General features: G+C 52.6%; 6 gene segments (V, D, J or C); 2 read left to right on the top strand and 4 right to left on the bottom strand.

Annotated features, from left to right (window-relative positions):
• Positions 1-1,758: 1,758 nt before the first annotated feature.
• Positions 1,759-14,539, bottom strand: LOC144273258 (Ig gamma-1 chain C region, membrane-bound form-like). The segment is given in 4 exon segments: positions 1,759-2,337; positions 10,017-10,150; positions 13,484-13,816; positions 14,155-14,539. Coding segments are annotated over 4 exon segments (936 nt in total).
• A 2,814-nt stretch (positions 14,540-17,353) lies between these two features.
• Positions 17,354-23,625, bottom strand: LOC144273259 (Ig gamma-2C chain C region-like). The segment is given in 4 exon segments: positions 17,354-17,885; positions 18,228-18,524; positions 22,123-22,240; positions 23,533-23,625. Coding segments are annotated over 4 exon segments (840 nt in total).
• Positions 23,626-23,786: 161 nt separating this feature from the next.
• Positions 23,787-31,328, top strand: LOC144273260 (Ig mu chain C region-like). The segment is given in 7 exon segments: positions 23,787-23,796; positions 23,871-24,179; positions 25,679-26,005; positions 26,327-26,647; positions 27,855-28,169; positions 29,839-30,168; positions 30,655-31,328. Coding segments are annotated over 7 exon segments (2,007 nt in total).
• Positions 31,329-40,392: 9,064 nt separating this feature from the next.
• Positions 40,393-53,333, bottom strand: LOC144273261 (immunoglobulin heavy constant gamma 2-like). The segment is given in 7 exon segments: positions 40,393-40,918; positions 41,151-41,284; positions 47,767-48,099; positions 48,426-48,752; positions 48,940-49,257; positions 49,724-50,020; positions 53,285-53,333. Coding segments are annotated over 7 exon segments (1,542 nt in total).
• A 126-nt stretch (positions 53,334-53,459) lies between these two features.
• LOC144273262 (immunoglobulin heavy constant mu-like) lies at positions 53,460-59,734 on the top strand. The segment is given in 7 exon segments: positions 53,460-53,532; positions 54,185-54,496; positions 54,940-55,266; positions 55,869-56,186; positions 57,340-57,675; positions 58,558-58,656; positions 59,228-59,734. Coding segments are annotated over 7 exon segments (1,860 nt in total).
• A 7,028-nt stretch (positions 59,735-66,762) lies between these two features.
• Positions 66,763-70,526, bottom strand: part of LOC144273438 (Ig gamma-3 chain C region-like) — a 10,887-nt gene continuing 7,123 nt past the window's right edge. Inside the window, 2 exon segments of the C gene segment in view lie at positions 66,763-67,314; positions 67,549-67,682. Of these exon segments, the coding sequence occupies positions 67,231-67,314; positions 67,549-67,682 (218 nt within the window).

Consider the following 70,526-nt stretch of genomic DNA (forward strand, 5'->3'; position numbering starts at 1 on the left):
CCAGGTGCGCACGTCAGGTTGCCTGGGACTGGCTCTGCTGCCAGCCCTGATTCCTGACAGTGACCAGCGATCAATGAGAGAGAAACAGGAAGGATTACCTATTAATAATCCACCACCCGTCATCACTAATTAATGAGCTCCCATCAAGGTTAATGTGGCAGTGATCAATAAATGAGAATCAACAGTCTATTATCAATTCCAATTGTTTATCACTGAGAAATCAATAATCATGGATTGGCTATCCCTGATCAGTACCGAGTGATCTGTACTTAATGCTGAATAGCCATTAATCTGCAATTAATTATCAATAATCAACACTCACAGATCAGTAATTAATGTTAAATAATCGAGGATCAAGCATCAATACGCTGCTAATAATTATCAATTGATAAGAATCACTTGTCAATAATCAGGAATTAATGATCAATGACCAAAAATGAATGATCCCTAATTAAGAAGCAAGAGGAAATGTTCCAAGAGCAAGGCTCAATGAGCGTCAATCAATAAGCACTCAGCCGTGATCACTAAGGATCAGTGGTCAGGCCCAGAAGCACAAAGGGCCAGAGGTGCCCGTGAAGCCGGTTCTGTGCCGGGCCGCGTTGCAATGGGGCTGGTCCCAGAAGCAGGGAGAATCAGCGGAGGCAGCTGAGGCTCCCCAGGGACTTGGTGTGCGGCACCCGCTGGGCAGTGGCCGTTCCCTGAGGCGGTTTGACAAGGCTGGTGTCTCTGTCTGGAAGATGAGCTCCAGCTCAACCCAGAGATCCTGGCAGGACGCAGGCGTGGCTGGGCGAGGCTAGATGGTCCCAAGGGTCCCTTCTGGCCTTGCTCTCCCAGCCGAGGATGCTGCCCGTGAGCGGCACCGGCTGAACCCCTCTGCTCTCTGTGTCCCACAGGTGCGGTGAGTGCCCGGCTCCGGGCTCCTAGGAGGGGACAGCACTGCTTCGTCCTCTTCATTCCCTCCCTCCATCTTCAGCCCTCCCGGGCTCCGGCCCCCTCTCCGGACACCGGGAGGGACCATGTTCCACGGCAGCGTAAAGGGCGCGACAACGGCCGCTGAAGGGTCTGAGCTCCGCAGGACCCAGAGCAGGGAGGGCAGAGTCCTTCCCCGGACATCCCCGTGGGGCAGCCCACGCTGGAGCTTGAGCTCAGCCCCGTGCCCCTCAATCCTCCACCCCCATCCCACGGCAGGGACTGGATTTCCTTGTGTGTCTGTGTGTGCAGGGCTGTAGTGTCCTGAGGTCTGGTCAACGTGGACTGTGGCGAGGGAGAAGAGTCTGATTTGATCCATCGTTTAACTTGCAACTTACACGGGAATTGTGTGTTTGATCGAAAATAAAAGGAGTTAAGAATTGGTAGCTGCATTTCAGGGTGGTTTGGGGGATTTAACCAAGGAGAACGGTACCCACTGTATGTCCCATCCCCCCGGTGTCTATCTACGCATCCGTCCATTCTCAGACATACACTTCTTTCTTTCTTTCTTTCTTTCTTTCTTCCTGACCAGTGGTATTCCCTGCCCCAGAGATCTCCCCTTAGTGCCACTCAGTCCCAGCTCTCTGGGTTCGTAGCTACGCCCCCGTCTCCCATTGGGGCCAGTGCAGCGGGCATCCTTCATTTCATTCTCCATGCACAGAGGCGCCCCCTACAGACACGACATGACCCTTTGGTGGGTGTCAGGGGTCCCTGAAAGTCGGGGATGGAGGTTGTGAATGAGATGGAGCCTGATTTGTATATTTATTTATTTATTTATTTATTGTCACTCAGTGCACACAACAAAAGTCACACCCACACACCACCCATAAAAATCCCAATGAAGAGCTAAATATGCAACATACAGCACGACAGACACAACTCTGGCTATGGTCCTGCCCCAGGGCGGGGGGCTGGCTGGCACAGCGGGTGGGGAAGGGGATATGGGGCCTTTCCGCTCTAGGGGGCGCTGGCTCTGATCCAGTCCCAGAGCAGGGGGCTGTTGGGCTCGGGAGGGTGGGAAGTGGGACTCGGGTTGTTTCCTCGCTAGGGGCGCTGGTTCCCTGCATGAAGCGAGTTGTCCGGTCTCAGCCCAGCTCCCAGCAGGGCAGCGTCCCCAGTGGCTGAGGGCGGATTAGGCCATGTGGGGTGAGCTCCTCGCTCCCCCCAGGGGGGTCTCCCAGGGGCACAGCGCTAGCGGGGGGCAGCTGTGGGACTCAGGGTGGTGTCACCAATAGAGCCGGGAGTCCCGGCCCCTTGTCTCCGGGCGGACGGGGTCAGCGGCCCCTACACCGCGCGCTGGATCACGTTCTTGTACTCGGGGCCACTCGCCTGCTTCAGCTGCACCATGGCGGAGAACAGCCACTTCACCTGCGGGGGGGCAGAGAGAGCAAGGGTGAGGGGGGTCAGGGCTGGGGGAGCTCCTCGGTCTGTCTGTCTGTCATCCCTTCCTGCTTTTATGTCTGTGTCTCATTCACTCAGTCTCTGTCTTATTCACCTATTCTTCTTTCTCTTTCCTTCTTCTGTTCTTTCTTTCCCTTCCATGCTGCCCTCTGTGATGTTATTGACATGAACTGTGACGGCATGGATCATTGTTGCAACCACTGTTATGTATTTGCAGGAAATGTTGTACGAAGATTGTTGTATGAGGTGTCTATGACAAGGTTATGACTTGCCGGTTGTGATGATCCTGTCTGTGTGTGTGTATCATTTTTGTAGTTGAAGTTATGGATATTGGCTATGGACTTGTATTTCAAAGTGTTTTGATTCTAAGTAGCCTCAGTCAAGCATTTGCTCAGCTTCCTGCGAAAGGATTATTCTCAGTAAGTGGCCAATCAAGAAACACTTAACTGACAATGAATTTGGGAGATGCCAATCCACGTCTGAGCTTTCCTGGGAACGTTCAAACTAACATGTAAACAATGGCATCGGCCTGCAAACTGAGCCATGCATGGACATGTGACTTGCCCATGTGACTCCAGACTCCATCTTGGTGCTGTGAGTTTCCACAGTAAGAAGAAAGGATAGAGAATATAAAAGGCCCGGAAAACCCCTCCGTTTTGTCTTCAGTCCTGCTTCAGACCTCTGGAGGAACCTTGCTAGAAACTGAAGCTCTGAACAAAGGACTGAATGACCCATCCCCTCTGTGGATGTACTCCAGAGACTGGATTTGAACCTGTATCACTGGTACAAGCCTGGACCAAGAACTTTGCCATTACTCTCTGTGTCATAAATATAAAGGGAAGGGTTCCAACCTTTCTGTATGCAGTAACATAAAATCCCTCCTGGCCAGAGGTACAGAATCACTTACCTGTGAGGGATTAATCAGTGCAATTAACCTAGTTGACACCTGAGCAGAAGGACCAATGGGGAAAGAAGATACTTTCAGATTGTTTGTGCTCTCTTTGTTGTTCCCTCTCAGAACAAAGAGAGAGACGGAGCAGGTAACCCAGCTCCTAAAAAGATCCTGAAATAATATGTCTAAAATTACAGAAATTGTAAGTAATAGCAAGGAAATGCGTTGGATTATTTTTTGTTTTAGCTTGTAAATTTTTTCTATGCTAAGCGATAATTTTATTCCTGTTTTGTGTCTGAGAAGCAGAGTCAAAGGGGAATCCTCTGTGTTTTAAATCTTTTTATTTACCCTGTAAAGTTACCTTCCATCCCAATTTTGCAGGTGTGATTCTTTTACTTTTTTTTAAATAAAATTCTTCTTTTAAGAACCAGATTGATTTTCAGTCCCCTAAAAACCAGGGATTTGGTCTGTGCTCACTTTGGTAACCTATTGGTTGGTATATTATTCTCAAGCCCCCTCCAGGAAAGGGGGTGAAGGGGCTTGGGTGGATATTTTGGGAGGGAGGCTAAGGGCTCCAAGTGGCCCCTCCCTGAATGTTTGTTTAAATCACTTGGTAGTGGCAGCGATACCGTCCAAGGACAAGGAAAGGAATTTGTGCCTTTTGGAAGTTTTTAACCTAAGCTGGTGGAATATAATCTTTTAGAGTCTTTCATGCAGGTCCCCACAGCTGTACCCCAGAGTCCAGAGTGGGGAGGGAACCCTGATACTCTGGCTGGCTGGTTTGGTGCTTTAGAAGTGGAGAAACCCCAGCCTTGGGCTGTGACGGCCCTACTCTGAGCAATTTGTCCTGAATTGAGACTCTCAGAAGTGTCCCGCCAGAGGCAGCGTCGTTACGGTCGTGTAGTCGTGCTGGGATCCACAGAACCAGATCTGTTAAGCTTTGGACCAGAACCTCACACTATCCAAAGTTGAATTTTGGTGTTGAGAGTTTGGCTGGCTAAAGAGCAGTTGCAATGGGTGAGCAAAGAGCGTATGAGGGCTGTGAGAGAAAAGCCCTGGAAGATTTGTGTTCAGAAAAGGGGAAAAGCTTAAAAAAGAAAGCTACAAATGAAGGACTGGGAGATCTGTTCATGGGCAGTGATCAGGAGGCAGGAGCACAGCCCTTACCTGAGGCTACAGAAGCTGCAGAAGCAATTGGAATGCAAAAGGCAGGAAATCATAGAATCATAGAATATCAGGGTTGGAAGGGACCTCAGGAGGTCATCTAGTCCAACCCCCTGCTCGAAGCAGGACCAATCCCCAATTAAATCATCCCAGCCAGGGCTTTGTGAAGCCTGACCTTAAAAACTTCTAGGGAAGGAGATTTCACCACCTCCCTAGGCAACGCATTCCAGTGTTTCACCACCCTCCTAGTGAAAAAGTTTTTCCTAATATCCAACCTAAACCTCCCCCACTGCAACTTGAGACCATTACTCCTTGTCCTGTCCTCTTCTACCACTGAGAATAGTCTAGAACCATCCTCTCTGGAACCACCTCTCAGGTAGTTGAAAGCAGCTATCAAATCCCCCCTCATTCTTCTCTTCTGCAGACTAAACAATCCCAGTTCCCTCAGCCTCTCCTCAGAAGTCATGTGTTCCAGACCCCTAATCATTTTTGTTGCCCTTCACTGGACTCTCTCCAATTTATCCACATCCTTCTTGTAGTGTGGGGCCCAAAACTGGACACAGTACTCCAGATGAGGCCTCACCAATGTCGAATAGACGTCCCTCGATCTGCTCGCTATGCCCCTACTTATACATCCCAAAATGCCATTGGCCTTCTTGGCAACAAGGGCACACTGCTGACTCATATCCAGCTTCTCGTCCACTGTCACCCCTAGGTCCTTTTCCGCAGAACTGCTGCCTAGCCATTCGGTCCCTAGTCTGTAGCTGTGCATTGGGTTCTTCCGTGCGAAGTGCAGGACTCTGCACTTATCCTTATTGAACCTCATCAGATTTCTTTTGGCCCAATCCTCCAATTTGTCTAGGTCCCTCTGTATCCTATCCCTGCCCTCCAGCGTTATCTACCACTCCTCCCAGTTTAGTATCATCCACAAATTTGCTGAGAGTGCAATCCACACCATCCTTCAGATCATTTATGAAGATATTGAACAAAACCGGACCCAGGACCGACCCCTGGGGCACTCCACTTGACACCGGCTGCCAACTAGACATGGAGCCATTGATCACTACCCGTTGAGCCCGACAATCTAGCCAACTTTCTACCCACCTTATAGTGCATTCATCCAGCCCATACTTCTTTAACTTGCTGACAAGAATACTGTGGGAGACCGTGTCAAAAGCTTTGCTAAAGTCAAGAAACAATACATCCACTGCTTTCCCCTCATCCACAGAACCAGTAATCTCATCATAGAAGGCGATTAGATTAGTCAGGCATGACCTTCCCTTGGTGAATCCATGCTGACTGTTCCTGATCACTTTCCTCTCATGTAAGTGCTTCAGGATTGATTCTTTGAGGACCTGCTCCATGATTTTTCCGGGGACTGAAGTGAGGCTGACTGGCCTGTAGTTCCCAGGATCCTCCTTCTTCCCTTTTTTAAAGATTGGCACTACATTAGCCTTTTTCCAGTCATCCGGGACTTCCCCCGTTCGCCACGAGTTTTCAAAGATAATGGCCAATGGCTCTGCAATCACCGCTGCCAGTTCCTTTAGCACTCTCGGATGCAACTCATCCGGCCCATGGACTTGTGCACATCCAGTTTTTCTAAATAGTCCCTAACCACCTCTTTCTCCACAAAGGGCTGGCCATCTATTCCCCATGTTGTGATGCCCAGCGCAGCAGTCTGGGAGTTGACCGTGTTCGTGAAGACAGAGGCAAAAAAAGCATTGAATACATTAGCTTTTTCCACATCCTCTGTCACTAGGTTGCCTCCCTCATTCATTAAGGGGCCCACACTTTCCTTGGCTTTCTTCTTGTTGCCAACATACCTGAAGAAACCCTTCTTGTTACTCTTAACATCTCTCGCTAGCTGCAGCTCCAGGTGCGATTTGGCCCTCCTGATTTCATTCCTACATGCCCGAGCAGTATTTTTATACTCTTCCCTGGTCATATGTCCAGCCTTCCACTTCTTGTAAGCTTCTTTTTTATGCTTAAGATCTGCTAGGATTTCACTGTTAAGCGAAGCTGGTCGCCTGCCATATTTACTATTCTTTCGACACATCAGGATGGTTTGTCCCTGTAACCTCAACAGGGATTCCTTGAAATACAGCCAGCTCTCCTGGACTCCTTTCCCCTTCATGTTAGTCCCCCAGGGGATCCTACCCATCCGTTCCCTGAGGGAGTCGAAGTCTGCTTTCCTGAAGTCCAGGGTCCGTATCCTGCTGCTTACCTTTCTTCCCTGTGTCAGGATCCTGAACTCAACCAACTCATGGTCACTGCCTCCCAGATTCCCATCCACTTTTGCTTCCCCTACTAATTCTTCCCAGTTTGTGAGCAGCAGGTCAAGAAAAGCTCCCCCCCCCCAGTTGGCTCCTCTAGCAATAAATAAAAATAGAAATAAACTGCAACTTGAGCATGAAGAGAAACGAGCAGACAGTCGATGGCTGGAAAAGCAGCAGAACGGCTGAAGTAGAGAAAGAAGCTGCTGAGGGAGAGAGAGAAGCCAAGGAAAGGAATGCTGAACGAGAAAGGGAAGCTGATGAAAGAAAGAAGGAGGCGGATGAGAGTGAGGAAAGGGCTCGTAGGGGGTGCAGGGAGCTGCTGGCTGCCGAGGAGAAGGTTCACCAACTTTAGCTCCAAGGAATGGAAGAGCAAAGAAAGTCCTCGCCCCCTGGTGCGCTGCTTCCTCGCCATAACGAGAGGAACTGGGAAAGGATCTGTCCCATTTACAAAGATCCTGACGGCCTAGAGGAGTTTCTGTCTGTATTCGACCGTCGATGCACTCTTCACGGGATCCCAGATGAGCAGCGAATGCCTGTTCTGCTGACCAGACTGATGGGAAAAGCCAGGGCACAAGGAGAGCAGAAAGGGGCTTTGATTGTGTTACCTACTGACAGTTTGACAACTTGTAGCAAGAAGGAAATAATTCCTAAACTTGTTTGTGTTGAGCCTGACAACTTCCATGTTGCCAGTGAGTGTGAGGAAAGTTGCAGAGGGAAAGAGAGTACCTCTGACCTTTTATCTAGCGAGTCTATGAGTTTGCCTGAAGGGGATTGTGTAGAAATCCGCCTGACGAGCCAAAGGTAATGCGGAAAGTGTCTGTTGTTGCTCAGGAGAGTGTTCCTCTAGAGCCAGCCCTAGGTGTAGAGGGCAGAATTTCTGTGAGGGGTGAATTTTGTTGCTTAGAGAAGCTCCTCAGGAAAGGAATCCTCAGGGTAATCTGTGCAAGGAGTTTGCTGTAGCTGAAGGGTGTGGAAGCGATTGAATCAAGAAAGTTTCAGGTCCTAACAGCCAGAAATTTTCTGTTGTGAATGGATCCACTGACTTTCCCTTTGAAAGATCCCATGTGGATAGCTTTGAGAAGGTCTCAGATGGAGGGAAAGCTGTTAAGAAAGTCGAGCAGCCCTATAACACCAAGTGGCTGTGCTTGACCAGTTTGCTGGGGAGACGTTGAGAGAGGAATGTCTCCGTGCTGATTCTGTAAGTGAGCCGTCTGTGCTTCAGGGTCTGAGGACAGATTTGGCTACTAATGTTTTAGAGCCGAACAATTTTATGGCCAATCAGCCAGTGAATTCTGTTAAGCAAGAGAAATCAGGGTTTGATCCTTCAGGACAAGGAGGAAAAAGAGAACTTGATTTTGCAAAGGGTAACCCTGAAAGGCCCAAACCCCAGTGGTATTGAGCCAAAGGTGGGCAAAAATGATTGTAGATGGGCACTTGCAATGAATTTGTTGCTCTTGCTACTGGTAATTTTTGTAACGAATGTGTTGCTAGTACCAAGAACTGTAAAAATGTCCAATGTGCCTAATCTTTTGGAAGAGCCCTTGAACCTGTTAAAAGAAATACATGAGAACACAGTTTATGTGAAAAGGCCTTGTGATGCCGATGGTTCACCGTTAATGCCTGTAAACTGTATTCGAACTTTTCACAGGGGAAAAGACATTCCAGACCGAATGCGCTGTATGAAAAGGGAAACCGAGGCACACTACCATATTGCTTTCACGGCTAAATGACACGATTGATATAGTATGGACAACATTAATTTCTACATTCACTGGATATTAATTGGGTTCCAAACATTTGCCAGAGTTTGGATAAATAAAGTAGCTATTTTCTTTAGCTCTTGGCAAAATCACCTCAGACATACTGGAACCATGCTGCAAGAGCAGATCCAACCCACTATTGTTCAAACCACGTTTTCCCTTGAGTTTGTAAAGAGATTCAGTCAGGTCATTGAACACGACTTTGATAAACCATTTCTGTTCTACACTGGTACAGCTTCTAACCCAATACTAGCTGTAGTAAGACAGAACCAAGGATTGGGGAGCTCTTGGGATGCAGTCAGTGATGTTTGTGTCATTCCTTCCTGCATCAATTTTGCGTTGGGGATGTGACATTATTGACATAAGCTATCACCGTATAGATCATTGTTGCAACCACTGTTCTATATTTGCAGCAAATAATATACAAAGGTTGTGGAGACAGGGTCTATGACAAGGTTCTGATTTGCTGGTTGTGATGATCCTGTCTGTGTGTGTGTGTATGATTTTTGTAGTTGAAGTTATGGATATTGGCTAGGGACTTGTTTCTAATGTGTTTTGATTCTAAGTAGCCTCAGTGAAGCATTTGCTCAGCTTCTTGAGAAAGGCCAGTTCTCAGTAAGTGCCCAATCAAGAAACACTTATTTGACAATGAACTTTGGGAGACGCCAATCCACGTCTGAACTTTCCTGGGAACCTCCGAACTAACATGTGAACAATGGCGTCGGCCTGCAAACTGAACCAGGCATGGACATGTGACTTGCCCATGTGACTCCAGACTCCATCTTGCTGCTTTGATTTTCCACAGTAAGAACAAAAGTCTGCTCTTCCACCAGCAGAGACTATAAAAGGCCCTGAAAACCCCCCATTTTGTCTTCATAGCTCTGGAGGAACCTTGCCAGAAACTGAAGTGCTGAACCAAGGACTGAAGGACCCGTCACAGCTGGGGATGTTCTCCAGAGACTGGATTTGAACCTGCCATTTCTTCCATCACCGCTACAAGCCTGATCCAAAAACTTTGCCATGACTGTATGTCATTGATTCCACGTAACCAATTCCAGCTCTCATCTCTATCATTTTCTTTTATGAATAAACCTTTAGATTTTAGATTCTAAAGGATCGGCAACAGCGGGATTTGTGGGTAAGATCTGATTTGTAGATTGACCTGGGTCTGGGGCTTGGTCCTCTGGGACTGTGAGAACTTTTTCTCTTTTACTGGGGTATTAGTTTTCATAACCATTTGTCCCCATAAGGAGGGGCACTAGTGGTGATACTGGGAAACTGGAGTGTCTAAGGGAATTGCTTGTGTGACTTGTGGTTAGCCAGTGCGGTAAAACCAAAATCCTCTGTGTCTGGCTGGTTTGGTGTGCCTTAGAAGTGGAGAAACCCCAGCCTTGGGCTGTAACTGCCCTTCTCCAAGCAATTTGGCCTTAATTGATACTCTCAGAAGTGTCCCACCAAAGGCAGCATCATTACAAGAGGCAGCATCGTTACACCCTCTACTGTGCTAAACTCGTTCATTCTTTCGTTCCTATGCTCGTTCTCTCTCTCTCTCACCTTGAACAGGGTCATGGTGGCGCTGTAGCAGACGCTCAAGAGGAAGAGGGTGATGAAGACCGAGATGGTGGACCAGAGGCCGTCTATCTCCTTGTCTCCATCCTCGCTGCAAAACTCACCTGACACGATCACCTCTGTTGGGGGAGAGAAAGAGACATCAACTCCAACTCAGCCACTGTGACAGAGAGAGCTCAGACTGTGAGTCCAACACCAACCCGCCTATCCCCTTCTCTCTCCATCCTTCCATCCCTCCACTCATCTATCTCTGGATACATCCACCCATCCCTGACCACAAACCATCCATCATTCCATCCCTAGACACACCCCTCCTTCCATTCATCCATCTCTAGATGTATCCATCCATCTCCCCAGCCCCATTCACTCCTCCATCCATCCATGACCACAAACCACCCATCGATCCATCAGTCCATCCTTAGATACCTGCATCCATCCAACCATTCCTAGATACACCCCTCCAGCCATCCACCTTTAGGTACATCCATCCATCCATGACCAAAACTCATCATCCCTAGACACACCCCTCTATCCATCCATCCATTCATGACAGCAACCCCCACATCCACCCAGCAGTCCACCCCTAAGACGCACCCCTCCATCCATCCACCCACCCCTGCCCGTTGTGATGAAATGAAGGATGCAGAGCCTCCCAGGTCTCATCTCACTCGTCCCATGTGGCCATGGCCCTACAGCCTGGCACTGAAGCTTGGCCACGTGTTGAATTTCTCTGTGCCTCAGTTTCTCTGCCTGTGAAAGGTGGCTCAGGATCCCTCTGAGATGGGCGAGGTGCCGGGATGCTGCCATGGTGCAGGAGCTTCCGAAAGACCAGGATGGATGGATTTCACACGTGTGCCTCTATGACCCTGATCCCAATGTAACTATACACCCAGAAGCCACATCAGATGGAACGCAGCCACCTCTGGGCCTGTTTATACAGGACTCTCTTGCCAACCTGGAGTTGCCTTGGCTGTGGGGACTTTGAACACTGTTGTTTTTAAGAACAGAGTCACAAGAATTTTAAGGATGGGATCTAATGTTTCTCTCTGATACATAACAGATGCTGCTCCCTGAAGCACGGTGCCCCCTACTGAGTCCCCTGCCCTAGAGATGTCTGGAGAACAGGTGCATGGATCTGTGTGGGTGCATGTTTGTCTCTCTCTGTGTTGTGTGTGTCTCTGTGTGTAGAAACACGACAGCCCAGGTGGGAGGGTCCCTGGGTCATTCCATGTGACAGGTGTGTCCATCTGCCCTGGACTGAGCTCTCTCTCAGCCAAGCCGCACACGCTCTTTCTCTGTGTGCCCTTGCACGGCCCCCAGGATAACAGCCCTAACACTGCCGCTGCAGGCTACCCACTCTTTAATGCCAGGTGCGAGCTCTGTGCTCGGCACTGGTGGGTTTGAGCCCTGCACTCACCCATCCAGCCTTGGGGCTGATACACACATAGCGGGGAAGGTGTGTGAGTGAGGGGCTGGGTAGGAGACGGGGCTCATGTGGGGGGCCATAGGGGTATCTGCCTCATCTGTCCCACCCCACTGCCTGGGCCCCCTATGTCACAAGAGCTAGTGAGATTTTAACTGAGTCCCTGCTAAGTGTCCTCTCCAGATAACAGCCCTACTGCTGCTGCTACTTTGTGGGGACTGAGTCCCAGCAGCTGATCCTTTCTGTGAGGTGTTTGCCTGACGTTGTCCTATCTCCCCGTCCCCAGCTGCCACTGAGGGTAAGGGGTGGAGGGAAACCCCTTAGCCTCCTAGCCAGCAGAGGAGGTGGGTGTGGGAGTCACGGTATTTTAATTACCTTCCCACCCTGACTCTGTCTGGAAAATCCCCATGGGGCATCTGCTCCTCTCTGAAGTGGACGGGGGTGTAGGGTAAATTCTGATCCTGATACGGTGCCCCTCTGGGTATGCATGGGTTGTAGCCTAGAGGGGATCTTGCCTCAATGAGATGCCAGGGATGGCTTGGCCATCCACTGATATACCTACTCACCCAGCCATCCCACACTCCATCCATCCTTATCTCTAACCATTATCTATATCTTCCGCCCATCCATATAGATCTATACCCATCCATTCCCCTACCTCCACATCCATCCACATCCATCATCATCCCTACCCATCTATCCATTCATCCTCACCCATGTCTTCCATCCATCCACGCAACCCCATCCACTTATCTATCATCCCTTTATATATTATCCATCTCCAACCATCCATCACCATATGTCTGTATTAACACACTCAGTCGTCCATCCATCCATTGCCACATTCACCCATCCATTCATCCTCGTCTATCTGTCACTATCTGTACCAGCCCATCCATCCGTCTGTCCATCACCATCCATCCACATCGGTACTGATCCATTACCATATGCACCCACCTACCCATTCATTTATCCATCCATCCCCACCTATCCCCATCTCTAGCCTTCCATCTATCGCAGTCCATCTACGGCCATCCATTTATCCATCCCTTCATCCTTCAGAAGGGGTACCCCTCCTACCTTCACCATAGATTTATCCACCCATCCCCATCCACTTATCCATTGGCACCGCACCCGGGAACCATCCACCCATCATTCCCGCAGTGCAGCGCAGTCTAGTGGGACTGGGTGAGACTCTGAGAACACCTGGGTTCTGTTTCTAGCTCAGTAACGGACGTGACCTTGGGCAGGTCCCTTCCCCTCTTGGTGTCTCTGTTTCGTCTCCCTCCTTCTCTATTTAGGTGTGAGCCCTTTGACACAGGGACAGTCTCCCACTGTGTCTGTGCCATACCCAGCCCAACAGGGCCCTCTCTGCGTTGGGGGTGGAAGTGCTACTTTAATCCAAATAATAATCTCTCTCTCTCCTTCTCTCTGTGATATCTGTTGGTCTATTAGTCCTTCCCTCTCAAGTATGTATGTATCCATCTGACCATCTCTCTGAACATCTGGCCTTCCAACTGACCAGGGCTTGGTCATGGGCTCTTTAGTATGTGTGTGTGTAACTGTCCATCTACCCCCCTCTCCATCACTGCTTCTGTGTTGTTTTTGTATCCATGTATCTACCCATCCTTCCTTCCTATGGCACCAACCCGTCCTTCCTTCTATGGCATCAACCCATGTATCTACCAGTCCTTCCTTCCATGGCGTCAACCCATCTTTCCTTCCATGGCCTTTACCCATGGATCTACCCATCCATCCATGGTGTATATGTATCCACCCATTCAGGATCTGGGAATTGGCATCCCCAGACTTGTAGCATCTCGGCTTCTCCCAGCCTGCAACCTGGGACCTCGTCCACCTTGGGCGACCTGCAGATTTGACCCAGTGACACCACAACAAGGAGACCTGGGGGTGAGCACAGACTAGTTCCGTTTATTCACTTGTTGTCATTGCGGGCACAGAGATTATTTACAGGAAGCTGTTCTGGACAATACTAACAGTGGGGCTGGGAGGAGACGTCTTCATTTACCAGAGACTTTGCTGATGCTGCGTTGGGTGAACTTCATCTGCAGGGCTTCGTGGATGACCATGCAGGTGTAGGTGTCCCCGCTGTTCCAGCTGGCCTTGCTGACTTTCAGCTTGCTGTAGAGGAAGAAGTTCGAGTTGCCGGCTCCGTCCTTGATGGGCTGGGTGGTGATGTATTCCATGCTCTCGTCGGCTTTGTGGTTCTTCATCCACTGCACCGAGATGTCCTCGGGGAAGAAGCCCCGCACCAGGCAGGTGAGGCTGACGGAGTCTTCAGAGCTGCTCAGCTCATCGTTGTGGGGGTGCAGGAGGTAGATGCCTGGGCCAGAACGCCTGCCTTCGGTGCATGGGGACGGAGGACACAGGGGAGCCATGCACATCACTCAGCTGGGCCACGCCGGGAGAAGGAATGTGTGTGTGTGTGTGTGTGTGGGGGGGGGGGGTAGGAACATCCCCTCTGTCCTCCAGGATGGAGGGGCGGGGGACTGGGAGCTGGTAGTCCTGGAGAGCAGGATGGGGGATAGGATGGTCTCCATCTCACGTGGGGATGCAAAGGGACCCAAGGCTGGGATCCCAGGTTGTTGGGGGTTGGGGCTTCCCCTTAAGGAGCATCCCTCCCTGCTGGGGGTGGGGATAGGGGAGTCTCTCCCCTTAGGGACCCTGCTCTCCTCCTACCTGGCTTCTTGGAGATGGATTTGATGAGGGGCGAGGGCAGCTCTGAGTGCTCCACTGTGCAGGTGAAGGTCTCTCCGGCATCCCAGTCGCGGGTGAAGATGGGCATGGAGCTGGAGGCGGTGAAGGTGCCGTTGAACTGCTCACTGATGTCCAGGCGATCAGGGCTAATGGACTCTGGCTTCTCCCCTGACCAGACCACCCGGAGGCTGGAGTTGCTAGGCAGGTTGACCACCAGGCAGGTGAGCATGGGGCTCTGGGCCACATACAGGGCGGAGGGAGACGGGGGTACGAGGACGACCTGGATGTTGCTGGGAGATGTTGTTTCTTCTGGGGATGGGAGAGCCCAGATCAGCAGGTAGCCCTGGGTTCCCCTGCCCAAGCCCATCCCAGTCTCCCCCGCAGTCCTCTCCCCCGTCGAGCCCAGCCCGGCCTCCACTTCCCCAGAGGCGGATTTCCAGTAAAACACAGGGTGCCCTGGCAGAGGGCCCCCCAATGACAGGGGGCCCCAGGGCCAGGCAGATGCGAGGGCAGAAGCTTGGTCTTGCCCAGTGGGAGATTTAGAGTTAGTGGGTGCCTGGGCTCAGTTTCATTTTTGGGGCCCCTCCTTGGGACCCAGCCAAGAAAAAGATCATTCTCTCTTCTCCCCCCCCGCCCCCATTTCTCTCTCTTGTTTTCTTCATCCTCCTCCTGTAATTAATAGGAAGTAAATGAAAACAAAAGGAGGTACCTTGACTGTTGTTGTCGTCAAACTTATTTTCCCACAGACCACTTGAAAATCGCTGGGGGTCTCAGCAGACACGTAACGATCTTTCCAAATATTGCGTGTACCGTTCGCTAACGATTGTAAAGCGCTTCGGATAAGAGCCCTTTGTAGAAAAATGTTAGAAAAGGTGCGGTGAGGGGTGTGGCCAGGAGTTAGGGTGAGGGAGGGGGCTCAGGCAGGGGGTGCAGGGTCTGGGAGGGAGTTAGGGATGGGGAGGGGGCTCAGGGCTGGGGCAGGAGGTTGAGGTGTGGAGCGCTTAGCTGAGGCAGGTCTGTTTGGTGCTCGGGGTGCAGGTGGGGATGTGGGGGGGTGCAGGAATCAGGGAGGGCAGGGGGTTTGAGGGCTGTGAGGGGGCGCAGGAGTCAGGGCTGGGGGTGCAAGGTCTGGGAGGTAGTTAGGGTGCAGAAGTGGGCTGGGGCTTGGGGCAGGAGGTTGGGGTGTGGAGCACTTACTGGGGGCAGCTCTCGTTTGGTGCAAGGGGTGCCGGTGGGAATGTGGGGGGGGGTGCAGGAGTTCCTGTTTGATGCTCAGTTCAGGGCTGGGGGTGTGTGGGGGGGAGTGCAGGAGTCAGGGAAGGCAGGGGGCTGCGAGTGTGTGAGGGGGGTGAAGGGGTCAGGGCTGGGGGTGCAGGGTCTGGGAGGTACTTAAGGCATGGGAGGGGGCTCAGGGCTGGGGCAGGAGATCGGGGCATAGAGCGCTCACCTGGGCCAACTCCGTTTGGAGCGAGGGGTGCAGGTGGGGATGTGGGGGGGTGCAGGAGGTCTTGTTTGGTGATCGGGGGGATCCGGGGTGGTGCAGGTGTCACGTCAGGGGCTGGGGGGCTGGGAGCGTGTGAGGGGGTGCAGGAGTCAGGGCAGGGGGCTGGGGTCGTGGGGGTGCTCCCAGCCCCCTGCCCCGAGCGGCTCACAAGAAGGGGCGGAGGGGGTGGCATGTGTAGGGGGAGGGCCTGGGCCCTGCCTTTGCTCCGCCGCTTCCCCGGCGCCCTGCGGCCCCACTCCTCCCTCTCCCTTCAGGAGTGCAGGCCAACAGCTGTTCGGCGGCGGGGGAGGGGCAGGGGACAGGTGGGGGAGGGGGAGCTTGGCTGCCGGTGGGGGCGGAGCCTGCAGCTGGAGCCCCTGGAGCCAGCGGGACCAGACGCAGATTTACAGTAAAACACAGGGGTCCCCACACTCCCCCTACACACACCCCTGCCCCCCAGCCCCTTGCCATGAGCCGCTCAGGACAGGGGACTGGCGTGACTTAGGGCAGGGGGCTGGGAGCACCCCTAAGACCCCTGCCCTGACTCCTGCACCCCCCCATCCTCACCGCCACCCTGAGCACCAAACAGGAGCTCTTGCACCTCCCACATTCCCCCCTCCACCCCTTGCACCAGATGGAGCTGCCCCAAGTAAGCGCTCTGCACCCCAACCTCCTGCCCCAGCCCTGAGCCCCTCCCGTGCCCTAACTCCCCCCAGACCCCGCACCCCCAACCCTGAGCCCCTCCCGCACCCTAACTCTCTCCCAGACCCTGCACCCCCAACTCTGAGCCCCCTCCCACACCCCAACTCCCTCCCAGACCCCACACCCCCCTGCCTGACCCCCTCCCGCACCCTAATTCCCTCCCAGACCCTGCATCCCATCTGAGCCCCCTCCCGCACCCCAACTCCCTCCCAGACCCTGCACCCCCCACCCTGAGCCCCCTCGCGCACCCTAACTCCCTCCCAGACCCCGCACCCCCCACCCTGAGCACCCTCCCGCACCCTAACTCCCTCCCAGACCCCGCACCCCCAACCCTGAGACCCCTCCCGCACCCTAACTCCCTCCCAGACCCCACACCCCCCACCCTGAGCCCCGTCCCGCACCCTAATTCCCTCTGAGACCCTGCACCCCATCTGAGCCCCCTCCCGCACCCCAACTCCCTCCCAGTCCCTGCATCCCCAACCCTGAGCCCCCTCCCACACCCTAACTCTCTCCCAGACCCTGCACCCCCCACCCTGAGCCCCCTCCCACACCCTAACTCCCTCCCAGACCCTGCACCCCCCATGCTGAGCCCCCTCCCGCTCCCTAAATCCCTCCGAGACCCTGCACCCCAACCCTGAGCCCCCTCCCGCACCCTAACTCCCTCCCAGACCCTGCACCCTCAACCCTGAGCCCCCTCCCGCACCCTAAATCCCTCCCAGACCCCGCACCCCCTGCCTGAGCCCCTCCCGCACCCTAACTCCCTCCCAGACCCCACACCCCCAACCCTGAGCCCCTCCAGCACCCTAACTCCTGGCCTCTCCCCTCACCGCACCTTTTCTTACATTTTTTTACAAAGGGCTCTTATCCGAAGTGCTTTACAATCGTTAGCGAACGGTACACGCAATATTTGGAAAGATCATTATGTGTCCGCCAAGACCCCCAGCGATTTTCAAGTGGTCTGTGGAAAAATAAGTTTGACGACAACACCAGTCAAGGTACCTCCCTTTATTTTCATTTACTTGCTATTACTTACAGGAGGAGGAGGAAGAAAACAAGAATGAGAAACGGGGGTGGAGTGGAGAAGAGAGAGTGATCTTTTTCTTGGCTGGGTCCCAAGGGGGGCCCCCAAAGATGACGCTGATCACAGGGCTCCACTCCCTCTACATCCGCCACGGCCCCATCTCTTCCGAGGCAGCCTAGTGCGAGTGACCGTCACCTTTGCACTTGTGGGCATGGTCCTGGATTTTGGTTCCGGTGTCCGGGTGCGGCACCTGGCAGATGTACGTCTTGCCCTCCTGCCACTCGTCCTGGGTGACACTGGCCTTGCTGCGGGTGCTGAAGGTGCCATCGGCGTCCTTCTTGGCAGGGTCGGTGACACCATGAAGTGGCTCAGACTGGCCTTCCACCAGCCATTGCACCTCGGAAGGCTCGCGGGAGAAGCCGGAGATGAGGCACACCAGCTGCACGGTGCCTGGCTCGTGGGTGCAGGAGTGGAGGACTTCCACCTCGGGTTCAGAGTGCTGGCCCTCTGGGAGAAGGGTGGCAGGGGTTACTTTTTGTACAGACCCCTGCTGAGCCCCTCCGCCTTGCTCCCCGCAGCAGGGTGCCCCCGACAGAGCCCCCCGCTCCCCGTGGCACAGCGCCCCCTTTGGAGCCCCCTGCCCCTTTCCCTGCACTGCAGCACCCGTCACTTCTCTCGGCGTGGTGTCTCTCTCTCTCCGTCCATCCACCCACCACAGCGACTCCCTCGGCTCACAGCGCCGGCAGGCTCCCATCCTCTCTCCCTGCCGCAGTCACCGGATCAGGGAGCTGAGAGACCCCCCAGCCCCTCCCCTTCCCCGCCCCCCGGGCTGCGTCGCATCGTCCCTACTTGGGATTTCCTTGGAGATGCTGGAGCTGGTGGGCTGGTGTTGTACTTTGCAGCTATAGGTGTTCGACTCCCAGCTGCTGGCCGGGACGGTGACCTGGCTGCTGAGCGCGTAGAGGCCGCTGGAAGGTTGCAGCAGGGAGGGATAGGTCTTCACGCCCGAGGGGGTGACGTTTGGGCTCCACGTCACGGTGACCGGCTCGGGGAAGTATCCTTTGGCCAGGCAGCCGAAGGTGACCTGGGGGGTTTTGTCGCCGATGCAGGAGGTCAGGGGGAAGACAGACGGGGCCGTGGGGCTGACTGCAAAGGGAGAGAGAGCGAGGCCATGAGACGCAGCCCCTACCCTGCTCCATGCAGCACGGGGGCCCTAGCGTGGCACTGGGCCCAGCACTCAATGCCGGGGGAGAGCGTCCCCTAACGGAGCCCCACTCTGCTCCATTCAGCACAGCAGACAGCTTGTGGTGAGACTGTTGCAAGGTCTTGTTACTGTCTGTGTGTAAGTGGGTGCCTGAGAGAGACTGGCCCCCCGTCTTCCAGGTTGTGTCACAGTGTGACCAGGATCAGGGCCCCCAAATCACTTAGTGCTAAACAGAGCCTGTCTGTGATCGGGGGCCCCATTACACAGGTGCTGCAGAGAGATACAATGACAGACAGTCCCTACCCCAAAGAACTTACAGGCCAAATAGGCAAGGTAAAGGAAGGGTCAGAGGGGAAACTGAGGCAGAGGGCGAGGAAGGGACCTGGTTACAGCAGGTCAGTGGCACAGCAGGATACAAAACCCAGGAATTAGGTGCCAAAGTGCTCAAGTGGCAGAGAAATTCTCCTTGGAGAAATCACAGCGTCTGCAGCTAGAAAACAACCCAAGTTTTTGACCAAGGAACTGAAATTGGGGGACACTTCTGGGCTCTCGGAAGAAGTGTGGTACCAGAAACGTTTGGGTCTTCTGGTCTCCAGCTGAAGACATGCAGATGTTAGACCAGCAATTTTAGCTTGGGTACGAATATTAAATGTTATATTCTCACTAGGCTCAGAGGTTCATTGCTAACATCATCAGTCCCTAGTGGCCAATTAGCAATTCTGTCACTCAAACACACATTATTAGAGTCCTGGGAACTCACTTGAGACACTGGTAGGAAAGACTGGGACTGTCCAAATCAACCTGGGACATTTGGGCCCTTTGGGTTAGAGTTCGGGTTATCATTATACATAGGGGAGGAGGATTAAGGGTTAGGGTTAGGTGCTGGGGTTAAGGGCTAGAGGTTGCTGTGATAGAATTAAGGGTGATGGTTTAATGGTTCGGGTCAAATACCTTTCCACTCTCAAGTTCAATATTTGATGTGTTGTGATTGGATTTCTAGCCAATTTTGAAGCCATTCAACCATCAGATTCCTACCGGTTGTGCTGCCATTTCCCAGAGAGAGTTAGTGAGACTCTGGGGTCCTATCCCAAGGGGCAGTTTGCCACGATGACTCATAATTCTGATGCTGGGATGCTTGATACCCCACTGGAGACACGGAAACCCTAGTGCTCAGAGGGTGAAGGTGGGGAGGTTAGGGTTACAGCTGGGGTTAAGGTTAGGGTCATAATTGGTCATTCGTACTTGTATCACAGTGTCATACTAGAAAACCTAATCTAGGATCAGGGACCCATCGCGCCAGGAGCTTTACAGAGACTTAAGGATGAGGACTTTACTGATCCCAGGACCATTGCAGCCTAAGCAATCTAAAGTCAGGGTTGGGGGGATCAGGTTGGGACGTTAGGGTTAGGGGTTGGGTTTGACGAGAGGGTCAGAGTTGAGGGTCAGAGTTAGGGAGTAGGGGCTAGAGAGCCGGGGGTCAGGATGAGGATAGGACTATAGGGAAAGGGCGAGGATTAGGGTGTTGGGGTTAAGGAGTTGGTGCATCTGTCCACTGGGGTTAGGATCCTGGTTAGGGAGTTAGGACAGAGTTGGGTGTCTAAGTAGTTGGGTTTAAGGTTTGGTTTAGGGTCAGAGTTTTGGGGTTAGAGTAAAAAAGCTTCCCTCCCCCAAACTCAGTAGTCGACTGGTTTTCACGCCCCCACGCGCACGACCTTTCTAGCCAGATTCCCACTCAAGAAACACTCATATTCTAACCAATTTGGATGAAGATTTTGCTGGACACTTTCCTAAACTCTACAGGAGAAGTCTCCCAAGAATTCCAGTGGCCTCACTTTCTAGAAGCCCAAACTTGAGGTGCATTGGGGAGCAGTTACCGGGGTCTGCATCTCCAGTGGGCTTTAGCCCGAGACGTCAGAGCTCGTCCCCCCTGGAAAGGAAGCCCGACGCGTCACCAGCTGAATGCGCCGCAAAAACGGAGCCAGCTCAACTGAAAGGCCAAATTAGGAGCCTGAACTCTGAGCTGTTGCCCGAAGAGGGGCTGCCAGTTACGTCCAGCCCCAGGCAGCCAAGCTGACATCTAGCTGTGCTGGGAACTCCCCACGCTCGGCCCTCAGCATGGAGCATGAGCACAGAGCTGGTGGAGGGAGGCTGGGACGGCTCAGAGAGACATGTTCCTGCACTCGGCGAGTTGAGGGTTTTACCTCTGACAAGGGACATGCAAAGGGAAATTTATGCCTCAGTTTAGAAAGTTTATGGTAGCAAATATTTGCAACTGGGCTAAAGAGAGGAGACAACAAAAGCCCCTTAGAAACAACTCAGCTGTTCCCCCAAACCTCTAGTTTCAGCCCCCCAACCCTGAGCGCCCCATGTCTGCTTATGTCCCTGAGTCCTGACCCCCAGCCTCCTGCTAGCCCAGCCCTGGGCTCCCCCCAGACCTGCCGGTGCCCCTCACTCCCAACACACAGCCCCCTGATATCTCAGCTCTGCCCCCCCAGCTCTGCTGGTGCCCCCTCACTCCCAACCTGCAGCCCCTGCTAGCCCAGCCCTGCCCCCCACAGCCCTGTCTGTGCCCCTCACTCCCGACCCGCAGCCCCCTGCTAGCCCAGCCCTGGGCTCCCCCCAGCCCTGCCTGTGCCCCTTACTCCCATCCCACAGCTGCCTGCTATCGCAGCCCTGGCTCCCCCCAGCTCTGCTGGTGCCCCATCTCCCAACCTGTAGCCCCTATTAGCCTGGCCCTGGGCTGTCCCCAGCTCTGCTGATGCCCCTCATTCCCGACTCACAGCACCTGCTAGACCAGCCCTGGCCTCCCCCCAACTCTTCCGTTGCCTCTCACTCCCGACCTGCAGCCCCTGCTAGCCCAGCCCTGCCCCGCAGCCCTGCCTGTGCCCCTCACTCCTGACCTGGAGCCCCTGCTAGCCCAGCCCTGCCCCCTGCTAGCCCAGCCCTGCCCCCCACCCAGCTCTGCTGGTTCCCCTCACTCCTGACCTGGAGACCCTGCTAGCCCAGCCCTACCCCCCAGCCGTGCATGTGCCCCTCACTCCTGACCCGCAGCCCCCTGCTAGCCCAGCCCTGGCTCCCACCCATCTCTGCGGGTGCCCCTCGCACCTGACCAGCAGCCCCTTCTAGCCCAGCTCGGGGCTCCCCTACCCAGCTCTGCCTGTGCCCCTCACTCCTGACCCGCAGCCCCCTGCTAGCTCAGCCCTCGGCTGTCCCCAGTTCTGCCGATGCCCCTCACTCCCGACCCACAGCCCCTGCTAGCTCAGCCCTGACTGCCCCACCAGCTCTGCTAGTGCCCCTCAATCGTAACCTGCAGCCCCTGCTGGCCCAGCCCTGGGCTCGCTCCCTACAGTTCTTTCAAAACTGTTATCCCAGCTTATAGGTGGAGAGTGAGATAAGCACCTCTGTTCCCCTGTTTCTGCAGGGGGCGGGGGGCACAGTCTGGCCTCCCCAGCTTATCCCCATTTATCTCTGATAGGGTTAAAACACCCTCTGCACTCATGTGAGAAGCCAACAGCAGCCACTTTCCTGTAATTTACTCACCATGTTGGGTCGTGGTCCGGCACTGTAGACTGGGGGGTTCTGTCTGGGAGTCCAGCTCTGCTCTGTGGCTGTCGCGTAGCTCTTCTGAGGTATCTTTGCCTGTCAGACATCCCCTCTCCTCCCCCCGCAGAGGGTAGTCAAGATAATTATAGATTGAAAACAAGAGATGATACCCACTGGGGAGCTTTCACTGTTACAGCTCGTGAGAAGGTGTGAAATTTGGACAGGTGGGTGAGCCCAGGGGGCTAAAACCGGGGTGAAAAAACAACATTGGTGTGACTTTCACTTGTGGAAACTTCCCCTTTTCAGCCCACGTTGTTTGTTTGTTTGTTGGTCGGTTTTCCCCAGAGATTCAGCCAGGAAGGTCCCAAAGCTCAGAAAAGATTGAGGCCTCCTGGAGGCTCTTTTTGAGAACCTGCCGTGCGGGAGGGTGAAGAAGACAAATTTAGGGCTGTCCTGGAACTGGGGATAGAACCCAGGAGTCCTGACTCTCAACCACGCAGGATGGATAGATTGATAGTGGGTGTATTCGGGGATAGATAGATGTCCTGTACCTAGGTGCACACAAGTATCATGTCTCCTTCTAGCCATTATTCTTTTTTTTAACGTCTCCTGGCAGTTTGTCTTTATTACACAAAGGGTCTCTTCTGGTCCTTGCCCCTGCGAAGGTGGTGAGAAGTAGTTGGGTGGTTCCTCGCACCATGACTGGTGGTGGAATGTCCACTGCAATTTGACCTGTTTAGAACTCATCAATTCGTGGAGTTTTAGGGCAGAAGAAGGGATCACCGTGATCGGCACGTCCCCCAGCGATTCCTGGCCCAAGCCCCCACTTTCTGGTCGAGCAGAGCAGTTAGAAAGAGAGGCCAAAGCTGGCTTTAAGGACTCTGTGTCATGGAGAGTCCACCAGAATCCAGAAATAAGGATTGTAACCACCAAAATACTGTAAAATTGGGAAAGCCAGCTGGGAGTGAATATTTCATCCTCAGTGAACTTCCCCTGGACTTGTCAGTGTCCCAGAGAGGCAGATTGAAGAGCCCAGAATCCGAGGTGTATGGTTTGAAAGATCTGTTTGCACAGAAGGGCAGGGACCGGAGGAGAAAGCGCGCGTGTTGAGTTATCTCATCCATCCATGACGCATGGAGGGCTCTTCCCTAGCTTTAATGAATGGTCTTGTCATCAAACAGAGGAAGGGACTTAGGGAGCTGGCTTCGGTTCCCAGATCTCCCACAGGTCCCCCTGTCACCTTGGGGAAGCCACGTCCTCTCTCCAGGCCTCAGTTTCCCCATCTGTTCAACAACAGTACTGATGCTCACTTCACACTGGAGAGCTGAGGAGGGCTGGACTCACATTGTGAGGTGTGTGGGGAATATTTCTGCCTTATAAAGGACCAGAGTCTCCTCTCAGCATCACTTGCACAAAATCAGAGCTAGTCCTCTGGAGTTGCTCCAGGTTTACACTGGAGCAGCCGAGGTCAGAATCCCATTTCTCGTGTTTTTCGTCCATCGCTCCGACACCACTTCACAATGGAAAGTTAAAGGGCGAGAGAAGGTCTGCGACAGGCCCACGGTCCCACAGCAGCTGGGAATAGAACCTCAGAGTCCTGACTCCTTTCCCAGTGAATTGGCCACTGGGCCAGGCAGCCATCAGGCCACAGAGGGAGGTGGATGGACGGATGTAGGTAGATCAGTGGCCAGTTTTCAGAGTTTCCCCTTTTGATGGTTTCTCTCATATTCTCTTTCTTTTTCCAGCGACCCGCACAGCCCCCTCCGTCTTCCCCCTGGTTCCCTGCTGCAGCAAGACCAGCAATGTGCCCCCGGACACCAGCTTGGCCTGCCTCGTAACTGGCTATTTGCCATCACCAGTGGACATCAAGTGGAATTCTGGCCAAGTGACCAAGGGGGTCAAAACTTTCCCAGAGGTGACGATGAGCAATGGGCTCCACACCCAGAGCAGCCTGCTGATCCCCTCCGACAGTTCCCGGCAGGGCGACCCCTACCAGTGCGACGTGACGCATCAAGGCACAGGGAAGACAGTGTCCGGGAAGTTCCCTCAGGAATGTAAGACATGCGGCGGGGGGAGGAGGGGGCAGCCAGGCTGAGATTTTCAAAGCGCCTAGAGGGTCTGGGAGCCAGTTAATCTTAATCCACATCCCGTAGGTGCCTTTGGAAAAATCTCACCCTGCAAGAGTGGGGAAAGTTTGGCCCCGTGTTGAAACACACTGAGCCCTGGTGCTTTGTCATTGCAGAACTCCCGCCCCCAGCGCCCCTCTCCGTGGGCCCTGGAATGAGGGAAACCTCAGGGTGAAATGCACCCCTGGGCAGAGACCTATGTACCACTAAATGGGAGGATTTTCAGCCCTGCCTAAAATATTTAGGCCCCCGGTTCCCCTGGGCACTTGGCATGTAAATCCCTCAGGCACCTTGGGAAATCTTAGACACGTAGCTGGTCTGAAATGGCACCTAAGCCTCATGCTGCCCTTCTGTACAGGGGAAATCTTCGGCTCACTGCCTTACTCCCCCACCCTCACCCAAACCCAAACCCAGACCCAGACTCCTCCCACTGGGGGGGTAGAACAAAGCCCATTCGCTGCTTCAGTCCAAAGGCCAGGTTTGTTCACACACAAGGACTCAAAGCAAAACCAGTGGAACTCAGAGCACAGGCTCCCAGCCACCCGGGGCCCCCCCAGCGTTCAGCTGGCTGGATGGGGAGCACACCCCCCCTTTCCCACAAGGTCCCCTTTCCCGCATGGTTCCTAGCCCTCCTGCCTGGTCCGCATCTAGAGATTTCCCCCTCAGGTGCTTTCCTCAGCACTGAGCCAGAAGCTTTCCCTTATATAGACTGCAGCAAGCAGCCCCATGAAACTCCAATTCCCAGCAACCACTGGCCCTAACGGGGCTACACCCCCTTACAAGCTAGCACTCGCTTACACCTCTTTGTCATGGAGCTGTGTGTGTTTCTTGCACTCCGGCTGTTCTCGGGCATCTTTTGAAATGGATACAACCCCAGAGCAGCAAACCTAGGCATTCTGGGGTCAGAACTTGAACGGGTGAAAATCGACTGATCTCCATGGAAGTCAGTGGCCCTGTGCCGATTTACATCAGCTGAGCATTTGACCCTTTTTCCGTAGTCAGACACAGTCAGTCCTCTCCCAGGTTTTCTTCTGATGCCATGTCATGCTCTACAGCGCCACAGTCCCCCTTAAACAGGACATTAATTGAGGAAAAGAAGTTCAACCAAACACAGCTCAAGTTCCAGCTTTGTCCCTGCTGTTTACCAGGGAGAACACACTCCAGCAGCATGTGCAGAAAGAATGCACGGAGGCATTCAGTATTTGCCTAAATGATTTAAGGGCCCTGTTCCCATTTGTTTTAATCCCTTACATGGCTGTGAAGTTAATCCCTAGAGGCTGAATAAAGTACGCAGTGTAAACACAGCGCAACAAGGTGGGTTTTTGCCAGTGCTGGGAGGACTGTAGAGTTAGCACTCTCTCGGGAAGGGGAGTGGGGATCTACAGAGAGTGACGCTGGACTGTGTTTTCCCCTCTCTCTGCTCTCAGTGTGTGGTTTGACAATGCCACCCCAGGTTCACCTCCTGGTCCCCACCTGCGAGGACAGCGCCACAGAGAGCCAGCTGGAGCTGGTTTGCCTCCTCCTGAGCTTCAGACCTGGCAAAGCCAATGTGAAATGGCTGGTGAATGGAAAGGAGAGGAGCCCCCCCACCCTGGCTTTTTCCTCTGCAATGGGCACAGATGGCTCCTACATGGGGCAGAGCCGCATGACCGTCACCAGGCAGAGCTGGGAGAGGGGAGACGTCTACACCTGTCAAGTGACCCATCCAGCAGTGGGAACAGAGCTCTCCATGCAGAACACCAGCAAGTGCTTGGGTGAGGGGCTACGCCTGTGCATGGTGGGGAGGTGGGGTGGAGAGTTACTCAGAAACCAGCCCTGCCTAAGGGTAGGTGGGACTGCACCTAGACCCCAGTGTGATGGGAGACATAGGAGTACCACAGAGAAATTGATACTGTAGGTGGATGGGAAGAGAAAGAGATATAATGGGGGGATGGATGGATGGATGGGATGGATACTACCAGTGTTCTGATGGGGATGGATGGATGGATAGATTAGATTAGATTAGATTTCAATAGTCTTTTTCTGCCTTTCCACATTATTTATGCTGGTCAATGACATCTCTTTGAATTTCTCAGCCTGCCTCAGAAGTTCACTTGACCCAACCATCTACTTAACCAAACCCTCCTATGAAGACATCATCAAAAATTCTGGTCATGTTACCTGTTTAGTTTTGGGTTATGATTTAGCAGCCAGCAGAATCGCATGGAAAGTGGATGGGCAAGTCAGCTCTGCGGCGAAGACAGAAACTCTCAAGAAGAACAGCAACGGGACCACCAGCCTTGTCAGTTCTCACCCTGTGTCACTGGCCCAATGGGGACAAGGCACCATATTTACCTGCAAAGTGACCACACTTTGTTCTGGAGAACTAACCCAGGACATAACCATGAGCAATACAGGTGAGTAGCCTTGGCATCTCAAAGGGAAAGGCAAACTCCAGTCATTATTAATTGGGATTAGAGGGTGAAACTCACCCCTCACAAGTCCTAGGCAGCCTCTAAGTCCCAGTTAACCCCCCGAGAAGTAGGACTTTAGCGGAGCCCAGGCCCTCAGCAGAGGGGTGTATTGCAGGTATAATTATTATTTCTCCTATGAATCTTTCATTCTCTATCTCTCATTAATTTCCACTTGCACAGTTTCCCCAGTATTCCCTGCTTTATCATTAATTTCCTGATTCTCCAAGAATTTCACTCCCTCTGCTCCCTGGGATCCAGCGATGTGGCCTGTTAGGGACTCTGGTCTGATGTGCATATGTACTTCTTACCTCTGGAAATCAGGCTGGTGCTTGTCGCTGGCATCTAGTCTTTCAGGGATATTTCTGATGAGAATCTCTAAGTCTCCAGTGGAGTTAGGTGCCCAAATCCCATTGAAATACCCAAGGTGTCCAAGTCCCTTAGCCAGCCTTTGAAAAATCTCAGTTGTGTTGAATTTTGCTGTGAGTGTTTGAAGGAGGGAAGAGGCTCCATCTGAGTGAGCAAATGGGTTGGTGACCCAATGTCATAATGATGCATGGTGGAGACTTGGGGTGAAGAGGAGATAATGTGGTTCAAGGTTTGGGGTGAGGGTTCAGATTTGGGACACAGGACTCGCTCAAAGCCCCCTATCCATCTGCGTTACTGTAAAACCAAGCTGAGGATAACAATTAGGATGATGATCTTGAAGGGGATGAAGATGATGTCGATGACAATGAAGAAGGAAATGAAGATGCTGAAGGAGAAAAAAAGAAAGAACGTTAGAATGCTGGAGAAGATGAAGATAAGGAGGAAGGAAGTGATTACAAAAACAAGGGAGGTGAAGAAGATGAATATGATGATGTTAAGTTGTTGCCGTTGAAGGTTGAGGATCTGGAAGTTCACTGTGCATTCTGCGGGGAAGGCTTTGGAGTTCATTTGAGTCTTTGGGTGAAGATCCAGGCTCTTTGAGTTTCAAGGGAGATGATGCTCAAGGGTTGGGTTTTTATTTTGCCTGGTTTTTAGCTTCACACGTACCCTGAACAACTGCCCTCCCTGGCCCATTCACACAGTGATAGCTGCTGGATCTAAGTCCATAACTTAGACAGACAAACCAAATCTTATTCTTCTCTTGCCCCTCTTCCTTTTCATTTAGGCATCAGTAAGAAGGAGCCCACAGTCACTGTCTCCCAAGCCTACCACGAAGACATCTCCGGGAACAGAGTCTCCTTGACTCTCATCTGCGAAGCTAGTGGCTTCTACCCTGAAGAGATCAGCATGTCATGGTTGAAGAACAACTCCCCGGAACTCAAGCCCAGTTACAACAATGGCCCTGTGTCAGGAAGTGGCACTTTCTCTGCCTACAGCGTCCTGAAGGTTGAGCCAAGTCAAGAACAAGGAAATTACACCTGTGTGGTGCATCACCCAGCCATGGAAGAGCCCAAGAGGGTTGTGCAAAAGGTGTCCCTCGGTAAGTGGGTTCTCAGAGGCAGGTATTAATTTAGGGATGTCCACATGTGTTCTTATTCCGTCCAGCCAATGGCATAAACAACCGCATGACTCCACATGAGCCCTGGTGGGGGGAGGGGGCGTGGCAATGAAGGATTTCTTTCTCCGTTATGATGTCATCTTTGGTGAAACCAAGATTTATTGCAACCTGAGCTGGGTGGGAACCTCCCCTCCACTCCAGTGCAGGAGAGTTCCCTGTATTCCCAAGGCATTATCCAGTCCGAAATGCCCCAAGTAATGGGGATCCCACCCCACCCCTGGAGGAGATGATTCTGCAGCTTCATAGACCCCATCACCACTAACGGAAATGCAGGAAAACTGTCCTAAGTGCAAGAGGGAATTTAAGGGAGGGTGCAGAATGTAATCTCATTGGGCTGTGATTTGGCCAAGACATTGGGATGGACACTCTTGCTCTTGGGGAAGGTTCACAGAGGACTTTCATGGCAGGGAGGTGGTTCACTGAAAAATTTCTTTCCTTCTTAACCGTGGATCCCCCTGGGAGTTGTTTGCTCCACACTTGGACATGGATTCCCAAGGTGGTTGATTCACAATTTTGTCCTTATTGTCCCTTTTTATTCCTCAAATTTGTTGCTGACACATTAGGAATGTCTTCATGGATCTGCAGCCATGACAGGCACCCAATTAAAATCTGTTCTCAAGGAAAAGATGAGCTGGGGTGGGGCAGATTCCATATCGGATTCAGAAGCTGACGAATTCATGCAAACAAAGGAGAGAAACCCCTTAGCTCCATTGCGCCACAGTGGGGCTTGGACGTCCATATGAATTTGGAATCCCAGCTCCAGCAGCATCCACTTTAGAAACTAATCTCATGAGCGACACCATGCATATCCTTCACACAACATTCAATAGAGGACATTGACCCCGGGTGCCAGGACTCCCGTCAGTCTGGGCTTCCCTGCTGAGATTTCTAAAGTGATTCGAGGTCTCCCCTCCCCCATCGGCTTGCGGTGGGAGTTGCGGGACTCATGACCTGAGGAACCCCGGCAGGCCACGGGTGTGCAATATAAATGGCCCTTCTGCCTGTGCAGGGGGTAGGGTTTAGGGAACAGAAGTTCCGTCCTGAGCCGTGGGTGCAGTGTGGGGTCTAGTGGTTAGGGCAGGAGGATCTGGGTGCCAGTCATGACCGTGGGCAGGTCATTTGTCCTTTGTACCAGCTGCCATCTCTGGAAAAGAGGAATAACTGTATTGAGCTCAGGTGGGTCATCAAGCTCATGAATTTCTGTCTGGAAGGACCCTGAGTTGAGCAACCAGGGCAGGTCTGTCCCTGGCCATGTTTTCCGCAATGGGGCTTTCTCCCAACAAAGCCGGAGACCTTCAGATTTGCTCCTGGCACCGAGAGACCCAAATAAGCATAATTGGACCCAGGAATCCCAATCTCTCGGTTGGTTGGAAAATCTCAGCCATTTTCTCGGCTGCTCCATAAGATGAGGGTCCCGCCCCTTCTACCAGGGAACCCAATGGCCTATTTCCACCTCCAGTGACCCTCAGCCCCTTTTCCAAACAGCCCCTGGGCTTTGCGCCCCTGAGAGAGAGGCACTCAGTTACCACCTCGTGCCTGTTGAAATATTTGCTCAGCCCAGCCCTCAATGCTGCCTCCTGCCCCCCACCAGGTGTCAGCAACTGTAATCGACACCCTCTGGAGGTCTTTCTCCTTCCCCCTTCCCTGGAGGACCTCTACATAGGGCAGAACGCCACCATCAGTTGTTTGGTGAGCAGCATGGAGACCCCCGGAAGCCTGGAGGTCTCCTGGAACCGGGGTAGTGGGGGCCCGTTGGCCGTGGTCTCCAGGGAGCCAGTGCTGCAGGAAGATGGCACCTACAGTGCAACCAGCATCCTGCGGGTGTGCGTGGAGGAGTGGCAGGCGGGGGAGGAGTTCACCTGCACCGTGAAGCACCAAGACATCCCGTCGGCCATTGTCAAGAGCATCCGCAAGAGTCACAGTAAGAGCTCAGCCTTTTCCCTGTAGGGGGCGCCAGCTGCCATCCGGCTGCAGGCTTGGGAGAGTGGCTGGCTCAGGATGTGGGGAATGGAGACGGGACCTTCTGTCTCTAGCTGTGATCCGGCTTGAGGTCTTTGGGACTGGGAGTCGCAGATTTGTGGTTGGGATGAAACGGGCAAATTTATGAGACAGAAGGGGAAAGAGTCAGGACTCCTGGGCTCTTTTTCTGTCTCTGGGAGGGGAGTGGGATGTCGTGGGTTAGAATAGGGAGACTGGAAGCCATGAGTCCTGAGTTCTAGCCCCTTTTCAGGGAAGGTATTTGGATCTGGTGGGTTAGTGTGGCCTGAACTCCTGGATTGTATCCATGGGTCTGGGTAGGGAGTGGGGGGTCTCGTGGGATATAGCAGCGCGATGAGGGTGGAGGATGGTAGCCAGGACTCCTGCATCCTAATCCTTAACATTAACCCTTTGCTGTTTCTCATGGCAGTGGTTTCCCTCCGGGCCCCTTCTGTCTACATCTCCCCTCCTCACGCTGAGGAGCTGGCTCTCCGGGAATCAGCCACCATCACCTGCCTGGCCTCCGGCTTCCGGCCCAGAGACATCTTGGTGACATGGACCCAGCAGGACCGACCCGTGCCCCAGGAAGCCTACACCAACATCGGCCCCGTCCGGGAGGCCGGGAAGGAGGAGCGCTACTTCATCTACAGCAAGCTCAATGTCTTGGCATCTGAATGGGAACGGGGGAACACGTACGCCTGCGTGGTGGGGCACGAGGGTCTGCCCATGACCTTCATCCACCGGAGCGTGGACAAAGCCTCCGGTAAACCCACCGCCGTCAATGTTTCTGTGATCTTGTCCGATACTGACATCACCTGCTACTGAGGAGCAGAGCCGCGTGGGCTCCTCACGACATATCTGAGATGGCCAGGGAACCTCGTGGGGTCTGGGATTCCTCTTAGCCTGTGTGTAAAGCTGTGGGAGCTCTGGTGTACAGAGTGTGGCTGTGTGTGGAATATGCCCAAATAAAAATGCAGCATGCCAGAGTTTGTGATGAAGGGTGTGTCTTCTGGCGGAGACTGTCTCTGTGTCTCATCCACCCATCCACACTTCCTCCCACAATATCTAGATGTATCCCCCCCACCTTTCTTTCTTTCTTTCTTTCTTTCTTTCTTTCTTTCTTTCTTTCTTTCTTTCTTTCTTTCTTTCTTTCTTTCTTTCCTTATGGATTGTCTACGTCAATTCATCCTTCCACAGGATCTATCCATCCATCCTACCCTCTGCAGTACCTGTTTCCTTGATTGCACAATATCGGTCCATCCATGCATGCAAAATTATGCAATCTCCTCTCTGCATCCATCCATCCATCCTCATGCAGTGTCATGTTTCTATCTGCCCATCCCTCTGCAGTGAGTTGCTATCTATCCATTATTATTCATGATATTGCAGCTCCTACATCTCCTGACTGATGTCAGGGCCCCATTGCGTGGGCCTGTACGAACACACGCAGAACAAATGTCCTGGAACCAAGGAGCTGATATTTTGGCACAAAGGGATTAAAATTGGGAAGCTAAAAGGGAACGAGACACCCAACTCCCATTCAATTGTGGGTTTATTTCACTGGCACCTAATTTCCTAAGAGTCCTTTAAAGTCCCCAGCCCAAGTGGCTTGTCTCGGGTCACACTGCAGGTCAGTGGGAGAGGTGGGAATAGAGCCCTGATCCCCCATCTCCAAGACTTGTTTCGTAACTATTGCACCTGTCTCACAATGTAGCCCTAGCCACTCTGGCGTGAGATCCCTTAGGAGATGCATCCTCACTTGACCACATAAGGTTAGAGGCAGAGCGCCCAGGAATTTGGTGTTATGTCTTCAGGGAGATAGGCAGGAGGGTGAGACTGAGTTAGGAGCCTTCATTCCTCCCAGCTCTGTCCCTGGATGTATTAACATGGGGGTGGTGTGCAGGGGAAGTGATTTCACCTCTCCGTACGGGGTTAGGGAGACCAAAACCGGAATACAGCATTCAGTTCTGGAGTCAACACAGAGTGACAGTCAGAAAAGGTAACAATGGTAGGAACCATTAGGAAAGGGACAGATATTAAGGCAGTAAATCTCATAATGCCACTGTATAAATCCATGGTATGCCCACAGCTTGAATACTGCATGCAATTCTGGTCGCCCCATCTCAAGAAAGATGTATTAGAAATGGAAAAGGTACAGAGAAAGGGGACAATATTGATCATGGGGATGGAACAGCTTCCGCCTGAGGAGAGATTAGACAGGCTGGGACTTTTCATCTTAGAAAAGAAATGACTAAGGGGGATATGACAGAGGTCTATAAAATCATGGCGGGTGTGGAGAAAGTAAATCAGGAAGTGTTATTTTCCCCTTCACATAATACAAGAACCTAGGTTCACCCAATGAAATTAAATGGCAGCTGGTTTCAAACAAACACAAGAAAGAACTTCTTTACACAACAGAGTCAACGTGTGGAAGTAGTTGTCAGGGGATGTTGTGATGGCCCAAAATATAAGTGGGTTCAAAAAGGAAATTAGATAAGTTCCTGGAGGATAAGTCTGTTAAAGGGAACCCATGAGCACAGAGCGGTGTGGCCTAGTGCCCATGGTGAATATATCAGCCCTGAAGTGCAGGACTTTGTTTTCTTGGGGCTAGAGTCAATATGGCAGCCCTTGAGTGTAGGGGAGTGTGGCCTAGCGGCCAAAGTGAATAGAGAGGACCTCAAATGCAGGGCAGTGTGGTAATGGCCAAACCCAGGGGCTGTCACCAGAGGGGATGAGGCAAGGGCAGTGGGACACGTGCTCATCTGAGCGCTCATCTAGTCCAGTCCCCTGCACTCATGGCAGGACTAAGTATTATCTAGACCACCCATGACAGGTGTTTGTCTCACCTGCTCTTAAAAATCTCCAATGATGGAGATTCCTTAACCCCCGTAGTCAATTTATGCCAGTGCTTAACCACCCTGACAGGAAGTTTTTTCTAGTGTCCAACCGACACCTCTCTTGCTACAATTTAAGCCCATTGCTAATTGTCCTACCCTATGAGGTTAAGGAGAGCAATTTTTCTCCCTCCTCCTTGTAAGAACGTTTTATGTTCTTGAAAGCTGTTATCATGTCCCCTCTCAACCTTCTCTTTTCCAGCCTAAACAATCACAATTTTTAATCCTCCCTGAAAGCTCATGTTTTCTAGACTTCTAATAATTTTTGTTGCTCTTCTCTGACTTTTTCCAATTTGTCCGCATCTCTCCTGAAATGTGGCACCCAGAACCGGACACAATACTCCAATTGAGGCCTAACCAGCACGGAGTAGAGCGGAAGATTGTTCCTTCCCAAGTGGAGTACTTTTCATTTGTCCTTATTGAATTTCATCCTTTTTACTTAGAATCATAGAATATCAGGGTTGGAAGGGACCTCAGGAGGTCATCTAGTCCAACCCCCTGCTCAAAAGCAGGACGCATCCCCAATTATATCATCCCAGCCAGGGCTTTGTCAAGCCTGACCTTAAAAACTTCTAAGGAAGGAGATTCCACCACCTCCCTAGGCAACGCATTCCAGTGTTTCACCACCCTCCTAGTGAAAAAGATTTTCCTAATATCCAACCTAAACCTCCCCCACTGCAACTTGAGACCATTACTCCTTGACCTGTCCTCTTCCACCACTGAGAATAGTCTAGAACCATCCTCTCTGGAACCACCTCTCAGGTAGTTGAAAGCAGCTATCAAATCCCCCCTCATTCTTCCCTTCCGCAGACTAAACAATCCCAGTTCCCTCAGCCTCTCCTCAGAAGTCATGTGTTCCAGACCCCTAATCATTTTTGTTGCCCTTCACTGGACTCTCTCCAATTTATCCACATCCTTCTTGTAGTGTGGGGCCCAAAACTGGACACAGTACTCCAGATGAGGCCTCACCAATGTCGAATAGAGGGGGACGATCACGTCCCTCGATCTGCTCACTATGCCCCTACTTATACATCCCAAAATGCCATTGGCCTTCTTGGCAACAAGGGCACACTGCTGACTCATATCCAGCTTCTCGTCCACTGTCACCCCTAGGTCCTTTTCCGCAGAACTGCTGCCTAGCCATTCGGTCCCTAGTCTGTAAGCTGTGCATTGGGTTGTTCTGTCCTAAGTGCAGGACCCTGCACTTATTCTTATGGAACCTCATCAGATTTCTTTTGGCCCAATCCTCCAATTTGTCTAGGTCCCTCTGTATCCTATCCCTGCCCTCCAGCGTATCTACCACTCCTCCCAGTTTAGTATCATCCGCAAATTTGCTGAGAGTGCAATCCACACCATCCTCCAGATCATTTATGAAGATATTGAACAAAACCGGCCCCAGGACCGACCCCTGGGGCACTCCACTTGACACCGGCTGCCAGCTAGACATGGAGCCATTGATCACTGCCCGTTGAGCCCGACAATCTAGCCAACTTTCTACCCACCTTATAGTGCATTCATCCAGCCCGTACTTCTTTAACTTGCTGACAAGAATACTGTGAGAGACAGTGTCAAAAGCTTTGCTAAAGTCAAGAAACAATACATCCACTGCTTTCCCTTCATCCACAGAACCAGTAATCTCATCATAGAAGGCGATTAGATTAGTCAGGCATGACCTTCCCTTGGTGAATCCATGCTGACTGTTCCTGATCACTTTCCTCTCATGTAAGTGCTTCAGGATTGATTCTTTGAGGACCTGCTCCATGATTTTTCCGGGGACTGAAGTGAGGCTGACTGGCCTGTAGTTCCCAGGATCCTCCTTCTTCCCTTTTTTAAAGATTGGCACTACATTAGCCTTTTTCCAGTCATCCGGGACTTCCCCCGTTCGCCATGAGTTTTCAAAGATAATGGCCAATGGCTCTGCAATCACAGCCGCCAGTTCCTTTAGCACTCTCGGATGCAACTCATCCGGCCCCATGGACTTGTGCACGTCCAGTTTTTCTAAATAGTCCCTAACCACCTCTTTCTCCACAGAGGGCTGGCCATCTATTCCCCATGTTGTGATGCCCAGCGCAGCAGTCTGGGAGCTGACCTTGTTCGTGAAGACAGAGGCAAAAAAAGCATTGAGTACATTAGCTTTTTCCACATCCTCTGTCACTACGTTGCCTCCCTCATTCATTAAGGGGCCCACACTTTCCTTGGCTTTCTTCTTGTTGCCAACATACCTGAAGAAACCCTTCTTGTTACTCTTGACATCTCTCGCTAGCTGCAGCTTCAGGTGCTATTTGGCCCTCCTAATTTAATTCCTACATGCCCAAGCAATATTTTTATACTCCTCCCTGGTCATATGTCCAGCCTTCCACTTCTTGTAAGCTTCTTTTTTGTGCTTAAGATCCGCTAGGATTTCACCGTTAAGCCAAGCTGGTCGCCTGCCATATTTACTATTCTTTCGACACATCAGGATGGTTTGTCCCTGTAACCTCAACAGGGATTCCTTGAAATACAGCCAGCTCTCCTGGACTCCTTTCCCCTTCAAGTTAGTCCCCCAGGGGATCCTGGCCATCCGTTCCCTGAGGGAGTCGAAGTCTGCTTTCCTGAAGTCCAGGGTCTGTATCCTGCTGCTTACCTTTCTTCCCTGCGTCAGGATCCTGAACTCAACCAACTCATGGTCACTGCCTCCCAGATTCCCATCCACTTTTGCTTCCCCCACTAATTCTTCCCAGTTTGTGAGCAGCAGGTCAAGAAAAGCTCTCCCCCTAGTTGGCTCCTCTAGCACTTGCACCAGGAAATTGTCCCCTACGCTTTCCAAAAACTTCCTGGATTGTCTATGCACCGCTGTATTGCTCTCCCAGCAGATATCAGGAAAATTGAAGTCACCCATGAGAACCAGGGCGTGCGATCTAGTAGCTTCTGCGAGCTGCCGGAAGAAAGCCTCATCTACCTCATCCCCCTGGTCCGGTGGTCTATAGCAGACTCCCACCACTACATCACTCTTGTTGCTCACACTTCTAAACTTAATCCAGAGACACTCAGGTTTTTCTGCAGTTTCGTACCGGAGCTCTGAGCAGTCATACTGCTCCCTTACATACAGTGCAACTCCCCCACCTTTTCTGCCCTGCCTGTTCTTCCTGAACTTCAGAACATTTCTCCACTTTCTCCAGATCATTTTGAATTTTAATCCTAACCTCCAAAGCACTTGCAACCCCTCCCAGCTTGGTATCGTCCACAAACTTTATAAGTGTGTTCTCTATGCCATTATCTAAATCATTGATGTCATGTTAGATGAAGATATTGAACAGAACTGGTCCCAGAACTGATCCCTGTGGGACCCCACTGATTATTTCCTTCCATCATGACTGTGAACCACTGATAACTACTCTCTGGGAACAGTTTTCCAACCAGTTATACACCCACCTCATAGTAGTTCCATCTAGTCTGCATTTACCTAGTTTGTTTATGAGAAGGTCCCATGAGACTGTACCAAAAGCCTTCCTAAAGTCAAGATATACCATGTCTATCGCTTCTGCCCTATCCACAAGGCTTGTTCCCCTGTCAAAAAAAGCTATCAGGTTGGTTTGACACGATTTGTTCTTGACAAATCCACGCTGTTACTTATCACCTTATTTTCTTCTACATGTTTGCAAATTGATTGCTTAATTATTTGCTCCATTATCTTTCCGGGTACAGAAGTTAAGCTGATTGGTCTGTAATTCCCCAGGTTGTCCTTATTTCCATTTTTATAGACGGGCACTAGATTTGCCCTTTTCCAGTCTTCTGCAATCTCCTCCAACTTCCATGACTTTTGAAAGATAATCGCTAATGGCTCTGATATCTCCTCAGTCAGTTCCTCGAGTATTCTAGGATGTGTTTCATCCGGCCCTGGTGACTTGAAGACATCTAACATGACTAAGTAATTTTTAACTTGTTCTTTCCCTATTTTAGCCTCTGATCCTACCTCATTTTCACTGGCATTCACTACGTTAGACGTCCAATCGCCACCAACCTTGTTGGTGAAAACGGAAACACAGAGGTCATTAAGCACCTCTGCCATTTCCACATTGTCTGTTATTGCTTTCCTCCCCTGATTGCAACATGCTGACCTTAGACGGGAGGGAGATACCACTCCCTCCACCTCCCTGGGTCACTTCCTACCAGGCTTCTTGAAGCTGCAGTCGATATCACGTCGGGGTCTGCGAGCTCCTCGGAGAAGGTATTTCCCTGGGACTCCGACTGCAGCTGGTCAGCTGAAGGCAAGAGGTCCCAGGTCTGTGTGTCGAGATGTCCACCTTCCACAGGCAAGGGCTGTAATGGCTCGTGGGTTGGAGCCTCGACCAAGTGTCCTTGCTCCTTGGCGGTCAGTGCAGAGTGAGCTGGCCTGCTCTTCTTCCTACCAGCACAGCATTTGGAGCTTGCTTAGCATGGTGTGAGGTGAAGGACTTCCTCCACCCCTAGGGTGTGATTAACCCTTTCCTGGCTAGTGCGGGTATGCACACCCTGCCACAGGCACAAGATCTGGAAGGGCAGCATTGGAATGAACTGGCATTGGCTGGGAAGATGCCGCTGTTGGATGGGGGGTGCATGGCCCCATTGAGCTATGCATTGGCAGGTCTCAGCCCAGCTCTGTTGCTGGCCTGGGGAGGGGAATCGCATGCTCGGGGTGGCTGGGGTGTGTAAAGGAGCCAAAGGGCGTGAAATTTAATGGAAGTTGGGGCTGAAATCCCTGAGGCTGCTGTGAGAATTGCAGCCTGTGACGGGGGGTCTCCCCCTGCAGCCTGCCCGGTCTCCCCTGGCAGGGACCCTCTGTCTCTGGCCCTGGACGGGGATCTCCTGCCCAGAGCCCAGATCGGAGCTCCCCGCTGTGCCCACTGAGCTCCCTGGGTTAACGAAGAGGCCTCTCTAACCGGCACATTTGTCTCATCCCCAGCTCCTCACTGCCTAGTGGAGGACCAAGGCATCTCTGTTGAAGGAGGAGAGGAGGAATCTGACGGTCTCTGGACACCTGTTGCCTTCATTGCTCTCTTCCTGCTCAGCCTGTTGTACAGCACCGGCGTCACGCTGCTTAAGGTAAGAACAACAGCTACCTTCATGGTCCCGCGTCACCGCTGAGAGCAACAACCCGTGCTCAAGAATCGATCCCACGCCATCAGCATGCAGCCAGCCGCCAGCCACCATCACCATCACCACCCATAGTCAGTGATTGTCAGAGGCCAGAGTCAAGGGCTAGAGCCACAGTCAGGAATTGGAGCCCAGGGTTAGCCGCATGGCTAGACCCAGATGGGAAGAAAGCAGGAGCTGGGCTGGACCCAGATGGGAAGAAGGCAGGCACAGGGCTGGAACAAGCAGTCACAGCTGCTATCGCAGCCCTGGGGAAATTCTTTGGGCAGCTGCTTAACTTCTGCTGGGCTCATGAACCGGGCTGCTGACTCTGCCAAGCAATCAGGGCGGAGCCAATAAGGCAGCCGGCTCCAGGCCAGGTGCGCACGTCAGGTTGCCTGGGACTGGCTCTGCTGCTAGCCCTGATTCCTGACAGTGACCAGTGATCAATGAGAGAGAATCAGGAACGATTACTTATTAATAATCCACCACCCGTCATCACTAATTAACGAGCTGACATCAAGGTTAATATGGCAGTGATCAACACACGAGAATGAACAGTCTATTATCAATTCCAATCGTTTATCACTGAGAAATCAATAATCACAGATTGGCTATCCCTGGTCAGTACGGAGTGATCTGTACTTAATGCTGAATAGCCATTAATCTGCAATTAGTTATCAATAATCAACACTCACAGATCAGTAATTAATGTTAAAGAATCGAGGATCAAGCATCAATAAGCTGCTAATAATTATCAATTGATAAGAATCACATGTCAATAATGAGGAATTAATGATCAATGACCAAAAATGAATGATCCCTAATTAAGAAGCAAGAGGAAAATTTCCAAGAGCAAGGCTCAATGAGCGTCAATCAATAAGCACTCAGCCGTGATCACTAAGGATCAGTGGTCGGGCCCAGAAGCACAAAGGGCCAGAGGTGCCTGTGAAGCCGGTTCTGTGCCGGGCCGCGTTGCAATGGGGCTGGTCCCAGAAGCAGGGAGAATCGGCGGAGGCATCTGCGGCTCCCCAGGGACTTGGTGTGCGGCACCCGCTGGGCAGTGGCCGTTCCCTGAGGCGGTTTGACAAGGCTGGTGTCTCTGTCTGGAAGATGAGCTCCAGCTCAACCCAGAGATCCTGGCAGGACGCAGGCGTGGCTGGGCGAGGCTAGATGGTCCCAAGGGTCCCTTCTGGCCTTCCTCTCCCAGCCGAGGATGCTGCCCGTGAGCGGCACCGGCTGAACCCCTCTGCTCTCTGTGTCCCACAGGTGCGGTGAGTGCCCGGCTCCGGGCTCCTAGGAGGGGACAGCACTGCTTCGTCCTCTTCATTCCCTCCCTCCATCTTCAGCCCTCCCGGGCTCCGGCCCCCTCTCCGGACACTGGGAGGGACCATGTTCCACGACAGCGTAAAGGGTGCGACAATGGCCGCTGAAGGGTCTGAGCTCCGCAGAACCCAGAGCAGGGAGGGCAGAGTCCTTCCCCGGACGTCCCCGTGGGGCAGCCCACGCTGGAGCTTGAGCTCAGCCCCGTGCCCCTTAATCCTCCACCCCCATCCCACGGCAGGGACTGGATTTCCTTGTGTGTCTGTGTGTGCAGGGCTGTAGTGTCCTGAGGTCTGGTCAACGTGGACTGCGGCGAGGGAGAAGAGTCTCATTTGATCCACCGTTTAACTTGCAACTTACACGGGAATTGTGTGTTTGATCGAAAATAAAAGGAGTTAAGAATTGGTGGCTGCATTTCAGGGTGGTTTGGGGGGATTTAACCAAGCAGAACGGTACCCACTGTATATCCCAGCCCCCCGGTGTCTCTCTACACATCCATCCATTCTCAGACACGCACATATCTCTTTCTTTCTTTCTTTCTTGGCTGATCAGTGGTATTCCCTGCCCCAGAGATCTCCCCTTAGTGCCCCTCAGTCCCAGCTCTCTGGGTTCATAGCTAGGCCCCTGTCTCCCATTGGGGCCAGTGCAGCGGGCATCCTTCATTTTATTCTTCATGCTGGGAGGTGCCCCCTACAGACACGACATGACACTCTGGAGGGTGTCAGGGGTCCCTGAAAGTCGGGGATGGAGGTTGTGAATGAGATGGAGCCTGATTTGTATATTTATTTATTTATTTATTGTCACTCAGTGCACACAACAAAAGTCACACCCACACACACACCACACACAAAAATCCCAATGAAGAGCTAAATATGCAACATACAGCACGACAGACACAACTCTGGCTATGGTCCTGCCCCAGGGCGGGGGGCTGGCTGGCGCAGGGGTAGGGAAGGGGATATGGGGCCTTTCCGCTCTAGGGGGCGCTGGCTCTGATCCAGTCCTAGAGCAGGGGGCTGTTGGGCTCAGGAGGGTGGGAAGTGGGACTCGGGTTGTTTCCTCTCTAGGGGCACTGGTTCGCTGCATGGTACAAGTTGTCCGGTCTCAGCCCAGCTCCCAGCGGGGCAGCGTCCCCAGTGGCTGAGGGCAGATTAGGCCATGTGGGGTGAGCTCCTCGCTCCCCCCAGGGGGTCTCCCAGAGGCACAGCAGTGGTGGGGGGCAGCTGTGGGACTCAGGGTGGTGTCACCAATAGAGCCGGCAGTCCCGGCCCCTAGTCTCCGGGCGGACGGGGTCAGCGGCCCCTACACCACGCGCTGGACAGCGTTCTTGTACTCGGGGCCCCTCGCACGCCTCAGCTGCACCACGGTGGAGAACAGCCACTTCACCTGCAGGGGGGCAGAGGGAGCAGGGGTGAGAGGGGTCAGCGCTGGGGGAGCTGCTCGGTCTGTCTGTCTGTGTCATCCCTTCCTACTTTTATGTCTGCGTCTCATTCACTCCGTCTCTCTTATTCACCTATTCTTCTTTCTCTTTCCTTCTTCTGTTCTTTCTTTCCCTTCCAAGCTGCCCTCTGCTGAGCTAAACTCGTTCATTCTTTCGTTCCTATGTTCGTTCTCTCACCTTGAACAGGGTCACGGTGGCACTGTAGCAGACGCTCAAGAGGAAGAGGGTTATAAAGACTGAGAGGCTGGACCAGAGGCCATCAAGCTCTTCATCTCCGTCATCGCTGCAAAACTCACCCGACATGATCATCTCTGTTGGGGGGAGAGAAAGAGACATCAACTCCGACTCAGCCACTGTGACAGAGAGAGCTCGGACTGTGCATCCAACATCAACCCGCCTATCCCCTTCTCATCCTTCCATCCCTCCACCATTCCCTCTCTAGACATATCCAGCCATCCTAAACCACACACCCCTCCACCCATCCATCTCTAGACCGACCCCACCATCCATCCATCCATCCATCCCTAGCGATGTCCTGCCCACCTATCTGTGCTAAGATACAACCATCCATCCATCCCTCCATACACTCCCACACAGCCCTCACCCGACCCATCCATGACCACACACCCCTCCCCCATCCATCTCTAGATACAACCATCCGTCCATCTCTAGATGCAACCATCCGTCCATGACCACACACCCCTCCACCCATCCATCTCTAGAAACAACCATCCATCCATCCATCCATCCATCCATCCCCACCCACCACTCTACACATCTATTTCCAGATACAACCATCCATCCATCTTTAGATGCAACCATCCATTCATGACCACTCACCCCTCCCCCATCCATCTCTAGATACAACCATCCATCCATCCCCACCCACCCCCTACCTATCCATCTCTAGATACAACCATCCGTCCATCTCTAGATGCAACCATCCATCCATGACCACACACCCCGCCACCCATCCATCTCTAGAAACAACCATCCATCCATCCATCCATCCATCCATCCCCACCCACCCCTCCACCCATCCATCTCCAGATACAACCATCCATCCATCTTTAGGTGCAACCATCCATCCATCCCCACACACCCCTCCACCCACCCATCCATGACCACACACGCCTCCACCCATCCATCCCTATACACAACTGTCCATTTATCCAACCATCCATTCCACACATCTTCACTCACTCTCTCCGTTTGCACACATTCTCCATCCCTCCATTCCCACAAGCGAGGTGGCTCAGGATCCCTTAAAGTGTGTGTGAGGTGCTGGGATGCAGCAGCGATGGGGGAGCCTCCTAAAGACCAGGATGGATGGATTTCATGTGTGTTCCTCTATGACGCTGATCCCAATGTACCTAATACTCAGGAGTCGCTTCAGATGGAACACAGCTGCCTCTGGGGCTGTTTATTTAGGGCTCCCTTGGGTGGCACTGGGATGGTGGCATCTGGTGGCTGTTCATAGGGGGCTCTCTCGGCTGGCACAGAGATGTGGCCCCCTTTGGTGTGGGACACAGGGGCTGTTTAGATAGGGACCCCTTGTCCAAATGCCAAGCTGTAGCTGACATGGGGGCTGCGGAACAGTGTCGCTTTGAGGAACAGAGCCATGAGTAATTTATGATGGGGAGGCTCAGGATCTCTCAGAGGAAAGATGGTGCCCCCGCAGGATGGCGCCCCCTAGCACAGCAGTGGGGGCATTGAGGTCAGCTCTGACTGTGGGGGGAGAACCCTCCATACTGAGCCCACTGCCATGCTCCCTGCAGGTGTGCATGGCTTCTGGATGACGCAGGTCTCATTCCCGACGTAAAGGGGGATCCAAGGATTTGGTTGGAGTTGGTAGCTGCTTCTTAGAGACGGGTGAGATATCCCCATATAAACTGACCCCCGCATACCCCACCCAAGAGTCAGACATGTCTCAGTGCTCGGTGAGGGGTCCGTGTATAAACAGCCCCCATGTTCCATCCCAGAGGGGAAGCAACTCAGCACGGGGTGAGGGATTCCTGTAACACCTGTCCCAGAGACGGCTGCATCTTAGAGCTGGCTGAGAGTGGAGGGACACCAGGCTGTGTGGCTGCATGTTTGTGTCTCTCTGTGTTGTGTGTCTCTGTGTGTGTACAAACATCACCGCCCAGGCGGGAGGGTCTCTGGGTCATGCCATGTTACATGTGTGTCCATCTGTACCAGGTTGAGCTCTCTCTCTCTCTCTCTCAGCAACCGCTGCAGTCTCCTACTTTGTGTGCCCCTCCCTGCTAGCAACTGCACGGCCCCAGGAGAACAGCCCTCACACTGCTGCTGCTGGCTACGCACCCCTTAGCACCATGCGTGGAGCTCTGTCCTCGGCACTGGTGTGTTCGAGCCCTGCGCTCGCCCATCCAGCCCTGGGGCCGACACACACACACACATGTGCGTATATGTGTGTGGGTGCCCTGTTGGGGCTAGGTAGGAGACAGGGCTCGTGTGTGGGGCCATAGAGGAGTCTGCCTCCTCTGTCCCACCCCACTGCCTGGGCCCCCTATGCCACCGGAGCTCGTGAGACTTTAGCTGAGCCCTTGCTTAGTGTCTGCTTCAGATAACAGCCCTACTGCTGGTGCTGCTTTGCGAGCACTGGGTGCCAGGAGCTGATCCCTGGTGCGGGGTGTTTGCTGTCTGTTGTTCTACCACCCCCTCCCCAGCTGCCAGAGAGGGTCGGGGGTGGAGGGAGACCCCTTAGCCTCCTAGCCAGCGGGGGAGGTGTGTTTAGGGGTCGGGGAATTTGAATTGCCCTCCCTCCACTGATTCTGTCTGGAAGCAAAAGTGGATGGGAATCTGGGAGGCAGTGACCATGAGTTGGTTGAGTTCAGGATCCTGACGCAGGGAAGAAAGGTAAGCAGCAGGATACAGACCCTGGACTTCAGGAAAGCAGACTTCGACTCCCTCAGGGAACGGATGGCCAGGATCCCCTGGGGGACTAACTTGAAGGGGAAAGGAGTCCAGGAGAGCTGGCTGTATTTCAAGGAATCCCTGTTGAGGTTACAGGGACAAACCATCCCAATGAGTCGAAAGAATAGTAAATATGGCAGGCGACCAGCTTGGCTTAATGGTGAAATCCTAGCGGATCTTAAACATAAAAAAGAAGCTTACAAGAAGTGGAAGGTTGGACATATGACCAGGGAAGAGTATAAAAATATAGCTCGGGCATGTAGGAATGAAATCAGGAAGGCCAAATCGCACCTGGAGCTGCAGCTAGCGAGAGATGTCAAGAGTAACAAGAAGGGTTTCTTCAGGTATGTTGGCAACAAGAAGAAAGCCAAGGAAAGTGTGGGCCCCTTACTGAATGAGGGAGGCAACCTAGTGACAGAGGATGTGGAAAAAGCTAATGTACTCAATGCTTTTTTTGCCTCTGTCTTCACGAACAAGGTCAGCTCCCAGACTGCTGCGCTGGGCATCACAAAATGGGGAAGAGATGGCCAGCCCTCTGTGGAGATAGAGGTGGTTAGGGACTATTTAGAAAAGCTGGACGTGCACAAGTCCATGGGGCCGGACGAGTTGCATCCGAGAGTGCTGAAGGAATTGGCGGCTGTGATTGCAGAGCCATTGGCCATTATCTTTGAAAACTCGTGGCGAACCGGGGAAGTCCCGGATGACTGGAAAAAGGCTAATGTAGTGCCAATCTTTAAAAAAGGGAAGAAGGAGGATCCTGGGAACTACAGGCCAGTCAGCCTCACCTCAGTCCCTGGAAAAATCATGGAGCAGGTCCTCAAAGAATCAATCCTGAAGTACTTGCATGAGAGGAAAGTGATCAGGAACAGCCAGCATGGATTCACCAAGGGAAGGTCATGCCTGACTAATCTAATCGCCTTTTATCATGAGATTACTGGTTCTGTGGATGAAGGGAAAGCAGTGGATGTATTGTTTCTTGACTTTAGCAAAGCTTTTGACACGGTCTCCCACAGTATTCTTGTCAGCAAGTTAAGGAAATATGGGCTGAATGATTGCACTATAAGGTGGGTAGAAAGCTGGCTAGATTGTCGGGCTCAACGGGTAGTGATCAATGGCTCCATGTCTAGTTGGCAGCCGGTGTCAAGTGGAGTGCCCCAGGGGTCGGTCCTGGGGCCGGTTTTGTTCAATATCTTCATAAATGATCTGGAGGATGGTGTGGATTGCACTCTCAGCAAATTTGCGGACGATACTAAACTGGGAGGAGTGGTAGATACGCTGGAGGGGAGGGATAGGATACAGAAGGACCTAGACAAATTGGAGGATTGGGCCAAAAGAAATCTGATGAGGTTCAATAAGGATAAGTGCATGGTCCTGCACTTAGGACGGAAGAATCCAATGCACCGCTACAGACTAGGGACCGAAGGGCTAGGCAGCAGTTCTGCGGAAAAGGACCTAGGGGTGACAGTGGACGAGAAGCTGGATATGAGTCAGCAGTGTGCCCTGTTGCCAAGAAGGCCAATGGCATTTTGGGATGTATAAGTAGGGGCATAGCGAGCAGATCGAGGGACGTGATCGTCCCCCTCTATTCGACATTGGTGAGGCCTTATCTGGAGTACTGTGTCCAGTTTTGGGCCCCACACTACAAGAAGGATGTGGATAAATTGGAGAGAGTCCAGCGAAGGGCAACAAAAATGATTAGGGGTCTAGAACACATGACTTATGAGGAGAGGCTGAGGGAGCTGGGATTGTTTAGCCTGCAGAAGAGAAGAATGAGGGGGGATTTGATAGCTGCTTTCAACTACCTGAAAGGGGGTTCCAAAGAGGATGGCTCTAGACTGTTCTCAATGGTAGCAGATGACAGAACGAGGAGTAATGGTCTGAAGTTGCAGTGGGGGAGGTTTAGATTGGATATTAGGAAAAACTTTTTCACTAAGTGGGTGGTGAAACACTGGAATGCGTTGCCTAGGGAGGTGGTGGAATCTCCTTCCTTGGAAGTTTTTAAGGTCAGGCTTGACAAAGCCCTGGCTGGGATGATTTAACTGGGAATTGGTCCTGCTTCGAGCAGGGGGTTGGACTAGATGACCTTCAGGGGTCCCTTCCAACCCTGATATTCCATGATTCTATGATTCTATGAAACTCTCCCTGCTCCTCTCTGGGGTGGGATGGGATGTGGGGTAAATGCTGACCCTGAGACAATGCCCCTCTGGGCATGCACAGGTTCTAGCCTAGAGGACCTTGCCTCAGTGGGATCCTAGGGATTGCTTAGCTATCCATCCATCCTTCTTCATCCATAACCATCATCTACCCATCCCTCCTGATCTGTACCATCCATCCATCCTTGCTCATCCCTCACCATCCATCCACCCTCATCTGTATCTTCCATCCACCCACACTGATCTGTACCCATCCATCCATTCTTGTTCCTAACCATCCATCCATCCAATGTCCTGTCTGTCTGTCCATCCATCCTCATCCCTCACCATCCATCCCTGCAACCCCATGCACTTATCTATCTATCCCTTTCAGTATTCATCCACCCCTACCCCTCCATCACCATTGGTACCCATTGACACTAATCCATTCATTGCCATCCATCCTTTCCCAAATATATGTAGTCAGCCATTATCATATTTACCCATCCTTTCATCTCCATCTAGCACTCACTCACTATGGGTAACAACCCATTCATCCATCCACCTGCCCATCCCCATCGGTACCAGTCCAGTGCCATATGTAACCACCAATCCATTGACATTCATTTATACATCCATTCATCCCCACCTCCTCCTGTCCATCTATGACAGTCCATCTATTTATCCATCCATCAATCCTTCAGAAAGTGTACCCATCCAACATTCACCATCCATCCATCTATACCCCCCCACGCACCCCTCTATCCATCCGTCCACCCATCTGCGGATCCCCATACACTTTTTCTATCCCTCGGCATCTGTTTATCCATTGGCATCCACCCTCTTTGAGCCATCCAACCATCATTCCCTGAGAGCAGTGCAGTCTAGTTGCAGGCACACTGGGTGGGCCATTCCGGACACCTGGATTCTGTTTCTAGCTCTGTCATTGACATGCTCGGTGATTTTGGGCAGGTCCCTTCCACTCTTGGTACCTCTGTTTCTCCTCCTCCTCTTTCTGTATTTAGGTTGTGAGAAGGACTGTCTCCCACTGTCTGTGCCGTGCCCATCCCAACAGGGTCCTGGTCTCAGCTGGGGGTATAGGAGTTAATTTAATCCAAATAATGACCTTTCTATTTCTCTCCTCCTCCTTGTGATATCTCTTGGTGATATCTCCTGCCCCCTGCAGTATGTATCCGTCTAATCATCTCTTTGAACACCTGGCCTTCCAACTGAGATTGGCTTGAATGTGTCTGTTCCTCTGCAGTATGTCCGTGTGTTTATGTGTAACCGTGCATCTACCCCCCTCTCCATCACTGTTTCCATGCTGTGTCTGTACTCATGCATGCATTCATCCTTCCTTACATGGCATGGACCCGCATATCTACCTACCTTCCTTCCATGGCATCTACTCATCTTTCCTTTCATGGAATCTACCCATGTATCTATGTATCCATCCATGGTGTATATGTATCCACCCATACAGGATCTGGGTATTAGCACCCCCAGCCTTATAGCATCTCGGTTTCTCCCAGCCTGCAACTTGGGACCTCGTCCACCTTGGGCGACCTGCAGTTTTCACCCAGTGACACCACAACAAGGAGACCTGGGGGTGAGCTCAGGCTAGTTCCGTTTATTCACTTGTCATCACTGAGGGCACACAGATTATTTACAGGAAGCTGTACTGGACAATGCTACCAGTGGGACTGGGAGGAGACGTCTTCATTTACCAGAGACTTTGCTGATGCTGCGTTGGGTGAACTTCATCTGCAGGGCTTCGTGGATGACCATGCAGGTGTAGGTGTCCCCGCTGTTCCAGCTGTCCTTGCTGACTTTCAGCTTGCTGTAGAGGAAGAAGTTTGAGTCGCCATCTTTGTCCTTCATGGGCGGAGTGGTGATGTTGTCAGTCTCCTTTTCACCTTCATGGTTCTTCATCCACTGCACCGAGATGTCCTCGGGGAAGAAGCCCCGCACCAGGCAGGTGAGGCTGACGGAGTCTCCTTTGCTCCTTAGCTCCTCGTTGTGGGGGCGCAGGAGGTAGACACCGGGGGTGGAGTGCTTGCCTTTGGTGGATGGGGATGGAGGACACAGATGAGCCAAGGACATTACTCATCTGGGGCACATGGGGATAAGGATGGTGTGTGTGTGTGTGTGTGTGTGTGTAGGATGGTAGGAACATCCCCTCTCTCCTTCAGGATGGAGGGGCTAGGGACTGGGAGCTGGTATCTCTGGAGCACAATTTGAGGGTGTGGATTTGGGGATGGAAAGGGACTCAGGGGCCAGGATCCCAGGTTGTTGGGGGTTGGGTCTTCCTCTTAAGGAGCATTCCCCCCTGCTGGGGGTGGGGATAGGGGAGTCTTTCCCCTTAGGGACCCTGAGCTCCTCTTACCTGGCTTCTTGGAGATGGATTTGATGAGGGGCGAGGGTAGCTCTGAGTGCTCCACTTTGCAGGTAAAGGTCTCTCCATCCTCCCAGTCGTGGGTGAAGATGGGCTTGGAGCTGGAGGCGGTGAAGGTGCCGTTGAAGTGCTCATTGAGGGTCGGGATATCAGGGCTAATGGACTCTGGCTTCTCCCGGGACCAGACCACCCGGAGGCCGGAGTCGCTCGGCAGGTTGACCACCAGGCAGGTGAGCATGGGTCTCTGGGTCACGTACAGGGCGGTGGGGGATGGGGGCACCAGGAAGACTTGGATGTCGCTGGAAGATGTTGTTTCTTCTGGGGATGGGAGAGCCTGGGTCAGCCACTACGCTGGGTCTCCCCTGCCCAAGCCCATCCCGGTCTCCTCTCATGCCCTGTCCCCTAAAAAGCCCATCCCAGTCTCCCCCCACCACACCTCTCCTGCCTCGAGCACAGCCTGGTGCCCCCTTCCCTTCCTAGGCAGCCTGGCCCCGCTCAGTGTCACCTCTGCACTTGTGGGCATGGTCCTGCTTTTTGCTCCCAGTGCCCGGGTGGTACACCTGGCAGGTGTACGTCTTGCCCTCCAGCCACTCGTCCTGGGAGACACTGGCATTGCTGCGGGTCCTGAAGGTGGGGCCGTCAGCGTCCTTCTTGGCAGAGTCGGTGTCACCAGAAAGTTGCCCAGGCTTGCCGTCCACCAGCCATTCCACCGTCAAATCCTTGGGGTAGAAGCCGGAGATGAAGCACACCAGCTGAATGGCACCTGGCTTGCTGTTGCAGGAGGAGTGGAGGACGTGCACCTCGGGTTCAATGGGGATGGGCTCTGGGAGAAGGGTGGCAGGGGTTAGTTGTTGTACAGACCCCTCCTGGGCCGCCCTCACTCCCTGCAGCACAGTGCCCCCTACTGAGCCCCAGCACCCTGTTGTCCACAGCATGGCGCCCCTTACTGAACCCCCACTCCCTGCAGCACTGGGCTCCCTACTGAGCCCTCTGCCCCTTTCCCTGCATTGCAGCACCCATCGCTTCTCTTTGCATGGTCTCTCTTTTCGTCCCTCCACCCTTTGGTGCGTGGTCTCTCTCTTTCCATACCCAACACTATCTACCTGTCCCCATTCACTCCCATCTCTCTGTGGTGTCTCTCTCCATCTCTCCTCCCACAGTGGTGACTCCCTCGGCTCAAAGCGCCGGCAGGCTCCCATCCTCTCTCCCTGCACCAGTCACCAGATCAGGGACCTGAGAGACCCCCAACCCCTGCCCTTCCCCCCCGGGCTGCGCTGCGCTGTCCCTACTTGGGATTTCCTTGGAGATGCTGGAGGTGGTGGGCTGGTGTTGTACTTTGCAGCTATAGTTGTTAGACTTCCAGCTGCTGGACGGGACGGTGACCTGGCTGCTGAGCGCGTAGAGGCCGCTGGAAGATTGCAGCAGGGAGGGATAGGTCTTCACGCCCGAGGGGGCGACGCTTGGGCTCCACGTCACGGTGACCGGCTCGGGGAAGTATCCTTTGGCCAGGCAGCCGAAGGTGACCTGGGGGGTGTCGTCGCCGGTGCAGGAGGTCAGGGGGAAGACAGACGGGGCCGTGGGGCTGACTGCAAAGGGAGAGAGAGCGAGGCCATGAGACGCAGCCCCTACCCCGCTCCATGCAGCACGGGGGCCCTAGCGTGGCACTGGACCCAGCACTCAATGCTGGGGGAGAGCGTCCCCTAATGGAGCCCCACTCTGCTCCATTCAGCACAGCAGACAGCTTGTGGTGAGACTGTTGACAATCGCAAGTTCTTGTTAATGTCTGTGTTTAAGTGTGTGCCTGAGATTGGAACCCCCCATCTTTCAGGCTGAGTCACAAAGTGACCAGGAGCAGGGCCCCCAATTTAACTTGTGCTGCACAGACCCTGTTGTACTAGTGATTTTAGCTTGGGTAAATGTTATATTCTCATTAGGTTCCTAGGCAGTAACATCTTTGGCCCCTACTGGCTGGTAAGCATTTCTATGGCTCAAACGCACAGGGTTAGATATCCCCAATGAGTTCCCAGGACATTACAAGAAAGACTGGGGCTGTTTAAGTCAACCCAGGACATATGGGCCCTTTGGGTTTGAGTTAGGGTTATCATTATACATAGGGGAGGAGGATTAAGGGTTAGGGTTAGGTGCTGGGGTTAAGGGCTAGAGGTTGGTGGGGTAGAATTAAGGGTGATGGTTTAATGGTTTGGGTCAAATACCTTTCCACTCTCAAGTTCAATATTTGATGTGTTATGATTGGATTTCTAGCCAATTTTGTAGTCAATCAACCATCAGATTCCTACCGGGTCTGATGCCATTTCTCAGAGGGAGTTAGTGAAACTCTTGGTTCCTAACCCAAGGGACTAATTTGCAAGTTCTGATAGTTCTTGTTTTGGGATGCTTGATACTAGACTGGAGATATCAAAACTCTGGTGCTTAGAGGGTCAAGGTGGGGAGGTTAGGGTTAGAGCTGGGGTTATGGTGAGGGGTATAATTGGTCGTTAGTACTTGTATCACAGCGGTCTAGAAAACCCAATCTAGGATCAGGGACCCATTGCACCGGGAGCTTTACAGAGAAATAAGAATGAGGACTCTACTGATCCCAGGACCATTGCAGCCTAAGCGATCTAAAGTCAGGGTTTGGGGGATCAGGTTGGGACGTTAGGGTTAGGGGTTGGGTTTGACGAGAGGGTCAGAGTTGAGGGTCAGAGTTAGGGAGTAGGGGCTAGAGAGCCGGGGGTCAGGATGAGGATAGGACTATAGGGAAAGGGCGAGGATTAGGGTGTTGAGGTTAAGGAGTTGGTGCCTCTGTCCACTGGGGTTAGGGTCCTGGTTAGGAAGTTAGGACAGAGTTGGGTGTCTAAGTAGTTGGGTTTAAGGTTTGGTTTAAGGTCAGAGTTCTGGGGTTAGAGTAAAAAACCTTCCCTCCCCCAAACTCAGTAGTCAACTGGTTTTCACGCCCCCTCACGCACGACCTTTCTAGCCAGATTCCCACTCAAGAAACACTCATATTCTAACCAATTTGGATGAAGATTTTGCTGGACACTTTCCTAAACTCTACAGGAGAAATCTCCCAAGAATTTCAGTGGCCTCACTTTCTAGAAGCCCAAACTTGAGGTGCATTGGGGAGCAGTTACCGGGGTCTGCATCTCCAGTGGGCTTTAGCCGGAGACGTCAGAGCTCATCCCCCCTGGAAAGGAAGCCCAACGCGTCACCAGCTGAATGCGCCGCAAAAACGGAGCCAGCTCAACTGAAAGGCCAAATTAGGAGCCTGAACTCTGAGCTGTTGCCCGAAGAGGGGCTGCCAGTTACTTCCAGCCCCAGGCAGCCAAGCTGACATCTAGCTGTGCTGGGAACTCCCCACGCTCGGCCCTCAGCATGGAGCATGAGCACAGAGCTGGTGGAGGGACGCTGGGACGGCTCAGAGAGACATGTTCCCACACTCGGTGAGTTTAGGGTTTTACCTCTGACAAGGGACATGCTAAAGGGAAATTTATGCCTCAGTTTAGAAAGTTTTTGGTTGCAGATATTTGCGACTGGGCTAAAGAGAGGAGACAACAAAAGCCCCTTAGAAACAATTCAGCTGTTCCCCCAAACCTCTAGTTTCAGCCCCCCAACCCTGAGCGCCCCATGTCTGCTTATGTCCCTGAGTCCTGACCCCCAGCCTCCTGCTAGCCCAGCCCTGCCCCCCACAACTCTGCCAGTGCCCCTCACTCCTGACCTGCAGCCCCTGCTAGCCCAGCCCTGGGCTCCCCCCAGCCCTGCCTGTGCCCCTCACTCCCATCCCACAGCCGCCTGCTATTGCAGCCCTGGCCTCCCCCCAATTCTTCCGATGCCCCTCACTCCCAACCTGCAGCCCCTGCTAGCCCAGCCCTGCCCCCCTGAGCCCTGACGGTGCCCCTCACTCCTGACCTGCAGCCCCGGCTAGCTCAGCTCTGGGCTCCCTCTACAGCTTTGCTGGTTCCCCTCACTCCCGACCCACAGCCCCTGCCAGCACAGCCCTGGGCTCCCCCACAGCCCTGCCGGTGCCCCTCACTCCTGATGTGCAGCCCCTGCTAGCCCAGCTCTGGACCCCTTTCAAAGCTGTTATCCCAGCTTATAGGTGGAGTGTGAGATAAGCACCTCTCTTCCCCTGTCTCTGTGGGGGGCGGGGGGCACAACGCTGCCTATGTTACCCATCCCGACCTCCCCAGCATATCCAGGCTCTGCAGGGGAGCCATGTTCTGCACCCTGCCCTGGTTTTGGGTCCACACAGGGGGATGTACCCCACTGCCCTTCATAGGTGAGAACAGAGCACAACACTCCTGGCTCCCAGTCCCCCCGCTCTAAGTCACTAGACCCCACAGCCCTCCCAGAGCTGAGGAGAGAACCCAGGAGTCCTGGCTCCCAGCCCCCCTACTCTAATCTACTCCCCTCCCAGAACTGAGGAGAGAACCCAGGAGTCCTGGCTTCCAGCCCCCACTGCTCTACCCACTTGTCTCAGCTCCCCTCCCAGAGCTGGGGATAGAACCCAGGAGTCCTGGCTTCCAGCACCATAGAATCATAGAATATCAGGGTTGGAAGGGACCTCAGAGGTCATCTCGTCCAACCCCCTGCTCAAAGCAGGACCAATCCCCAATTTTTGCCCCATCCCTAAATGGCCCCCTGAAGGATTGAACTCTCAACCCTGGGTTTAGCTGGCCAATGCTCAAACCACTGAGCTATCCCTCCCCCCACACCACTCCCGTTCTAACCACCAGACCCCACTGCCCTCCCAGAGTTGGGGAGAGAACCCAGGAGTCCTGCTCCCCTCTCTTCAAAGTTTTCTTCCCTAAAGGTGCTCACTCTGATAGGGTTAAAACACCCCCTGTACTCACCCCAATAGCAGCCGCTTTCCTCTAATTTACTCACCAAATTATCAGCCATGGTGGGTTGCAGCCCGGCCCTGGAGACCGGGGGGTTCTGTCCATGTGTCCCACTGTGGTCTGTGTCATTTGGATTGTTCATCTGAGGTTTCTTTGCCTGTCGGACATCCCCTCTTCTTCCCCCACAATGGTCATCAAAGATAATTATAGGTTGTTATCTATCAGTGACGCCCACTCAGGAGCTTTTAGTGTTAAAGCTGGTGAGAAGGTGTGAAATTGGATTGGATGGGGCGAGTGCTGGCGTGAAAAAACAACTTTCACTTGTCTCAACTTCCCCTTTTTGGCCCATATTGGTTGTTTGTTGGTTTTCACCAGAGATTCGGTCATGAAGCCTGCAGAGCGCAGAAAAGATTGAAGTCTCTGGTGTGTGTGTGTGTGGGTGTCTTTTAGAGAACCTGCCATGAGGCGCGTGTGTGTGAAAAAAACGACTTTACTGCTGTCCTGGAGCTGGGGATAGAACCCAGGAGTTCTGGCTCCCAGCCCCCCCATTCTAAGCCACAAGACCCCACTCCTCTCGTAGGTCTGGGGATAGACTGATCCTGGAAAGGGAAGGATAGTGAGATAATAGCTATTCAAATGTTTCCTTGCAGTGCATCTCTCTGTATGCATCACAAGCTCTTCAAGGAGTGAGTGATCTAGTGGGTTTGTGTGTGTATGGGGGTTGGGAGCCAGGGCTCCTGGGATCTCTCTAGGACTCTGGGAAGGAGTGGGGTCTGGTGGAATAGAGAGGGGAGCAGGCTGACAGCCAGGGCTCCTGGCTCTGTAGAGCCCCCTATGAGGTTGGAGTCCCACCATTCTTTGGGTTTAGGATTCTCAGTTCTTAATGTCCTGACTTGCCTTTCTCTCTGACAGAGCTCCCACAACCCCCCTCTGTGTTCCCTTTGTTCCCCTGTTGTGACAACATTGCTGGGAGCTCCACTTGTGAGGTGACTGTAGCCTGCCTCGTGACTGGCTATTTCCCGGAGCCCGTGGATATCAAGTGGAATTCTGGCACAGTGACCAATGGGATCAAGACCTTCCCAGCCGCGGCACAGAGCAGTGGCAGGGCCTTCACCCTCGTCAGCCAGCTCACCGTCCCTGCCTGGGACCTGGTGAACAACACCTACCAGTGCAGTGTGGAGCACGCTCCCTCCCATAAAAAGATAGATGTGGAGATCACGAATGGTGAGCTACATTGGGATGCCAGAGAATGAAGAAAAGACTGAGGCAGAAGTGTGCAATAAAGTGTCAGAGGGAGTGGGGCAATAGAATGACAGAGTCCATGGAAGGGAGGATAGAGAAGAAAAGGGATGGATGTATGGATGGAGAGTGAAGAGGGAAAGATGTAGGGAGTGAAAGAGAGAGGGATGGATGGTATGGAGAGTGGGCTAGGTGGGTGGACAGATGGAGATACAGAAGTATGGATGGATACAAGGAGGGATGGCTGGAGCAATGACCTAGACAGAGTGATAGATCGATGAAATGGTGCAGAGGGAAGGAAGGAGGGAAAGGTAAAACTTTCCTCTCTCAGTTGTCATTCAGGACTTGAGCACATTGTCCTCAGAGCTGTACAAATGCAATTGATTCATGCCTCTGACCTGGTATCCATTTTCTCTCTTTGCTCTCAGTATGTGAGGCTCTCATTCATCCTGAGGTTCGCCTCCTAGGCCCCTCCTGTGAGCGCAACGCCTTGGAGAAGCAGCTGGAGGTGGTTTGCCTCCTCCTGAGATTCAGCCCCGGTGCAGCCAAAGTGGAATGGCTGGTGAATGGCGAGAAGGGGAACCTTCCCACCACGGACTTGTCCATTTGGAAGGGCACAGACGGCTCCTACATGGGCCAGAGCCGAGTGAACGTCACCAAGGAGAGCTGGGAGAAGGAGGACGTCTACACCTGTAAAGTGACCCACCCAGCGAGGGGAACGGAGCACTTCATGCACAACACCAGCAAGTGCTTGGGTGAGGGGCTATGGCCATGCATGGCGGGGTGGGATGAAGGATTACTCAAAAACCAGCCTTGCCTAAGGGTAGGTGGGACTGTGCCCAGATCCCAGGGTGATGGGTGACATAGAAATACAATAGTGAGATGGATTCTGGGAGTGGGTGGGGAGAGGGATGGATGGATGCAGTGATAGATATGGTGGTTGGATGGATAGAGAGATAGATCCTGTGGCTAGAAGGATGAATGACTGGAAGGAAAGATGGATATGATGGTTGGATAGAAAGATAGGTATGATGGATGGATGGAGTGAGAAAGGGGATGTATATATGTGAATAATTATTAATAAATAGATGGAGCCATAGATGTTGCACAGGAAAGTGTAGATGGAGAGGCAGAAAGGGATTGTTAGATAGCTAGAAAGAGGCTTTTTTTTCAATAGTTTCTCTCTTCCTTCCTTCTAACATCCCATGAAATTGGGGGATCACAAAATTAGGGGAATGACAGTATCTCTCTAATCTTCTGTAACACCCATCACTGTAGTATCCTTCATGGCCCAGGGAATTCATGGAGTCTTCTGCTCTTCTTTCCCTATTGAGATGAGTCCTTTGTATTTCCTCAGCCTGTCTCAGTAACTCAGTGGCTCCATCCGTCTATGTCACCGAGCCGTCCTACGATGACCTGATTGGGGAGACAGCCCGTGTGACGTGCTTGGTGCTGGGCTATATCTTGGTAGATGTTCAGGTGGCTTGGGAAGTGGATGGGAAAGCCAGCACTGAGGTGGAGACAGGAGCCCCGGAACAAGCCAATGGGACTCAGAGCATCACCAGCACCCACAAAATAACCTTGGAGCAATGGAAGAGCAGGACCAACTTCACTTGCAAAGTGAAACTTCCTTGTTTTGGAGAAGTCACCCAGGATATGCCACTCATGGACACGAGTGAGTATGTCTGTGTTTAAGTCCTGACTCCCTTTGCAAACTCAGCCAAAATCACTTTACTCTTGCTCTGTGCCTGAGCCTGTAAAGTGGGGATAAGGCTCCTTGGTTTCTTTCAGCCAGTGTCTGTTTCTGGAATGGAGCTCTCTTTCACGTCCGTACATCACCTAGCGGGAGGGGGTTGCAGTCTCGGTTTGAGCCAGTAGACCCCACCACAATAATAGTAATGGTGAAGGTTTTCAGACCAGCTTTGGCCATGGAAAATGAAGCCCTTGCAATTCACTAGAATCCATTAGGGTGGTGAGGAAATAGAGGAGGACCCATAAAAGTTAGATTCATTGAGTCTGAGGCCAGAAGGGATCATTCGGTCATCTAGTCAGACCTCATGTTTCCCTGGCCAGAGTATTTCACCTATTTACCCCTTTATCAAGTCCAGTAACATGTCTTTGACTAAAGCTTCATCTAGAGACACATCCCGTTTTGATTGGAACCCCTCAAGGGATGGAGAATTCACCACTTCCCTTGATAGTTTGTTCTGATGGTTTTCTTCCAATATTGTTGCCTTACAACGAATGTGAATGTGACTGGTTTCACTTTCCGGCCATTGGTTCCTGTTCTGCCTTTTCTGCTAGATTAAAGAACTTTTTAGTACCCGACAGTTTCTCTCTGGGAAGGTATTCATACACTAATCAAGTCACTTCTTCAGTTTGCCCTGAAGTGAACTAATATAACTCCTTAAATCTCTCATTTACATCTGTTGAATCATCATTGAGGCTCTTCTTTGAGCCCTTTTCAATTTTTCAAACCACAAAGTTGTGAAATGGGTGCAAAGAAATCTAGAGATTTTAATAAATGTTGGGTTGCTTTTATTTGCTTTCTGGTTGGTGAGCCGGGAAGCTAAAGGGAGTGGGTGGGGATCATGTTTTCAAACTTTTCTTTGCAGTCAGTGGGGACAGACCCTTCCTTTTTTGATTAAATGAAAGCTGAGATTCCCTGGCCATCGCATGAGCTGTGGATTTAAGGAAAAACAGCAAATACCATAATAAATATGGCCAAGGTTGGTCACCCCTCACATGTTCGACTGAGGGACTCAGTGGAGACATAGTCCATCTCCGGGAGAGAAATTAGCTTCATATCACATCTCTGTCCCTTCCAGCCTACCCTGCCCATGAGCCTACGGTCTCAGCCAGTGTCTCCTGCCCAGACCCAGAGGAAACTCCAGGGAAGAGAGATTCCCACACGTTCCTCTGCGACGTCACTGGATTCTTCCCAGCAGACATCAGTTTCCGCTGGGAGCACAACGGCTCCATAGTTCCTGCCTCCCAGTACAGCAGTGGCCCCATCGTCAGATCTGGCCAGGCCTACTCCGCTCAGAGCATCTTGAGAGTCCCCAGGCCCAAGGGGGAAGGAGAAGCGGGGCCCCAGTATTTCTGCCTGGTGTGGCACATGACGCTGAATGAAACCTTGAAGGTCAAGGTGAAGGCAGGGAATTGTGAGTTGAAGCTTCCAAAGGGCGATGAGAGGGTTGTTCATCCCAATATGGTCAAGGCCCCCATTACCCCCAGGGGCTAGTGAGGGAGCTAGCACCAGTTCAGGCTTCAATGCTGGGGTTTCCAAAGGGATTCACGCTCTCAACTCCCACATCGGCTTGCAGTGAGAGTTGTGGTCTCAACCCCTGAGGGACCTTGGGAGACCAGCAGCCAGAATATCACTGCGGTAGAATATAATCAGCACCTTCTGCCTGTGTAGTGGGGAGGAGTTTCGGGGATGCAAGTTGTATCCTGAGCTCTGGATGTGGGATCTAGTACTTCCAGCAGGGGGCTGAGAGCCAGGACTCCTGGGTTCTATCCCCAGCTCTGGGAGGGGAATAGTGTCTAGTGATTATAGCATGGGGGAAAGGAGTCAGGAATTACCATGGGCAGGTCATTTCTCCTCTCTGTGTCCCAGCTGCCATCTCTGTCATCTTCATTGAGCTCATGAATTTGAGGCTGGAAGGACCCTGAGTTGAGCAAACATGGCAGGTCTGTCCCCTGCCATGTTTTCCACAATGGGGCTTTCTCCCATCGGAGCCATAGACCTTCAGATCTGCTCATGGGACCCAGAGACCCAAATAATAATAATTGGACCCAGGAATCGCAATCCCTGGGTGTGTTGGAAAACCTCAGCCGCCGTTCCCGACACCACATGAGATGAGGGTCCTTCCCCTTCCATCAGGGAACCCAGTGCCCTATTTCCCACCCCAATGACCCTCGGCCCCTTCCCAAAACAGCCCCTGGGCTTTGCACCCCTGAGACAGAGGCACTTAGTTATCAGCTGGTGCCTCTTGAGTATTCACTCATCTCAGGCCTCAACGCTGCCTCCTGCCCCCAACCAGGTGGCGGAAACTGTAATCAACATCCTCTGGAGGTCTTTCTCCTTCCCCCTTCCCTGGAGGATCTCTACATAGGGCGAGAACGCCACCATCAGTTGTTTGGTGAGTAGCATGGAGACCCCCGGAAGCCTGGAGGTCTCCTGGAAGCGGGGTAGTGGGGGCCCATTGGCCATGGTCTCCAGGGAGGCGGTGCAGCAGGAAAATGGCACCTACAGTGCAACCAGCATCCTGCGGGTGTGCGTGGAGGAGTGGCAGGCGGGGGAGGAGTTCACCTGCACAGTGAAGCACCAAGACATCCCGTCGGCCATTGTCAAGACCATCCGCAATATTCATGGTAAGAACCCTCCTTTCCCCCGTAGGGGGTGCTAGCTCCAAGCTGGCTGGCTCAGGGTGTGGGGAATGGGACCCAGGTCCTTTCGTCTCCAGGGGTGCTAGCTCTGATCTGGCGTCAGTGAGACTAGGCATTACACATTTGTGGGTGGGATGAAATGTGCAAATCTATGAGACAGAAGGGGACGGAGCGTCCAGACTCCTGGTTTCTTTTTCCAGCTCTGGGAGTAGAGTGAGGGGTGGGGTCCAGTGGGTTATAGCAGGGGGGTTGTGTGGGGGATGGCAGCCAGGACTCCTGGTTCTCATCCCCCACAATTAACCCTTTGGTGTTTCCTTGTTGCAGCGGTCTCTCCCCGTAACCCTTCTGTCTACATCTTCCCTCCTCACTCTGAGGAGCTGGCTCTCCGGGAATCGGCCACCATCACCTGCCTGGCCTCCGGCTTCCGGCCCAGAGACATCTTGGTGACATGGACCCAGCAGGACCGGCCCGTGCCCCAGGAAGCCTACACCAACATCGGCCCCGTCCGGGAGGCCGGGAAGGAGGAGCGCTACTTCATCTACAGCAAGCTCAATGTCTTGGCATCTGAATGGGGACGGGGGGACACGTACGCCTGCGTGGTGGGGCATGAGGGTCTGCCCGTGACCTTCATCCAGCGGAGCGTGGACAAAGCCTCCGGTAAACCCACCGCCGTCAATGTCTCTGTGATCTTGTCCGATACCGACGTCACCTGCTACTGAGGAGCAGAGCCTCGTGGGCTCCTCACGGCGTATCTGAGATGGCCAGGGAACCTCGTGGGGTCTGGGATTCGTCTTAGCTTGTGTGTAAAGCTGTGGGAGCTCTGGTGTACAGAGCATGGGCTGTGTGTGGAATAAGCCCAAATAAAAATGCAGCATGCCACAGTTTGTGGTCAATGGGATGTCTTCTTCTAGCAGGGGCCATCTGGATGTCTTATTCACCAGCCCAGCCTCCCTCCTACATCATCTCTATCCATTCACCACCCTTCTTTCTGAAATATCTCTTACTATCCATCCAGTCTCCTTATGCATTATTTTATGCATTATCTAGATCTATTCATCAAAGCTTCCTTCTGCAGGATCTATCCATCCATCCTATCCTCTGCCATACCTTTGTCTGTTTTTCCCTCTTTACTAGCTGTCCATTTTCCTGCCCACATGCATTCTCTCTCTCTGCACTATGTCTGTTTATCCATCTTTCCCTTGGCAATATTTGACTTTGTCTGTTCTCCCTTTTGCAATCCCTGTCCATCCGTCCAACATCTGCAGTGTCATCTGTCTACCTTTGCGTCTACAACATCCATCCATCCGTCCGAAATTATGCAATATCCCCTATGCATCCCTCCATCCTCATGCAGTGTCATGAGTCTGGCTGCCCACCCCTCGGCAGTGACTTGCTATTGTTCATGATATTGCAGCTCCTAGATGTCCTGACCAAGGTTCGGGCCCCATTGTGATGGGTGCTGCATGAACACACAGAGCAAACATCCTTAATGCAAGGTGCTCACAGTCTCATCACAGAGAGGCTGGGAGGGGGTATTTTGGCACAAAAGGATTATATCTGGGATGCTCGAAGGGGTGAGACACCAATCTCCCCCTGGAATTATGAGTTTATTTCAGTGGCAACTAATTGCCTAAGAGTCCTTTAAAGACCCCAGCCCAAGTGGCTTGTCTCTGGTCACACTGCAAGTCAGTGGGAGAGGTGGGAATAGAGCCCTGACCCCCCCATCTCCAAGACTTGTGTCTTAACCATTGCACCTGTCCAGCAATGTAGCCCTAGCCACTCTGGTGTCAGAACCCCTAGCAGATGCTTCCTCACCTGACCACATAAGGTGGAGGCAGAGCCTCCAGGAACCTGGTGTTATGTCTGCAGGGAGCTAGGCGGCAGGGTGAGACTGAGTTAGGAGCCTTCATTCCCACCAGCTCTGTCCCCATTGTCCCTGGATGTGTGAACAGGTGGGTGGTGATCAGGGGAAGTGATTTCACTTCTGAGTACGGCACTGGGGAGACCGACACTGGAATACAGCATCCAGTTCTGGGGTCAATGTGCAGGAATGGTCAGAAGCGGTAACAGAATGTTAGGCTCCATTAGGAAAGGGACAGATAATAAGACAATAAGTACCATATTGCCTCTTTATAAATCCACGGTATGCCCACAGCTTGAATACTGCGTGCAGTTCTGGTCGCCCCATCGCAAAAGAGATATAATAGAAATGGAAAAGGTACAGAGAAGAGCAACAGGGCTACGGAGCAGCTTCCATGAGGAGAGATTAAAAAGGCTGGCACTGTTCATCTAAGGAGACAGCTAGGGGGGATTTGAGAGAGGTCTATACAATCATGGTGGGTGGTGAGAAAGTGAATCAGGATGTGTTATTTCCTCCTTCACATAACACAAGAGCCAGGGGTCACTCAATGAAATTAAATGGCCACAGGTTTTAAGCAAATACAAGGAAGTACTTCTTCACACAACACAGAGTCAACCTGTGGATGTTGTGAAGTCCAAAAGCATAACTGGGTTCAGCAAAGAATTAGATAAATTCATGGACAATAGGTCCATCAGTGGCTATTAGCCAAGATGGTCAGTGATGCACCCCTATGTTCTTGGTGTCCCTAAGCCTCTTACGGTCAGATGCTGGGACTGTATGAAAATGGATTAATCACTTGATAATTGCCTCATTCTGGCCATTCCATCTGATGCATCTGGTATCAGCCACTGTTGGAAGACAGGCTACTGGGGTAGATGGATGACTGGTCCGATGCAGTACCGCCATTGTTATATCAACATATTCAAAAAGAAGTTTGAAAAATTGGAGAGAGTGCAAAAGAGAACTAGAAAAATGATTAGAGGGCTGGAGAAAATACCTTCCAGTGAGAGATGGGAGGAGCCAAATCGGCTGAGCTTATGAAAGAGACATTCAAGAGATGGCTTCATTGATATGTATAAGTACCTCCATGGAGAGTGACCGGGGTCCCTGGTGGGCCATGCTGAGATGGCCCAAGTAGGGCATATTGCAAAGAATAGGGCAGACAGTCCCCCAAACTGGTGGTTATTCTGATAGATTCACCAAACTAACAACAAAACAGCTTCTACAATGCCTTACTGATTACCCAGAATCCAGAAATACTGTTCCCTTAAAGCAACCCAGCCTTGAGCTCCCACCCAGACAGCCAAGTCAAATATGATGAGGATTCCGGAAAATCTTGTTAATCATATAAAAGTTCTGCCAATCCCAAGGGATCGGAGACATTGCCCATCAGGTCAATGAATATTTCAGATCTTACCCAAATAGATGCTTACAGCCAATTCTTATTAACTAAACTATAATTTATTAAAAAAGAAAGGAGAGAGAGAGAGAGAGACTTCTGGTTAAAAAGTACAGGTAGGAATAGAGTTCTTAGGTCAGTTTCATAGCAGAGATGGTTAGCTTCAGAGTTGCAACGAGTCCCTTCTAGAATCAGTTTATCAGGTTATAGTCCAATGTCCATGGCCAATATCAGGGTGATCCAGAATAGAACTGGAGGCCTCTGTCTTATGACTCAAACTTCCCCTGACGAAGCTTAAGCAGATCTGAGATGAAAGGATCAGGGCCCAAGAATTTTTATAGACCCCTGGCAGGCTACTGTCAGCCTCTTGACAGCAGGTATTCCTTGGGTGAAGGATAGTGCCTTTGAAGTAACTTCCTATTTCCTAAGCATCAGCAGTAATTAGCTACCTGGATTAACATAAAGCAATTGCCTATCTCCCACCATGTGCAGGTACTTTACTGTATATTCTATGATTCTATATATTTCAAAGGGAATTTAAGACAGTGATATCACTACCTTCACAGTTCATTTAAATGTCAATATCTCCTTTTGATTTCTGAATCAGCAGAGTACAGTGATAGACAGGAACTGTTTGGTTACATTGTCAACCTCTAACAATATATATGTAAACACACAACACCCAAAGGCGCCGACTCCGTGGGTGCTCCAGGGCTGGAGCACCCACAGGGAAAAATTAGCGGGTGCTCTGCACCAAGCAGCAGCGAAGCTCCCCTGTCCTCGTCTCCTTCTCCCACTCCCCCGAGCGCGCCATGTCCCCGCTCCTCCCCCTCCCTCCCAGCTTCCTGCTCCCTCCGCTGCCTAACAGCTGTTTGGCGGCGCTTAGGACTTTCCGGGAGGAGGGGGAGGAGTGGGGACGCCGTGCGCTCAGGGGACGAAGCGGAGAAGAGGCAGGGCAGGGGTGGGGACTTGGGGGAAGGGGGTGGAATGGGGTGGGAAGAGGGCGGGGCTGGGGTGAGAAAAGGCAGGGTGGGGCTGGGACTTTGGTCAAGGGGTGGAATGGGGGTGGGGCAAGGGCAGTGCAGGGGTGGGAAGAGGCGGGGCAGGGGTGGGGCCAGGGGCAGAGCACCCACCGGGCAGAGGGGAAGTTGGTGCCGATGACAACATCACAAACATTATCTACTACTATGTCTCTAAAGAGAAATCTGGGGCACAGCTGGGGAACCTTTGAAAGACTTGCCAGAAACAGACAGGAGTGGAGGAGCTTCATCAGTGCCCTAAATGTCAGAGGCGTAATGGGAACTGACTAACGATGTCTCTGAAGGTTGAATCTGGGTTAAGTAGCCTACTAGTTGTGTAACCCTTTCTGGCCCTGTGTCACAGCGAGAAAACACTAGGCACTAAAGGTGTCTAACTTAGTATAGAAAGGCTTAAGAGGTGCCAATGGCTGGAAGTTAAATGCAGAGGGAACAAATTAATAATAAGGCACAACATATGGAAGGAAACCTTTGGAACTAACTTCCAGTGGAAGTGGTGAAGTCTCCATCTCTTGAGGTTTGTACATCCAGCCTGGGGTCCCTTCTGGAAGATATGCGGCCATCAAAGACAAGTCATTGGGCTCCATAGTGGGCTAGCTGGGTGAGATTCTCTGGCCTGTGGCATACAGGAGGTCAGACCTGATGGTGTAATGGTTCCTTCTGGCCTTAAGATCTACAAATGCACCAGTCAAGGTTTCAGAGCTAGGAAGGTCATGTCAATTATCCACCACCGAACTCTATGGCCCAGGTCATAGAGTGCGTTGGTGGGAGAATTAAGTTTTCAGCCTGTACATCTGGAGAGCTGTGGTCTTCCACTGTGGCTGTAAACCAAACCCAGAGGGAATCACTGTCTCTGGGCCAGGATGTTTCAGTAACTGTAGTTTCCCAGATAAAGCGGAGCGGGACTATGATCCTGACGTCCCTTTGAGTGCCCAGGTGTGTACAAAATTAAGGAGGCTCCAGGCCATTTCCCAGGCGATGTTCATGCCATTGACAAGACACATGGACAGGCTTAGGGAATGCTGGGCTGTGAGTCCTTCCAACTCTTGGGAACGGGTTCCCAGGGGAGCCCAGGCTGGTGGTGGGTGAAAGGGGCTCTGACTGAACGGTGTCCCATGTGGGATGAGTTGGGAGAGGTCTTTACTCAGTCCCCATGACACAACCACATAGACGGCTGAAGGAATTAGAAATGGGCCATGGAGATGTCTGCCTACAGGGACTGAGGTCACTGCTGTGTGATGGTGGCAGAGTCGCCCCAAGGGAGAAGTCAGTTGGGGGCCATCACTTCTGTTTCCAGTGTCTGACAATATGGGGCAGCTCAGGGTGTTGCTGATGGGCTGGCCGTGCCTTTCCCCCCTTTTCGTAGGGCTTGAGGGTGGGCTGGTCAAGTGTTGCCCAAATGTGGTGATGGGCTACAGATCTTTCCCCTTCTAGGAGCATGGGTTGAAATGGAGTCCAAGCGGGTAGTGGCTTAAAAGTTGTTCCCATCAGATGGCCCCGTTATTAGGTGTATTACAGTCGTGTGTAGAGGCCTCCACTGAGTTTGGGACCCCAATGTGCTAGGAGCTGCACAACCAGAAGAGCTTAATATCCAAACAGAGAAAGGGTGTGAAGGGAAACTGAGGCACAGAGAGGGGAGGTGAATTTCCTGAGGTTCTGCAGTGTCAATGACAGAGCTGGGAATAGAACCCCTGGGGGTCCTGAGTCCCATCCTAGTGCTCTGTTCACTGCCCGTGGGATGATACGAGCTGAGGGAGGTCTCAGAACAGCTGTGTGGGTAAATTCCGCAGGTCCCCAAAATAGGGATTGGGGGGAAATGGTGCTTCTGCTGCCCGGGAACTGGTCCCAGCACGGCTCAAGCTGGCATTGGCTGGGAAGATGCCGCTGTTGGATGGGTGTGCATGGCCCCATTGAGCTATGCATTGGCAGGTCTCAGCCCAGCTCTGTTCCAATCGTTTATCACTGAGAAATCAATAATCACGGATTGGCTATCCCTGGTCAGTACCTAGTGATCTGTACTTAATGCTGAATAGCCATTAATCTGCAATTAATTATCAATAATCAACACTCACAGATCAGTAATTAATGTTAAAGAATCGAGGATCAAGCATCAATAAGCTGCTAATAATTATCAATTGTTAAGAATCACTTGTCAATAATGAGGAACTAATGATCAATGACCAAAAATTAATGATCCCTAATTAAGAAGCAAGAGGAAATGTTCCAAGAGCAAGGCTCTATGAGCGTCAATCAATAAGCACTCAGCCGTGATCGCTAAGGATCAGTGGTCGGGCCCAGAAGCACAAAGGGCCAGAGGTGCCCGTGAAGCCGGTTCTGTGCCAGGCCGCGTTGCAATGGGGCTGGTCCCAGAAGCAGGGAGAATCAGCGGAGGCAGCTGCGGCTCCCCAGGGACTTGGTGTGCGGCACCCGCTGGGCAGTGGCCGTTCCCTGAGGCGGTTTGACAAGGCTGGTGTCTCTGTCTGGAAGATGAGCTCCAGCTCAACCCAGAGATCCTGGCAGGACGCAGGCGTGGCTGGGCGAGGCTAGATGGTCCCAAGGGTCCCTTCTGGCCTTGCTCTCCCAGCCGAGGACGCTGCCCGTGAGCGGCACCGGCTGAACCCCTCTGCTCTCTGTGTCCCACAGGTGCGGTGAGTGCCCGGCTCCGGGCTCCTAGGAGGGGACAGCACTGCTTCGTCCTCTTCGTTCCCTCCCTCCATCTTCAGCCCTCCCGGGCTCCGGCCCCCTCTCCGGACACCGGGAGGGACCATGTTCCACGGCAGCGTAAAGGGCGCGACAACGGCAGCTGAAGGGTCTGAGCTCCGCAGAACCCAGAGCAGGGAGGGCAGAGTCCTTCCCCGGACGTCCCCGTGGGGCAGCCCACGCTGGAGCTTGAGCTCAGCCCCGTGCCCCTCAATCCTCCACCCCCATCCCATGGCAGGGACTGGATTTCCTTGTGTGTCTGTGTGTGCAGGGATGTAGTGTCCTGAGGTCTGGTCAACGTGGACTGCGGCGAGGGAGAAGAGTCTCATTTGATCCATCGTTTAACTTGCAACTTACACGGGAATTGTGTGTTTGATCGAAAACAAAAAGGAGTTAAGAATTGGTGGCTGCATTTCAGGGTGGTTTGGGGGGATTTAACCAAGGAGAACGGTACCCACTGTATATCCCAGCCCCCCGGTGTCTATCTACGCATCCGTCCATTCTCAGACATGCACATATCTTTCTTTTTCTTTCTTTCTTTCTTTCTTTCTTTCTTTCTTTCTTTCTTTCTTGGCTGATCAGTGGTATTCCCTGCCCCAGAGATCTCCCCTTAGTGCCCCTCAGTCCCAGCTCTCTGGGTTTGTAGCTAGGCCCCCGTCTCCCATTGGGGCCAGTGCAGCGGGCATCCTTCATTTTATTCTCCATGCTGGGAGGTGCCCCCTACAGACACGACATGACCCTCTGGAGGGTGTCAGGGGTCCCTGAAAGTCGGGGATGGAGGTTGTGAATGAGATGGAGCCTGATTTGTATATTTATTTATTTATTGTCACTCAGTGCACACAACAAAAGTCACACCCACACACACACCACACACAAAAATCGCAATGAAGAGCTAAATATGCAACATACAGCACGACAGACACAACTCTGGCTATGGTCCTGCCCCAGGGCAGGGGGCTGGCTGGCGCAGGGGGTGGGGAAGGCGATATGGGGCCTTTCCGCTCTAGGGGGCGCTGGCTCTGATCCAGTCCTAGAGCAGGGGGCTGTTGGGCTCAGGAGGGTGGGAAGTGGGACTCGTGTTGTTTCCTCGCTAGGGGCGCTGGTTCCCTGCATGGTACGAGTTGTCCGGTCCCAGCCCAGCTCCCAGCAGGGCAGCGTCCCCAGTGGCTGAGGGCGGATTAGGCCATGTGGGGTGAGCTCCTCGCTCCCCCCAGGGGGGTCTCCCAGAGGCACAGCAGTGGTGGGGGGCAGCTGTTGGACTCAGGGTGGTGTCACCTATAGAGCCGGGAGTCCCGGCCCCTTGTCTCCGGGCGGACGGGGTCAGCGGCCCCTACACCACGCGCTGGACAGCGTTCTTGTACTCGGGGACCCTCGCACGCCTCAGCTGCACCACGGTGGAGAACAGCCACTTCACCTGCAGGGGGGCAGAGAGAGCAAGGGTGAGAGGGGTCAGCGCTGGGGGAGCTGCTCGGTCTGTCTGTCTGTTTCATCCCTTCCTGCTTTTATGTCTGTGTCTCATTCACTCAGTCTCCGTCTTATTCACCTATTCTTCTTTCTCTTTCCTTCTTCTGTTCTTTCTTTCCCTTCCAAGCTGCCCTCTACTGAGCTAAACTCGTTCATTCCTTCGTTCCTATGTTCTCTCTCTCACCTTGAACAGGGTCACGGTGGCACTGTAGCAGACGCTCAAGAGGAAGAGGGTGATGAAGACTGAGAGGCTGGACCAGAGGCCATCAAGCTCTTCATCTCCGTCATCGCTGCAAAACTCACCCGACATGATCATCTCTGTTGGGGGGAGAGAAAGAGACATCATCTCCGACTCAGCCACTGTGACAGAGAGAGCTCGGACTCTGCATCCAACATCAATCCGCCTATCCCCTTCTCATCCTTCCATCCCTCCACCATTCCCTCTCTAGACATATCCAGCCATCCTAAACCACACACCCCTCCACCCATCCATCTCTAGACCGACCCCGCCATCCATCCATCCATCCATCCCTAGCGATGTCCTGCCCACCTATCTTTGTTAAGATACAACCATCCATCCATCCCTCCATACAGTCCCACACAGCCCTCACCCGACCCATTCATGGCCACACACCCCTCCCCCATCCATCTCTAGATACAACTATCCATCCATCCCCACCCACCCCCTACCTATCCATCTCTAGATACAACCATCCGTCCATCTCTAGATGCAACCATCCATCCATGACCACACACCCCTCCACCCATCCATCTCTAGAAACAACCATCCATCCATCCATCCATCCATCCATCCCCACCCACCACTCTACCCATCCATTTCTAGATACAACCATCCATCCATCTTTAGATGCAACCATCCATTCATGACCACTCACCCCGCCACCCATCCATCTCTAGAAACAACCATCCATCCATCCATCCATCCCCACCCACCCCTCCACCAATCCATCTCCAGATACAACCATCCATCCATCTTTAGGTGCAACCATCCATCCATCCCCACACACTCCTTCACCCACCCATCCATGACCACACACGCCTCCACCCATCCATCCCTATACACAGCTGTCCATTCATCCAACCATCCATTCCACACATCTTCACTCACTCTCTCCATTTGCACACATTCTCCATCCCTCCATTCCCACAAGCGAGGTGGCTCAGGATCCCTTAAAGTGTGTGTGAGGTGCTGGGATGCAGCAGCGACGGGGGAGCCCCCTAAAGACCAGGATGGATGGATTTCATGTGTGTTCCTCTATGACGCTGATCCCAATGTACCTAATACTCAGGAGTCGCTTCAGATGGAACACAGCCGCCTCTGGGGCTGTTTATTTAGGGCTCCCTTGGGTGGCACTGGGATGGTGGCATCTGGTGGCTGTTCATAGGGGGCTCTCTCGGCTGGCACAGAGATGTGGCCCCCTTTGGTGTGGGACACAGGGGCTGTTTAGATAGGGACCCCTTGTCCAAATGCCAAGCTGTAGCTGACATGGGGGCTGCGGAACAGTGTCGCTTTGAGGAACAGAGCCATGAGTAATTTATGATGGGGAGGCTCAGGATCTCTCAGAGGAAAGATGGTGCCCCCGCAGGATGGCGCCCCCTAGCACAGCAGTGGGGGCATTGAGGTCAGCTCTGACTGTGGGGGGAGAACCCTCCATACTGAGCCCACTGCCATGCTCCCTGCAGGTGTGCATGGCTTCTGGATGACGCAGGTCTCATTCCCTACGTAAAGGGGGATCCAAGGATTTGGTTGGAGTTGGTAGCTGCTTCTTAGAGACGGGTGAGATATCCCCATATAAACTGACCCCCGCATACCCCACCCAAGAGTCAGACATGTCTCAGTGCTCGGTGAGGGGTCTGTGTATAAACAGCCCCCATGTTCCATCCCAGAGGGGAAGCAACTCAGCACGGGGTGAGGGATTCCTGTAACACCTGTCCCAGAGACGGCTGCATCTTAGAGCTGGCTGAGAGTGGAGGGAGACCAGGCTGTGTGGCTGCTTCTGGGTGCATGTTTGTGTCTCTCTGTGTTGTGTGTCTCTGTGTGTGTACAAACATCACCGCCCAGGCGGGAGGGTCTCTGGGTCATGCCGTGTTACATGTGTGTCCATCTGTACCAGGTTGAGCTCTCTCTCTCTCTCTCTCCCTCTCTCTCTCTCTCTCTCAGCAACCGCTGCAGTCTCCTACTTTGTGTGCCCCTCCCTGCTAGCAACTGCACGGCCCCAGGAGAACAGCCCTCACACTGCTGCTGCTGGCTACGCACCCCTTAGCAACATGCGTGGAGCTCTGTCCTCGGCACTGGTGTGTTCGAGCCCTGCGCTCGCCCATCCAGCCCTGGGGCCGACACACACACACACATGTGCTTGTATGTGTGTGGGTGCCCTGTTGGGGCTAGGTAGGAGACAGGGCTCGTGTGTGGGGCCATAGAGGAGTCTGCCTCCTCTGTCCCACCCCACTGCCTGGGCCCCCTATGCCACCGGAGCTCGTGAGACTTTAGCTGAGCCCTTGCTTAGTGTCTGCTTCAGATAACAGCCCTACTGCTGGTGCTGCTTTGCGAGCACTGGGTGCCAGGAGCTGATCCCTGGTGCAGGGTGTTTGCTGTCTGTTGTTCTACCACCCCCTCCCCAGCTGCCAGAGAGGGTCGGGGGTGGAGGGAGACCCCTTAGCCTCCTAGCCAGCGGGGGAGGTGTGTTTAGGGGTCGGGGAATTTGAATTGCCCTCCCTCCACTGATTCTGTCTGGAAACTCTCCCTGCTCCTCTCTGGGGTGGGATGGGATGTGGGGTAAATGCTGACCCTGAGACAATGCCCCTCTGGGCATGCACAGGTTCTAGCCTAGAGGACCTTGCCTCAGTGGGATCCTAGGGATTGCTTAGCTATCCATCCATCCTTCTTCATCCATAACCATCATCTACCCATCCCTCCTGATCTGTACCATCCATCCATCCTTGCTCATCCCTCACCATCCATCCACCCTCATCTGTATCTTCCATCCACCCACACTGATCTGTACCCATCCATCCATTCTTGTTCCTAACCATCCATCCATCCAATGTCCTGTCTGTCTGTCCATCCATCCTCATCCCTCACCATCCATCCCTGCAACCCCATGCACTTATCTATCTATCCCTTTCAGTATTCATCCACCC

This window comes from Eretmochelys imbricata, chromosome 13, assembly GCF_965152235.1.
Source record: "Eretmochelys imbricata isolate rEreImb1 chromosome 13, rEreImb1.hap1, whole genome shotgun sequence".
Taxonomy (NCBI): Eukaryota; Metazoa; Chordata; order Testudines; family Cheloniidae; genus Eretmochelys; species Eretmochelys imbricata.